The sequence below is a fragment of the Phoenix dactylifera genome, chromosome 7 (assembly GCF_051530095.1).
Source record: "Phoenix dactylifera cultivar Ajwa chromosome 7, Ajwa_hap1_PhDact_Kaust_v1.1, whole genome shotgun sequence".
Classification (NCBI taxonomy): Eukaryota; Viridiplantae; Streptophyta; class Magnoliopsida; order Arecales; family Arecaceae; genus Phoenix; species Phoenix dactylifera.
This window is the reverse complement of record NC_143196.1, coordinates 6,419,232-6,476,825: the sequence shown is the minus strand read 5'-3', so window position 1 is coordinate 6,476,825 and position 57,594 is coordinate 6,419,232. Positions and strand designations below refer to the sequence as shown.

The window sequence follows — 57,594 nt, the reverse complement described above, 5'->3', positions numbered from 1 at the left end:
TGAAAAAAAGTGAATGAGAAAATTACGAGATGCAGGTGGATCGATTAGGGCATGCAATCCTTGAAAATTTTACCTTAAATTCAATTCTTGGTAATTGCTTGAAGAAAAACCCTATGGTATTAGAAAAATTAATTGGTTTTTCATGAGAGTGGCACAACAAAATCCATCAGTTTTGCTTGCTGGGTCGAGACAAATTAATGGCTTCCAAATTCGTCTAATCTTCTCGTTTATTTAATGATTACAGCCTCAATGTATTTTCATTTGAGTCCTTGATTCAGTTTTACACCCACTTTGCTTATTTTACATACATTTGTAAGGCTGTATAAACACTTACAGGCAGTTCTTATAGCCCTTATGGACAAGAGCAAATAATTAAGTTGTCAGCAAAACAAGGGTCAAATTATCAACCAATGCTCATGATCATTAAATTATTGGTTCTTGTTTTTGTTATCATTAATCTTTATATCTGATTCACTTAACCAACTAGAAGAACAGATAACCTATATATATAGTTAATATAACAGCCAGATTTGGTCTGATTTAGTGCCTAAATTCATGAGAATTATGAAATGTCGAAAGTACTAGCCAGGTAAGGTAATATAGTGCTAAACCATGATCAAACTACGCCAAATGTGAGAAACTACGCTTGAGTTTTATTGAATTCAGCTATGTAGAGTCATATTGACTTTTTTACTATCTTTTTCTTTATTTTTAGTTTTGAGCAAACAGTGACATAATTAGGAAAAAGAAAGAGGAAGGATTAATCTCCTAAGATAAAGTACATCCATCAGGTGTTTGGTCTTTAACATCCAATGCTTGTAATCTAGGCTATAAAGAAGTATCAAGTAAGCAATTTAAGCTAAAATCATTCGAGCAATTCCCAACCTTTTTCAATTGTGCAAGCGGTTAACCATGAATACTACACAAAGAAGGTTTAATATTAGACATTAGATGTGAATGATAGGACTCAGCAGAGGGTAATTGGTGTTATTTAATGAAAGGAAGATTAAAAAAATATAGAAGTGAAACATATATTAGAAATAAATTATTTTAATATGTTGAATAAAATCTTCATATCAGTGCCCCACAATAAGTTATGAAAAGGTGGTTTACAACATTTATAGAAATATCCAGCACACAAATAAAAAAAATTAGTAAAAGAAGTTGCCTCATCCATGGAAGAGATGGTCCAAAGAAAATAAAAATGTGAAGAAGAAAACCATTCATGGGTTGGGGAGCGGGGCGAGGCCAAAAATGGTTGAGGTGGGCTTGGTGTGTAGTTAGGGTTGGAAATGGACTCGAGCTGGCCCGAAGACCATCGGGCCAGGCCGACTTCGGGCTAGGTTCGAAAGAGTTCAGATCAGATTTGGGCATAATGTAGAGCCTATTTATTTTTTGGATCTTGTGCGGGTATGTCATTGGCCCGATATGAGCCCGAGCCTAAATAAGCCCGAAACGGGGCTCAAATTTAAGCTCGAATCAATTTATTTTTGTATTGTGTTATTAGACAGAATAATGAGGAAGCAAATGGCAAATTAAAATAGGTTTAACTAAGAATAATATATCATATATCATTTACTTGTTTCACGCAGATACGGACTATGAACCTTTGACAGCTCGGGACATCTGGGGCCCCCATTCTGCTTCGGCAGCTCCTCATGTGGTGTTTTCACCTGCGAGCCCCCACCCCTGAGCTTCCTCAAGGTCAATTTTGATGGCTCAGTCCAGGATGGAGGTAGGATGGGAGGAGCTGGGTTAGTCATCAGGGGCCCGGATTCCAGCACGGTGGCAGCGGGAGGCTGTCAGATCTTCGACATCTCGGTCCCAGGGGCAGAGCTGCGTGCGACTTGGATGGGGTTGCGATATGTGCGATTTGTTCTTCGGACGAGTTCCATCCTCTTAGAGGGAGACTCGGCCACTGTGATCGGCTGGGTCCGGAAAGGCCCTCACAGCGATAGGGGAGTTCACCCATTGCTCCGAGACATATGGTTGACGGTGAGGGAGGGGGTACTCTTTCGAGCTGTACATGTATATCGGAAGGCCAACAGGGCGGCCGACTGGGTGGCGGCATATGTTGCGAGCTACTCAGGCGGCTCCCTATGGGTTGGTGAGGATGATTTGCCTGGTGCATTTCGGGATATTTTGTATGCAGACTCTTCTAGGTGTATTCGTACCCATATAGTATGAAACACCGGTTTTAGCAAAAAAAAATGATATGATCTGTGTTGTTTTTAGGAATACAACATCTCCAAGATGTATCTTTTTAGTGTGAAGATCATAAACATGCATATACCGACGTTGACCAAGAGGATGTCCAACAAATATGCAAGGGTTGCTTGATACTCAAATTTATCTATAGGCTTGGCATGGTGATACGCATAGTAAAGGCAACTAAATACTCATTTGATGGGACCATAAGTGGGAGTTTTGCCAAGTAATATTTCATAAGGAGCTTTCTTGACAATATTGGTGTGCATGGGCCACTTCAAGAAGGTATCGATGTTTTTGTTCAAAGGCGCTGTTTTTTTTGTGGTGTGTCAACACAAGTTTTTTGGTGATCTAGAGCATTTTCTCTAAGACATTCTTTCAAAGCATGAGGGGTAAACTCAAGTCTATTGTCATTTCTAATTTGTTGAACTTAAGAATGGAATTGGATTTTAACCATTGTACAAAATGTGGGGAGATAAACAAATGTTTTGAATCTGGTTTTAATCAAATAGCCCCAGGTACACTGAGAACAATCACCAACTACAGCGAGGGAAAAGGTGTAGTAGCGTGTGAAGAGGTGGGGTATCTGTCGATATCTCCCAGCTGTAGCATGGAAGAATAGCTCCCTTGTTTGTTTCTATTCAACCCTAAACAACCCAATCCCTATCTTGGGCCACCCGATTGTAACTTTAAACGACCCAATCCTAAACTTATGCCACCGGCCGTCTTAGTCCTAGACCATAAGATCCAGATCCTAAATTACCCGATTTACTTGATTCTAACCTTAGTCATCTCCAGGGGTGTAATTGAGCCAAGCCGAATCGAGTAGCTAGAGACTCAATCTCAACTAAATTCAAAATATTTGTATTTGAAACTTGACTTGAGATCGATCGAGTATTAATATACAAGCTCAAATTGAACTCAATCCAAAAAAGCAATATTTGAGATCGACTCGAATATCAATCGAGCCATACTTAAGTTCGAGTTTGAGCTCGAATTCAAGACTGGGTCATAATTAAAAAATATGATTAAAACAAAATATAACATAATATTATATTTTAGATATTAAATCAATAATATATATTATAAATAAATTATAATATTACATAAATATGTATATATATGTATGTATGTATATATGCATATATGTGTGTGTGTGCGTGTCTGTAGATAGATAGATAGATATATATTTGACTAGGTTCATAAGCCTTCAAGCCGAGTATTTGCTAGCCAAGATTGACTCAAGCTAGGTAATAGTCCAGCCTAGCAAAGCTTGGACCCGCGTCAAGCTCGAGTAGCTTGTGAGTTTCTCAGCTCATTTATATCCCTAATCCTCTTTACCATTCTCCTCAGATGCTCTCCCTACACCAAATCCCATCCCTACTATATGACAAACCCAAGATATCCTCCATGATAATCTGTATTTACTCTATGCCATTTCTATGACATAGATTAGGCCAAGAATAATGTTAGGTGTTTGGCTCTCATATTCCCTTCAAATGACCACATTAACGCTGAAGTCTTCCCCTAAATCAAGCTATATTACCACACTTGCCATCCTTAGCCTCCACCATTAGATCTCCTCCGCTTATAAGATCTCCATCCTTTATTCACCCCCTGTCTCACCAATCTAAGAGGAGAAAGGAGCCAATCCTCTTATGCCATCTCGCCTACCTCTCTACCCTTAGATTAGGTTTGATCCCCCAATCCTAGCTGTTCCCTTCAATATCCTTTAATCTAGCCACCTAAAGAAACACAACGAAGAAGCGCACTCTCCTATAGAATAAAATCCTAGTATTATACCTTCTCAAGCTTCTCCATTTAGCCTCAAGCAATTAGGGATCAGCCAACCCAACTCAATCCTAGACACTAGATCTTATAAACCTGAATCTCATTCTTTAAACCAAACATCTCTCTCTCTCTCCTAAACCCTTCATATATCACTAGCTATTTGAGTCTCTGTGAAGCAAGTGAAGAATGACCCTCCAAATTATTGACAAAAACATGCTTGGATACATGGCATCCATATAGGGTCAAACAATACAATACCAAATCTTTAAATCATTTCTGGACATGGCCTCTCTTCCTAACTGAATTCGAGATCCATGGACTTGTCTCATGCTTGAATCCATAACTTGGTTTCAGCTTAGCTTCGGCAACTCCAACATTCAAGTTATATTATGTAACTCATGCAGCGAGCCTACTCTCTTTTCTTATAATTGCATTGGAGAACCATGGTACGTAGAGATGCATGCTGTGAACTATCTATTTCATGCATGAACTTATGTTTTGATTTTGGTCTGATTTTGATGTTCGAGACCCATATCCTAAGTTCTATATTCTTGTGAGTTGTATGGAGTCTCTGCTGCTTCACTAAATTCCATATTAGAATGAAAGTATTTAACATGCATTGTTCTTTCCTCTCCAAAATCACCAAACATTGTATTGAGAGAATCGATGTGCTACTTCCCATCATATTTCTTGTAGGAAAATAATCAAGGGATGAGAAAACTGATAATTAACTTAAACCTTATCAGGTAAAATGAGCCTATTGTATAAATCCTAGGGTTGATGCTGCTCATGGAGATAGAAATGCTAGGAGGAGGGCAAGTAGGAAGAACCACTAGGGCCAGCCAGTGGCCCAATTCACCACGAGCACGTGTCACCCAGCCCAAAGCTGGGTTTGGGCCTGTAGCAAGATAGGCTGGTCAAGTGGACCGAGCCGTCTCATCTAATGCATACACACATACACAGTGTATTATACAGAGTTCTTCATTCGTGGATGCTTATATTAATGATATCACTAATATAGTCTTTACTTTAGGTAATAAAGAAATATTTTATATCTATTCTATTTGATTATGCAATTTATTATCTATTGTGCATATCTATATATCTATATATCTATTGTAGCAATTAATAATCGTGTGATGTGGCATGTAAGAATTCATTTAGCACACATGCCATGCTGCGGCCTGCGTGCATCCGAAGTTTTGGGGGTATATCTTGACCTGGTCCCCTCAATCAAACATGGAGGGCAGGCTAAGCATAATAGAAGCATCCGATCCCTGTGACCGATCTTCTTCCAGTTTGGTTCCACAACCTCGATTTCTGACCCGAGTTGAGCAGTGCTTTCTCGTAGAACGAGAAACTTGGCTTCTACCATCTTAAAGATGTCCCTAGTCTCACGATATGCTAGGTTGTTATGGCATGTTTCCAAAATTTTTATGCCACATCAGCAATCCGTTGTGGCACAATCTTACATTTGTTAGGATGCGATTTTTGAAGATTTGAACTCCAGTTATAGATAGGTCGAATGGTTCTCCAAAATAGGTAATAACAACAAACAGAAAATCATTTTAACTAGGGAAGACTCTGTCTCTTTGTTATCTATTTTTCTTCTCCTTCATTTTCTATCCATAAAACCTTTATCGGAGGGCTCGACCAGAGCTAATCAGGCGACCCTTCGCCCTTCGTTTGTTGTTTTGTAGGTCTATAAAAGTGATTTACGTCGATGTCCCAAGATCAGCAGCAACAAATTGGCATTTTTTGTAGGAACGGTGGGAGAAAGTCATAAGGCTCTGAAGGAGCAATCACCGGGTGCCCACTCGGCCTACTCCATATGATTTCCTGTGCAGTCTTTTGGGTCCCAATCTTCTCAACCCACTATAAGAGTTGTTGATGTGGAATGAATCGATCTACTTACCAATAATCACCAAGGGCTTTGGCACAAAATGGTGATTGCCATTGGCCCCAGAGCCCAGCGTAGAGCCATGACCTGCCCTTTCCCAATATGAGCTTTGACACCAAAAATTCTTCACCATAGCTTGAAAAAATCTCTAATCGAAAGGCTGGCCTCTGATGCATGATCGAGGAGATGCATTGCTAGATTGAGGTCCTGTGGCAGAAGAGGGGCGATGTAGAAGATGAACTGAAAGTGATCAACGATCCCCCTTTCACCACTGAGATCCTGGAGGAGCCTCTACTAAAAAAATTCAAGATGCCAAAGTTTGAACATTATGATGGCACCACTGATCCGATGGATCATCTAACAAGCTTAACGGCTCTCATGATGATCCAAGAAGCTAATGATGCTGTGATGTGCCATTCTTTTTCAGCTACTCTGAAAAAAGTTGCACACTTTGGTTCTCCAGCCAGCAACCGAGATCTGTTGGTTCTTTCGACCAACTCAATCGTCAATTTGTAAGCTACTTCCTTAGTAACAAAACCTAGAGGAAAATTTCCACGAACCTCTTTGTCCTCTGGGAGGATGAGGCACTCAAAGATTACATCAACTAATTCAATGAAAGTGCATGACCTGGACCAGTTCATTGTTGTGGCCACAACAATGAATGGTTTGATTTTTTCACATTCCAGCTTCGCATTGGATAAGAGGTCTCCAAGAGACTTTGTTGAGCTCCTCCGCTATTCAAATAAGTATATGGGAGTTGAAGAGGCTGGAGTTGCCTGGAAAGATGCAGCAAGAAAAGGTAGCAACAGAAAGCGTCAGAGCTATGAAGAGAAAGTCAACCATGGAAGTAAGTGTGGCCGAGATGAGATGGTTGTTGCATGAGCTTATGATCCACTTTTGAGGTTTGAAAGTGTATATCTCTCAGTGCTCCGCGGGCCTAGATTATGATTGAGATCCAAATGTAGGGATACCTTGGTTAACCTCAGAAGATAAAGACTTCAGCCAACAAAAGAGATCCAAATAACTTTTATTGGTTCCACAAAGACCATCGACATAACACTAAAGAATATCTTCACCAAAAGGACAAGATGGAAGCCCTCATCCGATGTGGGCATATTTGTTGCTATATTAGGTCCGGGTGAGAAAATGCTGAGCAGGATAATCGTCCCAAATGAGCCGGATAGCAACAAATCACTCAATGAATAATTGTTTTAATCCATGAAGGATCAGCGGAAAAAGAGAGCCCATGACTTGAAAGTTCAGAAAATAAGCTCAAACTCTTGACAAGATCACGACCAGCAGATGAGGAGAACACTGAACAATTGATCTTTGACATAGTCAAAGTTGATACAGTAAGACTTTGTCACAACCCAGAACCTCACCCAAAAAGGCTATTTGGATGGTATTATTTGGATTCTTTGGCCTTGTATAAGTATCCAAAGTCTACCTAGTATATAGATGATGTGGGACTAAACATACACCCGTATGGATCTTCACATACTTTGCCCATTTAGGCCCTTATTTTGTCATCAGGCTAAGGGTTCAAATCTAATCATAAATACTATGATCAGCCCACGGTCAGTCCTAATGGGCCCATGCTATAGTGTTCTATAGTCCATATAGGCCATGGGTCGGATCTACTCTGATACCATTTGTCGCAACTCTAAACCTCACCCAAAAAGGCAAGCCAAAATATATTATATTATTTAGATTTCTTAGTCTTGTATAATTATCCAAGATCTACCCAGTGCATAGCTAATGTGGGACTAAACACACGCCCATACAGAACCTTGTAGACTTATAGAATTTACTCTTGTATATTTGTTGCTAATGAAGTTGTATTTTAGCTCTTCTTCAATGCAATACCTAGCACCGGTCCGACTGGCCTATGGAAACACTCTAGAAATAATTGGAACCACAGTTCTGTAGGCCTACGTGGCTAAATCTGGAGAGCCGAACTTTAGGTTCTCCTGTGGGGACAACCCAAAAATAATTTCGATCTTAGTTCTATAAGCCTACATGCTAGGGAGCTAAACTCGAAAAGCTGAACTCCAGGTACTCCCATGGAGATATTCCAAAATTGATTGGAACCTTCAGAAGAGTCCTAGTCTCAACTAGGCTCAAATGGGAGGAAGTATGCTTGACTTGATCACTTGAGCATCGTTGATCAGAAGAACCCAACCGATCTTAAGTCTTAGTCTCAACTAGGCTCAGACGAGAGAAAGCACACTCAGTTAATCATCCGAGCATTGTCGATTAGAAGAACCCAACTGATATTAAGTCCTAGTCTTAACTAGGCTCGGATGGAAGAAAGTATGCTCGACTCAATTACACGAGCATCGTCGACCAAAAGAACCCAACCAATCTTAAATTCTAGCCTTAACTAGGCTCAGATGAAAGAAAGCATGCTCGGCTCAATCACTTGAGCATCGCTGACCAGAAGAACCTAACCGATTTTAAGTCCTAATCTCAACTAGGCTTGTACGGGAGGAAGTACGCTTGGTTCGATCATCCGAGCATTACTAATCAGAAGAACCAACTGAATGCCAGCTCAAAAGTCCATAAGAGGCTATACTGTGCATCAGGCAACAACTTCGACACACATCTTGGTCAGAGGTGCTACTATCAACTTTGGGTATAATGGAATTTTTTTCATGACCTAGACTATCTCCAGGAAGCATTATCTCTGAAGTACTTTGCTTTATCTTTCTTTCTCAACTAGCCTATGTATGGGTTCAACTCATCCTATCATAGTCTTGCCTTATTATAGTCTTTGAGTTTATCTTTCTTTCTTGGCTAATATTCAAGAGCATCACGATATTATGTTCTTATCTAAAAACACTAAAATGATCATGGATGATTGTATTCCATCAATTATGACTCTATCCCAACTATCAAACCCGATTTGGCTATCTTAACAACCTGTGGATGACCAAACATAGACAATCCAGGTGGAGGTAAATATAAGAATCCTTTTTCATTTCATCAATAATATTTAATTACATGATAGGTTCGAGATCAAGCCAATCTACTAAAAAAAAGAAAGAAAGGAAGAGAGAAAAGAAGAGGAAGGAAAAGAGACAAGCTGATTAAAGCCTTGGCACTTTGTCCCAAAGACCAAAGAGGAGATACATCCAAAGGTCTACTCGCCATGCCCCGATGAAGGGCACTCGTTCAATGAATCCAACTTTTTCCTGGGACGACTCCCATTAGGAGATAAGAAAATAAGGTATGACTGCAGTCTAGCAATTCCCTTCTGGCATTTTCAGAAGCCCTATTAGATCAAGGAATCAATGATCTCTCATTGGAAGTCAACCGAGGGATTTTCTCTCGGCCTCAACTATTGGCTATCTTACCTTCAACAGTTCCCTACCGATCCCAAAAGCCTAGACCTCGGCCTCCTCGGCCCTATCTTGACTCTTGCTCAAATTCTACTTCGCCCATCTTTTCCATAGCCCATCGAAGAGCTAGCTAGAGTACCTTAATGTGTTGATGAAGACCTTCTCCCCACGAAGGATCCATAGAAATACTATGCCATGGTAAAGAGGAGAGGGAGAAGATTAAAAAGTATCGAACCCCCTTGGTGGAAAAAAAAAATAGAGGTCACAAAATAACCTTGCAAGTTGATTTCAAGAGAAGCCATTCCCTATCTTCTTGTAGGTAACTGGATGGCTTATATGATTCATACGAGCAAATCGGTGGACGTGTGTCCTACCCTCTTTACTTCTGACAACCCGTATCTTTTTGGAAGACCAAAGGACAGAATTCAACTGTCTCGTAGAAGAAGTTGCGACCTCTCAATCTGCATCTTTTTTGGAGCAGTGCAAAGTATGCTGGCAGTTACTTCCTTCGCCTGAACCTAGATGTTGTTTCGGACTTGACAGTGGAGGGGCCAATGTTGTAGCAATTGATATCTAGTGTGGTGTGGCGCATAAGGATTCATCAATCATGCATGCTATATTGTGGGATGCATGCATCCGAAGTTCCTCCGAGGCATTTTGGTTCGGTCTTATTAGGTAGATATGAAGGGCAGGTCGAGTAGAGCAAAAGCATCCAATCCCCGAGACTGATTTTTTTCTAGCTCATTTCTACAACCTCGACCGTGGACCCATGCAGAGTCGAGCCTTCTTGTAGAATGGGCAATTCAGCTTCTATCGCCTTAAAGGCCTGCCTGGTCCTACCATATGCTAGGTTGCCGCGACACGTCCCCAAGGTTGATACACCACATTAGCAATCCGTTGTGGCATGACCTCGAGTTTTTTAGGATGCGATTCTGGAAGATTCGGACTCTAGCTATAAAGAGGTCCGAATGGTTCTCCAAAAGTGGTAATAACAACAAATGAAAAACCACCTTGGCTAGGGGAGAGTTGTCTATTTGTTCCCATTTTTCTTTCTCCTTCGTTTTCCATCTATAAAATTTTTACTAACTTAAGCATCGGCGGATCCGGTCGGAGCCAATTCGGCGAGCATTTTCCCTTTGTTTATTATTTTGCAGGTCCATGGAGGCGATCCATGCTCAACTTCTCGGGATTGGGAGTATCCATCCATCCATTCATCCATATATATATATATGCACTAAAATGGAGGTGCTGCTTATGTAGAGCTCTCCATTTTCCATGTGGATGCCTATATTAATGATATAATTAATATTACATTTATTTTGGATAATAAAAAAGACTCTTATATCTATTCTATTTGATTATATAATTTATTATCCATTGTGTCTACATAGTATAGGTCTATCTATTCACTATGTGGATGCTATTTTTGGATAGTAAATAACACTCTTATATCTATTCTATTTAATTATATAATTTATTATATATTATATATATTATCTATTATATATAATGAAGATAGAGGTTCAACTTGTGCCGAACTCTCCATTTACTATGTGGACCTATATTAATAATATTATTAATACAGTCTTTATTTTGGAAAATAATTAAACTCTTATATCTTTTATATTTTATTATAATTTTGTTATCTATTTGATTATATCTATTTTATATTATATTTCAAAACTAATTAATAAAATATACTCAGCACATCATACGGGTTATATGTTAGTTTATAGACTACAATGGTTTTGGTGCATGGCATCTAGCGTCGAAAAAATTAATACCAAATCTTTCCGAATCATTTCTTACCATGTTCTCCCTTCCTAAATTTGATTTGGAATAAGTTTATATGTATACATATGCATGAATATCTAATTTGATTTCAGCCAAACTTTTAAGTCCAACCCCTACGCATAAGTTCCCAGTATGATAGTCTAGAGAGAACGAGAAGCTGAGAGAGAGCTCAAAAGCGGAGAGGCCAAAAAAAAAAAATGCCGATCCCTCGGATAGCGATCGGGACTCGGGAGGAGGTGATTCACCCGAGCGCCTTCAAGGCCGCCCTCGCGGAGTTCATATCCACGCTCATCTTCGTCTTCGCTGGCCAGGGCTCCGGCATGGCTTTCAGCAAGCTGACCGGCGGCGGTGCCACGACGCCGGCTGGCCTGGTAGCAGCATCGGTGGCTCACGCCTTCGGACTGTTCGTGGCGGTGTCGGTGGCAGCTAACTTCTCCGGCGGGCACATCAACCCGGCGGTGACCTTCGGTGTCTTCATCGGCGGCAGAATCACTTTACTAAGAGGCATCCTGTACTGGATCGCTCAGTTCCTCGGCTCCACCGTTGCCAGCGTGCTGCTCCGCTTATCCACCGGTGGCCTTGCCACCGGCACATTCGGCCTCACCGGTGTCGGCGTCTGGGAGGCTCTCCTCCTCGAGATCGTCATGACCTTCGGCCTCGTCTACACCGTCTACGCCACCGCGGTGGACACCAATAAAGGGAGCCTCCAAACGATTGCACCGATCGCGATCGGTTTCATCGTGGGGGCCAACATCCTCGCCGGCGGGCCCTTCGACGGGGCGTCGATGAACCCGGCGGTGTCGTTCGGGCCGGCGCTGGTGAGCTGGTCCTGGAACGACCACTGGGTCTACTGGTTCGGCCCACTCATCGGCGGCGGTCTCGCTGGGCTCGTCTACGAGACCTTCTTCATCCCCCCCACACCCGAGCAGCTCCACACCAGTGACTACTGAGTAACAGCTGTTGCTCGTTCTCCCGTTGTTTCTTCTCTTCTTGGCCTCCAAAATAATTAATTCAGGCTCTTGTTTTCCTATTCGTTCTTTCGTGCAATCTTGATGTACCATGGGGACCATGTGGGCCATGCACATTCTATGCTGAATTGGGGAGAATCCAAACTCAATAAACTTGGTGCATGAGATTGCGGGCTAGAGCATTGTGGTTGGTGCTAATAATGGCCTCTTTTCGTTTTCCCTACACAAGGACCTATCCTTATATACTTATATACTTCTTTTCAAATTTAATCACAAGCATCATGATTGGTCTGAATATTCTTAGTAACCAAAGTGGCCCATATCAAGTCTCGTAATACTTTTGCATCAGGACTCCTCTTATTTAGAGGATTTAGCTTATGCCAAATCTGAATGTAGAAAAATGCCTTTTTCTTCGCCTCATGGGTGAACCACTTAACTTTGTTTGGAGATGGTTTCCAATATTAGTCTTCCGTACTGGATAGTAGATCCTCATCTTCAGACATGGGAGACAACTTTACAATTGGAGTTGCTGGTGCTTATATTGAAGGTGTCGCACATGAAAGATGATATCGGTGAGTTGGGCGATCTTCTCCTCTAATTGTGTGAGATATCCCGTCATCTCATCATTTATCGAGGTAGAACTAGAAGCCATACTCGTTTTTATCCTTCGGTGTACTTTAAGCACAAATAGCTCTTCTCCTATTTGGTATTGCTCGCATGTTGGGTCTATAAAATAAGGTCCCCACGGATATAGAGAAGCAAAGCTTTGATACCAACTTACTCCTAAAGATGAAGAGGATTGAGGCTCTAATACCAACTTAATTTGATTGGAGAGAAGGAAGAAATCCTTCAACCATTCAACTTGAATCTCTCCAAGAAAAATAGAAGATGAAAAATTATGAAAGTAGGGTTAACATACCCTTTTCTTTAATTGATAACCCATTCATCATAAACTAAGGCATATAGCTCCTATTTATAATAGTAGTGAAGTCCATTTCACAATTCAAGTTGAATTCCTCTCTTAGTTTGAATAGGACTATATTTCGAAAAATAAATATGACTAGTAAAAATAATTATAAAAAAATAAAATTCTACAAGAGAGGGGTCTCGACTTCTATATCAACTTTGCTTTTTATCGCTCCATCTAATTCTTCATGGATTGAGAGACATGCTCGATCAAAGTCTCCCAAAATAAAATTTTTTGTTTGACATGGCCATTTTGGGGCCTAGACAATGAAATTTTGGCCCATTTTATTTCCTTATGGGGTTAGTCGTAAGATATAGATCTCAAAAAGTTACCTAATTTCAAAAAAAAGATCATCTTATTTGGGTGTCGTATGACTAAGTTATGGATGCTAAAATTTTGGCTCGCGATTTGACTTTCCGATGTGGCGAATCTCGCTCCTGGATCCTATATAGCCCTACCTATATTGGCCAAAATAATTTACATCGAGTCTGGTGATCCTTCTAGATACCCATAATAGCCAAAGTGATCTACACCGAATTTGTTAATCCTCCTGGATCATATATAGTGCTACCTTCGGCTTGAGGAATGATTGTCGCAATACATTACATGCCAACCTACTACAGTGATTGGAAGGCTAGTTGCAGATTGTGTTCATCATGGTAAGGATACTATACCGTACAATTGGCCTGTATCTCATCCTAGAGAGTGCAAGATTTTAGATTTCTCTGTCCACATGCCAATGGGAGCAAAAGGTCCTATTCACTATATTCATCTACAATTCCTCCTTAGCTTGATGCCTAAGAACTGAGAGTAGTAAAGATTATTAATATGTGGAGGATAGCCTCTTCCTTCCACACTATAAGTTACCAACCTTCTTAATTTTTCCAGGCAAGCATATCTGAAAAAAATCCCTTGAATGGTGGGAAGAGTAGTTAATTTCCATTGTTCATGTTGATGGTAGTGAGAAAACATATTAAAAGTCATCAGCAGATATGAAAGAAAAATGTCATTGTTTTAACGGAATAGCTAACCTATGTCCCGTAAAATTATATATACCTTGCTAAAAATATTCACTGCAACACAAAATTGAATTTTTTTTTCTTCGCATGGTCATAATACTTTCTAGTTTTATCGACCACAAGAATGTAACTATTATATTTATGCAAAATTGTCAACTTACTTGATCAACCAAATAAATTCATGTGCTTCTATTTTTAGCAACTTGATCAATACAAACAAAACAAGTTCAAGTCCTCTCTTGATCCTTCGAGACCATGACTTGTTCACAGCATCAATGTCAAATCAAATTCTAACTCTTTCTCTCTCTCACACACACATTTGTTTTTTTAGAAGGTGGACACCCATTATATGGCATAGGTATTGCATCATGTACTAAATTTAATAATAGTATGCCACATTTATAAATGGCTCGTAATGATGCATCTCCTCGAAAATTAGGGTTGTTTATCATAACTTCTACCTGTTGCATATTCAAGCAATAGTTATTTGGAATTAAATGCGATATCAGACTCTTGCTCTTGCTTCATGCAATAGTTACAAGAAATCAAATGACACAAGAGACTTGTGGTCTTTCTCGAACCTTCAAACATGGAATAGTTTGAAGAAATTAAAGGATGCATGAGTCCCGAGGTCTTTCTCGAACCTTCCAATATCATGCAATGGTTGTATGTAATTAAATGAGAAAATAGAAACTCATTCCTTCTGGAATGTTCAAATTCCTGCAATGGTTATAAGGAAAATGAGATTTCACTTATATTCTCGAACCTTCTGGTTTATGCAATGGTTTAATGGAATCAAATGAGACAATATACTCACTCTTTCCCAAACCTTTGAGAAAATATAGTGGTTAAAAGAATTAAACGAAACACTAAGTTTATTCTCTCTCTCTAACCCTCAAATTCATGAGATGGTTTGAATGAAAATAAATGAGACATCAAACCTATGCTCCTCCTCTAACCTTTAAATTCATGCAATGTCTATTTGGAATAAGATGAGATATTCGACCCATGCTCTTTCTCCAACCTTCAAACCCACTTAAAGGTTGGATGAGTTAAATGATCAGACTCTAGACCCATGCACTTTCTCATCCAAATCCACGCAGCAAATATATGGAATTAAATGAGACTACAAAGCCCACACTTTTTGTTAAAATTTCAAATTTATGCAACGGTTATAGAATTGAATGAGACATTAGAAAAACGACCTCTCTGAGATATACAGTTCATGCCAGAAAGGTATAAAGTTGGACTAATGTGAAAATATTAGGCAATTTACTTTATGCCTACCATTTCATGCTTCTTAACTGTTTCTCGAACTTTCGAGTTCATGCAACTTTTATAAAATTAAATTAGATATGAAACTCATGCCCGTTCTGGAACCTTCGAATTTATGCTTATAAAAGAAATTGAAGGGGTAGGAGGCTAGGAGCATGAAATCAAATGAGATATTAAAAAATAGTCAGTCCCACAGCAGATTGCATGAAGCCAAAAGAGCCATCCTCCTCCTTGTCGGCACTACAAACATGTCAAGAGCCATTGGAGGTGAATCCTTTGATTCTTTCACCATCAGTCCCATACCATCCGTACCTAAGCTTGACCAGGACCCACCCTAGCCAGTCGACCTCCCTCTTCTTGAACGGCTTGCGAGGCTGCCCCATTCACGCCTTGGAGCCATGAATCCCCTGGCTTTGGCGGTATTGGGTGACCCCAAGACGCCCCTGGAAGCCTTCCGGCTTCCACCAGCCAACAGATGGGATCATTTGGCCTTACATGGCCAAGGGATGGAGGCGGACAAAGGAGACGGCCAGCACTGCGAGGAACGTCGGCGGTGGCAAAATTGTCTCCATGGCTGCCACGGCGGGGTGTTGAGAGGTCGAAGCCATGCCAGAAAGCAGGGGCAAGCCGGAGGAAGGCAGTGAAGTAGAGGCGGCCCGCCAACAGTGGGCGAAGGTGGCGGTTCCTCTGCTGGTGGGGGTCATACATGCATGAATGGTTTCGAGCGTGATAGCGTACGAGAAAGCTACGCTCGGCATTCCTCTTTGGTTTTCAGTGTTGCATTAAATCATCTATATTAACTGATGAAGTCACTTTGAATCTAGAGTTATAATCAACCCAAGCTTGATCGATCTGGATCTGCCCAAGCTTCGTTTGAAACTAATTTTGAACTTGAATCTCAAGAAGTTGTTCAAGCTTGAATGTTTCGAAGCCTTTGAAAGGAGTCTTCCTGAAAGGCTCGCCAGCATGGTAGTTGCTGCAGTGGAAGAAGTTGTTCAATGCCACTTTCATGATGAAATAGAATGTTGACAAAGCCATCACCAACTGGATAAGGAGAGAAGGATGGAACTAGGAAGTCAAAAGACTGGGCAATGGCAGATTCCTTGTTAACTTCCCTAGTGGAGCTTTAATTTGTGAACCATTTGATAGAGGTCCTGTTGATGGTGGCTATTTCAGAATGTCTTTGAAACAATGGGCTTTGGTCGATGGAATGGTCGAGCATCATCTTACCATTAGAATTTCATATTGTTTTACCATTAAAATTTCATATTGCTTTATTAATGTACCTCTCATGTGTTCACATTGTGATTCGGTCCAAAAAATTGTGAAATCTTTTCTTGAAATACCAGAAAAAAATAGTACTTCACAGTAACGAGCGGCTCAATACATTTGGAGGCTAAGACGAACTCACTAATAATAATAATAAATGCATTTAAAAATTATTTGAAAACCTCAATGTATTTATAGCTAAGAGCCTTTTGGAGGCCTCAATGCATTTATAGCTAAAACTCTTTAGGCTCCGTTTGAAAACTTGGAATTGAGGAGAAAGGAATGGAATGGAAGGGAAAGTTAAAAATTTTGATGTTTGAGAGTTTTTTAGTGAAGGGAAAGGGCAAAAAAAAGGAAGGAATAGGAGGAAAAATTTTGATCTCCAATTCTCTCTTTGCTTTCCTCCCATAAGTGGGAGGATTTGGAGAGAAAGGAATTGGAACTTAATAAATTTTTTATAATACCTATTTTACCCTATACTCATAAGCATACCCCTTTTATAATAAGGATATTTTAGTAAAAGTGTTAATAAGATATGCTTTATTTTCTTTTCTCTCTAAACTTCCAAACAAGAGGAAAGAAAGTATTTTCTTTTCCCTCCTAAAACTTCCAAACAAGAGGAGAGGAAAGTCCATTCTATTCCATTCTTTTCTTTTCCCTCCTCATTAGAGTTTTCCTTTCTTTTCTTTTCTCCCCAAAACTCCCAAACGGAGGCTTAGGCTTGGGAGCCTCAATGCATTAATAGCTAAAAGTTTTTTGGGGCCTCAATGAATAGCTAAAGTCTTTAGACTTGGAAGCCTCAATGCTGCATTTATAGCTAAGAATATTTAGACTTTGGAGCTTCAATGTCTTTATAGCTAAGAATCTTTTAGGGATCTCAATGCATTTATAGTTAAGAGTTTTTAGGACGGGGCTTAGGCGACCATCTCAGTCGCTTAGTTTGAGCTGGTCCTGGCAGGTAGTTTTTTCTTGTGATTTTACTTGTTTTTGAAAAAAATTTATGTTTTTTTAAAGATTATTTGAAGTTAATGGCCACAGCCATGCCAAACTCCACCCATTTTGTCCCTTTAGAGGGCCCCACCTCCCCTCCCCCTACACACACAAAATGTGAATTCTTTTTTCTTGAAACGGTAGAAGAAAATAGTACTTCATAGCAAGTTGTTTCTTCTTATGAATTTACCTGCTTTTGAAAAATCTTAATGTTATTTTTGAGATTATTGAAGTTAATGGCCACAAAATAGCTATGCCAAACTCCCCTCCTTTTGTCCGGCCCTGTAGAGGTTCCCTTGAAATGACCATGGGACCAAAGAAATTGGCACCACCTCTGTTAAGCTAAATCATGGCAAAAAGTTCATTTTCAAACTTGCTTGCTTCCATCACCCACATTTTATGACTTACCACTGTGATAGACTAGAGGATGTCCGTCCCACACATAGTCGATGAAACATATATAACAAGGCAATCGAAGCAACATACACTTTGAATAATCAATCCAAGAATTTCAACTAAATAAATATTGAAGAATGACAAACATATTTAAATTTTCTGAAAATTTCAAATAAATAAATATTTAAATATAGAGAAAATTTCAACTAAATAACTATTGAAGAATGACAAACAACATATACTTTGAAGTATCAGTCCAAGCAAAATTTAATCAAAATCTGCAGCATGAAAAGAAAATCAAGTGAAAAATCAAAACCATATAAGAAGCTTCAGGTCTATACAAGCCACATTTTGGCATGTTCCTTCTTTAGTGGATGACCATAAACATGCCTAATATTGATAATGACCTTTTAAGCAGTTTGATATATTTGGATTAATCATATTATTTACAATTCTCTAGAGATATCTTCAAGTTCTTAAAAGAATCCATAAATGCATTCAATCGAACAATTAATGCCTTAAAAATCACGAGAATTGAAGGATTTTTATTCGATTCTACTTTACCAAATATATTCAAGGAGCATATGAGAAAACATAGATCCAATCATTTTATTCTTCACTTATTCTTAATACATTCTAGATTTGTCTAAACACTGCTTAGTACATTAATGTGAATCCATCATCTCTTGTGATTAAACAAAAGAAATCTTGAGAGCTTTCTAAATTATTCACATGGAGTACATTAATGTGAATTCGACTTTGAGCTCTCTCACGAAGGTTCGAATTCAAATTTAGTTTATAAACAACAAATTAACCACAACCCAGTAAAGGAATGGAGGGTTAGGAAGCGCATATAACTGAGCTATCTGCCTTTGGATAGACCCCATGAAGCCAAAAGGAATTGCCAAGGTGTCTTTTATTAGCATCAAACTGCCCGGAGCCATTGGAGGGAATCCATTAGATCCATACACACATGTGCCATGCCATTGATGCCCAAGGCTCAAGCTCTCCAGCCTAACTTAAGCATTGCCATTTGCCTAAGGTGGGTTGCAAGGTTTTCCATCCATGCACTGGGGTGTGGGAACCTCTAGTTTTTTTTTTTTTTTTTTTTTTTATGCCTAGGCCAGCACAATTTAGAGTGAGTGATTGGGAGCATACCCAAAACTTTTAATCTCATGCAGCTTCTGGACAACATTCTCTGCATAGTCTTCGTTGGCAGAAATCATGTCCTCTACAAGATAATTGCTTGTTGAAAGTACATGACTTGATGCATGATTTTTTTCTTCTTCTTCATATTGTCTTTAAAGACATGTTTTTAGTGCTGTGTATAAAATATATCATCAATATTTACCAATTGTAAAATGCTATGGGGTTGCTTTTTCTATTTCACTGTATTTGTCTATAATTCCACCTCACTTTGATGTCTCAGAAATAGGATATCCTTTTCTAAGCAGTAGAGATTATTACTTGACTTGTATATGTTCAAGACTGCCTCTTCCTTCCACACCTTCCATATGCAACCAACCTCCTTAATCTTTCCGAACAAGCATAGCTAGGAAATCCTTTGCATAGTGGAACACTAGTTTCTATTCTTCATGTGGATGGTAGTGAACAAGCACACTCAAAGCCATCAGTAGATAAGAAACATGTCTTTGTCGTAATGGAACAACTAGCTTATGTCTCATAAAATCATGTATGAATCATTCAATATACCTTGTTGATAATATTCAATGCCAAAAAAAATATGGAAAGAAAAAGATCAATCTTTGTCACTGTCCATAGTCACGAACACTTTCTACAATTGTCTACGACAACCAGGTGTCTATTATATCAATGAAAAATAATTTACTTGATGAACCTAACAAATCCATGTCTCTATTTTCAGCAGTTTCACCAGTATGAACTGAATTCAAGTCCTCTTTAAATCCTTTAAGATCATGCCCTTTTTTTTTCAGAAAAGAATTGGGCTACAGCCCAATTCAGAGTTTATTAAAATAGAACAAACCTACAAAAGGTTAGCCAGAGTTAATCAGATCACTACAAGAAAATTAGGCATTAGCGACGCTTTTTTTGGCCATTAGCGATGCTTTTAAGCGTCGGTAAAAATCATCCTGACGCTATCCCAAGCATCGGTAAAGCGTCGCTTATGCTACAGTGGATAAAATATTTTCCGACGCTTTCAAAAGCGTCGGTCATTAGCGACGCTTTTAGCGTCGGTAACGTACAATTTAGCGACGCATAAAAGCGTCGCTAATTGCAATTTAGAGACGCTATTTAGCGTCGGTAACTAGCGATGCTTTAAAGCGTCGTTAAAGTCAAACCTACCGACGCTTTAAAGCGTCGGTAATAGATAACGTCCGTGATTTTAACGACGTTTTAAAGCGTTGTTAGAGTATAATTTTTTTTAAAAAAAATTTAATTTTTTTTTAAAAACTCTGTTCACAAAATCAAAGGCATTCACACTAAACGAGATTATACTCATAGCATAATCAAACATATTTATCAAAATATTCATATTGTCAAATTACATTCATACTGTCAATTTACATTTGCAATGTACTTCAAAAAGCATAAAAAAATACATATAAAACTCCAAAATAAAAGCTTCAGGGATCAATGGGGTCACCATTTCTACGCGCAGATGAAGTATCAGGAACCTGTAATAAAAAAACCTTAAGAAGTTAAGAATACAAAATTTATTAAGCTCTTCAAAAAAATATGATACTTATTTATATGCATGTTGAAGGAAGGACTTAAGAAGGCTGGCCTTTGATGGATTTCATGCTGGGGCACTACATGGATGTTGATACAAATTGCATATTGTCTGTATATGCAGCCTACACATTGTATATGCACTATGGAGTCCTTGACTGCTTGCATGCCATAGCCATAGCCATAGCAAAAATAAGATTCCTGGTCTTCTAAGAAGAACTAGGAGGGAAATGTGAACGGCGATCTACTTGGAAAGAATATGCATATGATATACATAAATATGAATAATCCTAATATTGAAAGCAACAACAGCAGAATTATCATAAATTATCAGATACTCAACGTGACAAAATCAGTTAAATATCCAGCAATTGCTTATAAAACAAGATTACATGGTACTAAAGCCAACCTTTCCTCAGTAAAAGGTCGCTTGCTTCCCTTCTTCTCATGACCATTACCATTGGCAATCTCCTACAAGATATTATGAGAAACAAACATTAAAACTAATACCTGACTCAGAAAAATATCAATGATTACCGCATAAGATAATAACCTTACCATACCCTCCTTCCACTTGATAGTCGTACCGGTTATATTAGCCACTCCTTCCTCAGTGAAGGAATAAGTCTTCACAAGCTTTGTGTCTTCAAAATATGGGTTAGGAGAGAAGTTCTATACATTACAAACACCCAGTCAATTGATTAAAGATAATAAATCACAAGAATATACTTATTCATAGCAACAGAATGGCTATTTCGTCAAAAACAAACAACATCTCACAAATATAATGGAGTAGCCTGACTTCAAATCTTGACAATCTTCAACGTCCAATGAAACCAAATACTTGAAAATCTGCATCAAAGGAACTTTATTAACACAAGCACCTGGAAATCTATAATGGGTTCCAAGTAATACCAGACATCAGATAAATCCAGAAGAAGCTGACAAAGGTCCTAGAATGATATCTCTAATTGATATAGTTAATATATTTATTCTGGATGGAGTAACAATTTCCACCACACTTAGTTTGAACACAGCATGTTTCAAAAATAACAGCATGCATACCTTTTGGTCTTTCTCTGTCAGAAGATCGCTAAGAGCAGGATGACTCAGGAACTAAAGAGTTAAGCATTACACACAGAAATACAAAAAAGAAAAACTATTAGATGAGAATGTTCCAAAAAAGAGGTTGTAGCTTAAATATATAATTACTAAAAAAAGAGAGATTACGAACTGCAGTTAACCAAAAGTCTGGAATGGATTGGATGATCTCATTCCGTTTAATGTAGACAGGTCTTCGAATCTCATTATATTTCTGTTCCACCTCCAAAACTTTATCACTTGCTTCCACATTAACCTACAGTCATGAATGAGATGAGCATATGGCAGACACAGGCAACAGGCCGACAACTTTAGGAACTTAAAACTGTCCATAGTCCTAAACAAGTAAGCCAAATCCATTGAGGTTCAATGAGAATAACAGCACACACAAACAACAAAAACAATGAGCAATTCATCCATTGATGCAGTTCGCACTTCTTACTTACCCAAACTAAGAACATATTAACTCTATGGTCTGGGAATGTAAATCCATTAACCCATGTACCTTGTTCAAGCTCAGGCAAAGAAATGGAAGGCCATATATTTGGTCGACAGTATGATGGGTACCTAGATGATAGAGTCCAATTGAAGTGATCAATAAACATAAGAGAACACATGTAAACATATAATTATAGATAAAGTCATAGTACTAAGAAGCAATTTCCTTGAAAAAAAGAAGACAAGGAAAAGGCACAGTAGCATTGGATGTAATGAATCAGCTTGTAAAGCTGTTCTGCATGACAATCATGATTGCCATGTTGGAGATGATATGAAGCAAAGCACAAGCTGAAAAATTTTGGCCATAGAGTATTACTATATTATTAAGGATTGCCTACCTTTCGACTTCTTTTTTTAATTAATCCTGCAGCAATCAGACAGCCCCCCACCAAAAAAAAAGAAATACTATGCTAGTAAAAAAGAAATTTCTACTTAAATCGTGGTAGAGATTATGTTGGACAGAAACTCTACTACAGACAATTTTGGTGAGCCTTAAAATTCTACAAGTAAAAATTCAGAACACTTTGTGCGGTAGCTGGTTTGGCCATTCTCTTCTCCAATATTGAGAAAGACAAAAAACCACATGACATGCCTAAAACTTGACTGCAAGGCTCACATGTCAGTCAAAGGCCTAGCCATTGTTCACTCATGAAACTGATCTAGCTCTTAGATCACATGAAGAACATGTAAGCCACATTATTGGTGCAAACATAAGGATAAAAAGACACCATATGTGTAAAGCCCTGTCAACATACGAGTATGTGTTGGGCCAAAAATCTCCTACAAATCTCCATTCAATGTTCCATATCACCAGTGAGTTATCAAATTAGAGTTCAAAACATTCAGTAATGCTTTAAACAAGATAATAACGGGAGGCACAATTTCAGTAAAAAATAAGCAAAAAGAGCTCAGTCAGCTAAATAAAGAAGCAGAACAATAGATCGAGTAACACAAATGGTGGGAAGGAGGGAAATACAAGAGAACAATCTTGTTATCTATTAATCATGAGCTTGTAACACAATTTTTCCCACCCAAAACAATTAAACCTCAAAAGCACACCAAAAGAGCAGAGGAAAGACCTTTAAGCAATAACAATGCAATGGACCAATTTCGGTCAATAAAAAGCAACAAAAGAAAAGGTTAACTCCAAGAAAAAGAGAATTACATAGAATTAGATGAGAGACATCCAAGGCCATACTTTATCCTCGGATTCTAGTGACAACAGCAAGAAGTAAATGAAGAAAATCTCAGAAATTAAGGAAGAATATAGCTATCCACCAAAAAGCATTAACACAAAATAGACAAGGTACAGCTATAAATCCAAATTTTATAGATTATGAAAAAAAAATGTAATGATTTAGACGAAATATTCTGAAAGACTCTGGAGATGCAATGATAGAACAAAAACCTTGGTCCTCACCTCCGCCTCATCTCCGTCGGAGGAGGAGGGCAACGAAGCTGAGGACGGCGCCGACGAGGTTTCCCTATCGGAGGAGGATCTTGAGCGCAAAACCGGCGATGTCGGCGGTGATCCGACGGCCGTCGGCGACGAACGCCCGTCGGGGCTTCCCGGCGAAGGCGAGCAGCACGAGGATCGTGATCCAGGTGACCAACGTGGCCGGCACCGCCACGGCCAGCGCCGCCCCCATGGAGAGCAGGCCGAAGACCCCTCCGTAGAGCACGGAGGCGTAGAGGGCCTTCTAGCCGGCGGCGGCGCGGGAGGAGGCGGAGGCGGCCGCCGAGTTGTACCAGGAGCGGATGGAGAGGAGGAGGTTCCAGGAGGAGGAGAGGAGGAGGGAGTAGACGACGAGGAAGAGGAAGACCCACGTCCGCCGCTTGCTCAACGCCCGCATCAGCAGCGACTCCCCCCATCGCGACGACGGAGAGCGCTCGGCGGAGGAGAATGGATGAGATCGCTGAAAAGGGTTGAGAAGAGAGGGAGTCGGTCGGCGTGAGATGGGGATTTAGGGCTTTAGAGGGAGGGGGTCTGCGGGAGGAATGAAGTCCGACGACGCTTATAAGCGTCGTCGTGTTCTTCCGTTATGCCGACGCCTAAAAGCGTCGGTGATTAAATATTCCGACGCTTATAAGCGTCGGTAATGCACCCAGACGCCGACGCTTAAAAAAAGCGTCGCTGGAAGCTTTTTTACCGACGCTTCTGGTTACTGTCCCAAAAAAAAATCGCCGACGCTTTTAACTAGCGTCGGCAATACAAAGTCGGCAAAAATCTTTTTTGTTGTAGTGGATTGAAGAAACAAGGAGATGCAGAATGAAATGGAAGGAAAATTAAAGTAGTCTGAGTATCATTAATTAGGACTATACATCTCTATACTTTGTCTCTGAACAGAATCTTGTCCAGTTTTTTGGCAAAAAGGATATGGAACCATACACTTCCTTAACAGGCCTAGCCTTTCTGTGGAAATTGTCGGATTCCTTTCAAACAGGTACACAAGCAGCTTAGATAAACTAACACATCCTAGACTGATCTTCTTAATTCAACGTCATGTGCCTTGCTTATGGCATCAATATCAAATCAAATTCCAGATCTCTCTCGAACCTTCAGTTCATGCAATAGCTTTATATTGAATTAAATGAGGCATCAGGCTCAAGTTCTATGTAAAAAATTCAAATTAATGCAACAGCTGAATAGAAGTAACACTACAAAAGAAATAATATTTTTCGGCACTTTTTAGAGTCCTTGCCGACGCTTATAAGCGTCGGCAAAGTTCGTGCCACGGTTCCAAAAGCATTGTGAAAGCGTGGGCAGGTAGGGGTGGGATTTTTTCCCGACGCTTCTTGAAAGCATCGACATAAATGGAGTCTATATTGACGCATTTAAGCGTCGGCTTGTTTCAGTTTCCCGACGCTTAAAAGCGTCGGCAAATATAGGCCGACACTTCCTTAGGCGGCTTGCCTTGGACTCTGTCGATGCTAATTAGTCGCGTTGGCCCAAGCTAGGGCCTTTGCTGATGCTTTATAGCGTTGGTGTCGGCCCGCTGTGCTGTGCCGTGCCCGTTTCCTTATTATCGACATTTTAAAGCGCCAGCAAAGGCGTGCCAGGTTGCTTACTGCCAACGCTTAAAAGTGTCAACAATAGTGATTATTTTTTTTATTTTTTTTAATAAAAGCAATTTTTAAACCTGTATACATTACTTTCCAACATAACAAATACACAACTTAAATCACTTATATAACAAAAGTCACGTCACAAACAAGAACTTTTCATTCAAAATATTCATATTATCATATTTGATTACATTGTACTTGAAAAATATTAAAAACATATATACCAAAATTCTAAATAAACAGTCTACAATATATCAGGGGTCGATAACATTATCATCTCTACGAGTAGATGAAGTATTAGCAACCTACAAGAAAAAAAAACACACTTTAGAAAGTAAGAATACGAAAGTCATTATGCTAGTACAAAAATATATTATAATTACGTAAAATATTCAAATAGATTTAGTTATTTATCGAAGGGGTAAATCTCTGCAATAAAGATGAAATCTGGTCAAGCTGATCCTATATATAAAGATTGTATTTTTAACTCCTGGGTCTGCTTCAACTTCGCAATATCGATCCTATGACTCTCCCTTATCTCATCTATCTGCGTCTCATATCTCTACTTTATCTATGCTATCTCTTTCTTCAGACTACAAACCTTTACAGTGCTACCATTTTGTCTGGCATCTTGGGTATATTGGCTTACTGCAGACAACTGAGTGGGGATAACTTCAACGCCATAACCCCTCACTCGACCATAATATAGTCTGTTCTTTTAAATTGCCGATGCTCCTTAGATGCATCGGCCAAATTTGACGCGGGAGCCAAATTTACCGACGCATGTCTCTAGCATCGGCATTCAAGAGTCAGCTCAGGGACTTTTTTTTGTGGTGTAAAAAATAAGAATTAGATTGTTGCTCTTTCTCGAAGCTTCAAATTTCATCCAATGGTTATGGAATTAAACGGTAAATTAGACTCATGCACATTCTCGAACCTTTAAATTAATGGAATGGTTACGCGGAATTGAAAGACATATTGGCTCATGTTCTTTCTCAAACCTGTAAATTTCATGCAATGGTTATGTGGAATTACATGTTACATTTGACCCATGTTCTTTCTCAAAGCCACGAGTTCCTCAATGACTGGATGAATCAAATGAGATGGAGATGGATTATAACTTTCGAAGATTATAACTTTACGGCGTCTGATTGAGATGGATGTTGCATTGATTGTACGTGTATCTTATATAAAAACCAAAAAAATGCATAAATTTAACTGCACTCAATTAGCAATCAAAAGTATTTCAAGAATAATATACATTCTCTGCAGCCAATTGATTGGATAGTTGATTGTACCAGCTAAGAAATGGCATAACATGCAGTAGATGTTTCATCAACTTCCAAAACATCCCAAGTCACGTATCCTAGCGGATTACATTGTAAAATGAATAATGCATGCATGTGTATTAGCATCATACTTACATCATATTCCATCACCTGCGTCTACCCCAATCTTCAACAGTTCAACCCAATCATCCCTATTCTTTAACCAAAAGAAAAAAAAGAAAAAAGAGAATTAATAAAAAACGCAGGAACCCCACGGCTTGTAACAATGAAACTATGGTGTTGCGAGGTCCAACGGGACTGGAGTCAAAATGCTCTCAAGCCGGAGTGGAGGCAGGGAGGGTAATTAATCGAAGGGCAGCGGCTGGACGCTGGAGATGTTGTTTATATCCGGCCGTCCAAACCCGTAGGCCCGAAGCACCTGGCCGTCGGCGAAGTTGAGGGCGCGATGCATCCCCTCGTAGCAGCTCTCCCATGTGTAGGCCGGGTTGTGGCCGGCACTGCAGGGCTGGCAACCCGTAAAGTGCGTCACGAACGGCCTCCGCTTCTTCCTCTCCGCCGGCCCCATCCCCACCTCGCGGTCCAAATACCACTCCCTTGTCCCTCCGAACCCCACGGTGTCCTTCTCCGCGTGCCTCCTCCTCAACTCCTTCTCCTTCTTCTCCAACCTTTTGTACCTCTCCGTTATATTATCCAGCCTCCCAATAATAGCCTCCCAGTAGCCATGCAAGTCGTAGCTGTTCTCCAAATAGACTTTGTTCCCCCATCTCTTGATGTCTTTAACTAAGAGGTGCACCAACGCCGATTGGTCATCGGAGTCGCCGCTATCCTTGCCACTGATCTCCGAGTGCAGTAGCTTCGTCCACTTCTTGTAGTTCGGTGTCTGTGGCCCCAGCCGAGCCCATGAGTCGAGGAAGTCAAGGCCCCACTGGGAGTTGCGAATGAGGAACACGCCGGCGTTGAGGCCGATCCAGTTCCTCTCCTCGTAGACCATGTAGGGATAGCCAGGGACGACGAGATTGTGTGCGCGGTAGCGGTCGAAAGGCGGACGGAACTCGATGTCGGTGAAGGCGGCGTCCTCGTCGATCCACCAGATCCACTCGGCCTCCGGGTGGGCCACCATGGCGGCCCGGACTAATGGGAGCTTGGCCCAGCAGCCAGGCATGGAGGGGTGGAGGAGGGCCATGTTGTAGAAGAGTTCGAAGCCGTGGATGCGGCAGTAGTCGGCTTTGTTTTTGTAGAAGCGGAGGAGGAGGTGGTCGCCGGTGGGGTTGGAACACTGGCCGGGCTTGGAGCCGGTGACCATGAGGACGCGGTCCGGGGTGGCGGAGAACCAGGGGTGGAGGCGGAGCCACTGACGGCGCTTAGCGTCCCAATCGGAGATGGAGCGGTCGAGGGTGTAGGAGAGGTCGGGGTCGTCGTAGAAGGTGGAGTTCTGGGGGTCGCTTGGAGGGGGGTTCGGGGTGGCCTTTGGGGGATCGCGACGACGCTTCGTGGACGAAGTACGGCGTCTGGAAAAAGATCGAGAGGAGGGGGAGAGGAGTGGTTTCTGGTTTCGAGGAGACGGTGGGTGGGTCGTCGTCGTAGGAGGAGGAGGAGGAGGAAGAGGAGGTCTGGTTTTGGGGTGTGGGGATGGATGGTTGCTCGTGTTGGCGTTCGAGGAGGGGGGAATGGTTTTGTTGGGCGGAAAGGTGGGATATGGTGGAAGGGTGGTCGGGGAGGGGAGTTTGGGGTTGGGTGGAGGCGTGGGAGGCGAGAGGAGGGGAAGGGTTGGAGTCGGGGAAGGGGATGGGAGTGAGGGAGGAGTATAGGGCGATGTAGAGGAAGAGAGCGACGGCAGCACCGCAGCCGAAGAAGACGAGACGGTCGGCGAGGAGAGAAAGCCTTGCCGGACGGAGGAGGGATTTGGCAACCGCGTCTGCTTGCGCTCGCTGTTGAGAATCTTTGGCCATTTTCCTCGGTTGGAGAGAGAAAGAGGGGGTGACGAGAGCGGTTGGAGGATCAAGGCAACCGTTTTACTTCAATCTATTGTGGATTCGATGACTGGTCAACCGAATTTGTCATTCCTTCAATCAATGGATAATCTACGGTGAAAAATTAGACTGTCTTAATTTAGCTAAAAAAGTTTTAAATACTGTGTAAATTGTCTGCAACTAATTGCAAAAAATTCCTGCAATCAAGTTATGTGTTTGGTTTCAATTAGCTTATCGATCTAACAAAATTATTTCTATTTAGATTTTAGAAATTTTCTACAGCTTGAGACATTGAAAATTTGTTTTTTTGTAAAATTTGAGCTTTCAAACAATACATAAAACTATATTTAAAAATCATTGACATTGCATGAACAGGCATTGTAGAGTTGGTCAATGCCAGGTGGCACATGAAAAGTTTCTCAAAGGAGATTGGTATGACTCGCAGAAATTGGTAACATGTGGGTTAAACGGGCCTATTTTTCAAGCCTGGCCGGCCCAGCCCAGCCCAGCCCACTAGACCCAAAATATTAGCCCAAGAGAGCCCAAAATGCTTCAGGCGGGCTAAGTTGGCTGCTGGCCCGTGAAGAGGTATAGATTATAGTGAATCATCTTTAGGTTTGTCAGTAACTGGATAAAAGAGAAACTTTCCAAATTCATATGCTTATTTTTGTTATGTGGATTCTGCATTAGGAATCAATTTAATTATTGATTTTGCAATACAGGGGTTTTAGATATCAAAACTATGCACATTTAGAGATCATCCAATGATTTTGCATCTATAAATCTAATTAAGTACTATGCAGAAGACAAATAAAAAGCATGTGTATGACCATTAAATAGATGTATATCAAGTATTTTAAATTTGTATACCACTAGTGTTGTGTTTAAATTGGAGGCAAAATCATCAAAAAAATCTATAAATATATGTTATATATATGAAACTCTGTTTTTTTATTTATTAATTAAAAAAACACGTCATGCCTAGCTACAACATGAACCAACGCCTAGTCACAAAGAAAAGAACAAAAAGCCACTTTGGAACATAGGCAACTCACTAATCCAATATTTAAAGTTTACGATATCTATCTATCTATCTATTCTTGTGTTGGATAAATTATATACAATGAAATAATAAATAAATAAATTTTTACTAACCTCCTTTCCTGCTATTTAAGCACGAAGATGTCTTACTAGAGAAAAAGAAGAGAAGAGAGACCCCATGAAAGAGGAAAAGAGAGGAGACTCAGATCTTCTAACCTATGCAGGACTTGAGTGCCTTAGGTGATGGATCCACCTACTTATTTATAATGCTTTGTTAGGAATCAGTATCCTCATCCATAAGGCTTATTTTCAATAGTTTCCATCCATTACGAAAACCACTAGATAAGATTAAACTCTTCTTTATTTGATTGGATTTAATTACCATTAAAACGAGGTTCATCTTAATGTGGGATAAACTTATCAAGTGGGCCACATCAGTTTTCTAAAATTAGGAGATGTGCTAACATTCTCCCACTTGGCCCACGCAATATAAAGGTGATAAAACTGTATTATGGCTATAAATTAAATTTATCCAATCTTGTAACCTTTAACTTCATCAACAAATACCACTATATGAATCATAGCGGTTATATCTTATTATGAAGACATTTCCTTCCATATATTACAATGTAAGATATTTGTTGATATGTACTTTATAAGATATATCCATATCTTATCGAATGACTAAATAATAATCCCTTAGGGTACTTTCTTTATGTATCAAAAGATACCATAGTCATGTATTATTAATCAAAGCGGTAAGCAATGTCACAAAATACGAATACAAAAATGAGAGAAAAAGATCATACATTAAATGAGCTAATAAGTCCCATATGATCCACATGATCAATATAAACTTTAGCCGGCAATGCTTTAGTCATGTGATCAACAATCATCAGCTTAGTACTGATATGTTCAATAAACACATCTCCAGATCTTACTTTATCTTTCATAATCAAATACTTTATATCTATGTGCTTATTATGGCTTCCACTTTTATTATTCTTAGAGAAGAAAACTACAACCATATTATCACGTTATATCTTTATTGGCCTTGATATAGAATCAACGACCCTTAGTCCTACTATGAAATTATTTACTCATATAGCCTGTGAAATCGCTTCATAGCATGCAACAAATTTTGTTTTCATGGTTGATGAAACGGTTATAGACCTCTTGATGCTTCTCCAAGATATAGCTCCTCCAGCCAAGAGAAAAACATATCCTGAAGTAAACTTCCTTATATCCGACCATTCAACAAAATCTAAATCTGAATACCCGATAACCTCCAAGAAATCTATATGTCTCTAAGTAAGCTTGAAGTTCTTGGTTCCTTGTAAATCTAAATCACTGATTGCAATCAAAATATCATCCACATATAGGACTAGAAAAATATATTTACTCCCACTCACCTTAAGGTATATTCATTGATCAACAATGCTCTCCGTAAAACCATATGAAGTAACAATGTTGTGAAACTTAATACACTATTGGTGGAAGGCCTGTTTACGTCCATATATGAATTTTCTTAATTTGCAAACTAGATGATTATCCTAAGGTGAAAATCCTTTAGGCTGATCCATATACACCATTTTCTCAAGATCACCATTCAAGAAAACTATTTTCACATCCATCTGATGTAACTCTAAGTCAAAATGAGCTACTAGTGCTATGATTATCCTAAATGAGTCCTTAGAAACTAGAGAGGTCTTATGGAAATCACTTCCTTTCTTTTGAGTAGAACCTTTGGTCATAAGTCTAGTTTATATCGCTCAACATTATCTGAGGAGTCACTTTAGTCTTAAAGACCCATTTATAGCCGATGGCTTTTGCTCCTTGTGGTAACTCAACGAGATCCCAGACTTGATTCTTAGCCACTGATTTCATCTCTTTCTTCATGACATCATGCCATAGAGAGGAATGATCTCATGTCATGGTTTGTGAAAACGAAATAGGATCAACTTGAGATCCAACATCAAAGTCGGATTCTTAAAGGTATACAAGGTAGTCGCTAAATATTGCTGGTCTCCTTATTCTTGAGGATCGTCTTGATTTAATAAGAAGTTTCGTATGAGTTTGTTCCTCAAGGTGTGGTTGCTCTTGAATTGGTTGTTCTTCAATTATATTTGGAACTGGATTTTGAAAAACAACCATATTCCCAATTGATTCACTAATTGGTTCCTTTATTTCCTCAAACAATATGGTTCGAGGAAAACCACTCCCACTAAACTCATGATTCTTAAGAAATTTAGCATTTCTAACTTCAACGATTCTAAGTGTGTGTGCGGGACAATAGAACTTGAATCCTTTAAAGTTTTCAGCATACCCAATAAAGAAACTGCTAACTATCTTGAGGTCTAATTTCTTCATGTATGGATTATAAATCCTCACTTGAACTAGACAACCCCATATGTGTAAATGTCCTAAACTTGGTTTCCATCCTTTCTACAACTCAAAAGGAGTTTTAGGAACAGTCTTAGATAGAACCCTATTTAGTACATATACAATGGTTTTTAAAGCTTCACTCCATAGTTTGATAGGAATATTCAAATGACTAAGCATGCTCCTTACCATGTCTATCAGCGTATGATTCCTTCTTTCTGCTACACCATTTTGTTATGGTGTCTCTGGCATTCAATATTGAGCAATTATGCCCTCTTCTTTAAGAAATCTAGCAAATAGCCCATGTATCTATTCAGATTCTGTGTACCTTGCATAATACTCTCCACCCCTGTCTGACCTAACAATTTTAAATTTTCTTTTAGTTTGTTTCTCTATCTCTGCTTTATACATTTTGAAAGCATCAAGTGCCCCAGCTTTATCATATAAAAGATAGAGATATATATACCGAGTATGGTCATCAATAAATGAGATAAAATATCTTTGACCATTCAGACAAAGCGGGATAAATGGTCCACAAAGATCTATGTGTATTATCTGAAGAGTCTTAGAACTCCTTTTGGCTCCTTTAGTGGTCATGTTGGTTTGCTTTCCCTTTATGCAATCCACACAATTACCACAGTCGGTAAAATCAAGAGTATCTAGTACCCCTTCATTTACTAACCTCTTTATTCTTGCTATTGAGATATATCCCAATTGTTTATGCCATAATAACGAGGAAATCTCCATAATAATATTTTTCTTTATGCCAATCTCATCATGCAAGTTCAAAAAATTTGTTTCATACGTAGGATCTAAATTAACTTTGAATAAACAATCCATTAGAAAACCATCACCAACAACATCATTGTTTTTCATCAAAATAAATTTTTTATTACTGAAATTGAATTCATAACCAAAAGGCAACAGTCTTAAAACAGAAATCAAATTTCTAGAAAAATATGGAACATAAAAAGCTCTTTCTAGGTCCAAAATATAACCATAATGCAAAACTAATCTAAATGTTCCAACTCCTTCGACTGATGAACTCATCCTGTTTTCTGAATAGATGCATTGTTCATTTGTCGTTGGTTTCCTTAGGGAGAGGAAGCCCTGCATGATTTTGGCAATATGAATTGTAGTACCAGAATTAATCCGCCATGTAATATTAGGAACATTAACAAAATTAGACTCATAACACACAAGAGATAGTAGATTACCTTTCTTCTTGAGCCACTTTCTGTATTTGGCATAATCCTTTTCACGTGTCCCTTTTTCTTGCAAAAGAAGCATGCAATCTTATTGCCTTCACATTTGAAAGACACTTTAACATTCTTCCCTTTAGAGACACCTTTTTCTTTATGAGTTTTTTCTTTTTCTTATAGTGCTAAATTAGCAACTTCAAAAGTCTCATGCTTTAATCTCTCTTCCTTTTGAACACACATGGTCAAGAGTTCATTAATTGACTATTTTTCTTTATGTATGTTATAGAAAATTTTAAAAGGACTATATTCCTTAGGAAGAGAGTTCAAAATAAAATATACTAAAAATGACTTTGAAATCTCTATCTTCAAATCTTTGAGTTGAGCAGCAATGTCTCGCATCTCTATAATACGCTCACGCACACCTTTAGAACCATTATGCCTCATGTCTCAAAGCCTTTCATCGGGGTGCTGGCCAATGCCTTATCAAAGCTGATAAATTATTCTTTTATGGCCTTCATGAAATTCTTTGCCTTATGGCAATTAGGGATTGAACCCTGATAGTCAACTTTAAAGACCACGCAATAGCACGTATCTAGTAGGATAGTGATTACGGGTATCGATCCACAGGGATTGGGGTATAATTGTTTTTCTTAAAAATAAAAATATTTAAAAAGGATGTATTTGTGAAGACTATTAAACTAAACAATTTAATAAAAGAAAATGCAATTAAAGGGATATCAGTTTAGGAGAACCTAGGGCAAGGAATTCACCACTAACATCGAGACAAGGGTTATTTATATTTTAATTTATTCTTGGATAAACATGCAAATTGGCTACAAGCCTAATAAGCATTTAAATAAAAATTCACAAAAGTAATTTGGGCATAATCCATCTTCGGTTGGCATGAAATGTCTCCCCTAATCTAAAGTGGCAGCACATTGCATCTTCCCTAGGCATGGACTATCTTATATTTACCTAATGATCATGAAGAACAGTTGTATAAACATCATATTTAAAATCACAGAAATTAAATATGAGATGAAATAAAATATTCATTAGAAGCAGAATAAGGTTTATACAACTCCAAGAATAGAAATCAAAAATATAAAACCCTCAGCCCTTTGTTAGGGCTGCATCCAGCCCTAGAGAAGAAATTAGCCTTGCATGGAGTTGGAGACGGTAGCAGCAGCACAGCAGCGGGCTCCCATCTCTCCCTTCATGATCAGCTTCCTTTCTTTCTCCCTCAGCACTTCAATCTTATTTTTTTATATACATGGGAAGTTATTCCCAAAATAACCAAACTACTCTCTCCCTCATGCACTGGGATTTCAGTCTCCGAGAAGCGATGATCGAAGGAAGATAGCTCTCCTCCTTTTATAGCTTCACCAGCACCCCACCCTCCTTGCTTTGTGGTTGATCCGAACGGTGAGAGGGTAAGGATGAAGCTGAAATTTGTTGGCCGCGGGAGAGTCGGACGCGGGAGCGGTTGGAGCTGAATTTCGTTGGTGGCTGGGGTCGCAGTCTGTGGAGCTGAGATGAAGCTTGGACGTTGGAGCAAGGATCTCGGTTGATTACGCGTGAAACAGGGGAGGCATGGCAGCTGGGATATGGGCGATGATGCCGTTGACGTGGGAATGGCTCGGGAGGTTACACGTGAAGCTCGGAAGAGATAGCTATGGAAGGAATCCGAAGGAGGTTGGTTGATTCGGCTGGGATACGGGGGAGCTATCCTGGCTGGCAGCGGGATTGGTTTTGTGATGAAGAAATGATGGAAAGATGACACGGACGGGAGGAAGAATCTGGGAATGACTCGGTTTGAAGATGTTGGAACAGGGGAGCTGAAACGGGCGCAGAGAAGATGAGAAGGAAAAACTTGGATGTTATTCGGAGAAGAGGATGAGGATGCTGGGACGTTGGAGAAGATCTCGGAGCTGTGAACGGTGGACACGGCTGATAGCGGGATGAGGATGACTCTGTTTGGATCCCGTGAATGCAGGGGAGTTCGGAAGGAGCTATCCGTGGGTGGTTGTCATCACGAATGGGATCTAGCGGAAGCTGGGAGGAAGTTGGATACGGTTCGGAAGAGGGATGATGTGGAGTTCGGGAGGATGAAGCAGATGGGAGCTTCTAATCCGTTAGCTGCTAGCTGGGAGAAGGGAATCGGATCCATGCGGCTGATGGAAGGGATGTGTGAGCAGATCCCGGAGGAAGAAAGCGGACGATGAAGACGCTGGGAGATGATCACGGAATAGGATTTGTTCCGCTGGAAACAGAGGAGCTGGGAGGTTTGGGAGTTCGTTGCTGGGAGAACACGGGAGAAGGGGAGGATGTTGCATGGGATTTGATCTTATCTCGTGAGCGTTTGAAAGGATTTCGGAACTCGGTTGGTTTGGTGAGCTGGGAGCTGTGCTTGCTTTTGGAGCTGGGAAGCTTGCGGACATGGGATGGATTTCGTGGTAAAAACTCATGGCTAACCGTGGGATATGCGTGGGATTTGTTGAACGGTAATGAAGGGGATATAAGTTAGGAAGAGGAAGATGATTCGGCAGGATATGGCTCATGAACGGGATGCACCGAGATTCGTGAAAAGAATTTGTTCGGGATGAGCTCAATGTTGGAAAAGAAAATTGGGCTCGACTCTAATTGGTTGGAAAGGTCGAATTCATGGGGTGCATGCGATTTGGGTTCAGGGGTCATCCCAGATGAATTTGATTTGACCTGCATACATTAGATGGATCAATAAAATTAAGCAAAATCGAATTATTTTTAATAATGCAATGGTGAAGGTAACACAATTTTTTTAGTTAAATTTACAAAATATGTAAATTAAAATAATGATAAGTGCTATGAATAAGATATTAATTTATGCATTATTTAGCACTTATCAAACCCCTGATGCCCTTACTGATATAAGACTTAATGAGCATCCAACTTAAGCGATTAGATCGCTCCTACCGATCATAAGAAGCCTTATCAATTGGCAAATTTGATTCTGTGGGAACAGATGGTTTATCCACATGAAGTGCCAAATCAAGGTCCATGCACCCCAAAGTCAACAAAATCTTATCTTTCCGGTTAGAATAATTATCCCACTTAATAATCGAACCTCAAATGATTCAGTACTCAAAAATGTTGTAGGAATAATTGCAAAAGTTTTGATTTATGAATTCACCTCGAGATCTGGAGAAGGGAAGGTTTCCCCTCCCCCGAAAATCAAGAACATATTATGTTATGAAACATTTCAAAATTAAAGTAAATTCAAACCTCCCTGTGGGTAAAGGTTGCAACATGCATTGAATTCACTTAAACTTTATTAATAAGACTAGTAAATATGACACACTAAAATAAGAAATTTTTATTATCTGTGGACATAGAAAATTCTCATTTTAGTAATGAATCCACTATCTTATTTCAATTAAGACAATAAAATAATTATTTTTCTATGGGCATAATAATTATTTTATTAACTTAATTGCAATATTAAATATCATTTAATCCCTTAATTTTGTCTCATGACTCTGAATGTGATCCAAAATTATACATCATAATAATTTAAGATGCTGTGGCTACTCCCAAATTATCAGGATGTTTTCTTTAAAAACGATATCAAAATAAAGCTTTAATGAAATAAATACTTTATATGAATTATCATAATTCATTTTAAATATCTCAAACAATAACTTTCTATTTTTTTCAAAGAAAAATAATGTCATGAGATTGTTCATCTTTAAAACATGCAGATATCAACAATTTAAATAATCAAAACTCATCATAAATTGATTATTTATGCAATAAATTCATGACAGGGATCAATATATAATTACTAGTGTATTGTTCTGTAATAAAACTTGCGTACAGGGACCAAATAAATATATTTGAGAACATGTATGTAATAAAACTTTCTTCTGGGGACCACATGCAAGTTTCTGAAGACCCTTTTGTGAAATAACGTATTGTCAGGAGCCACTTAAATATATTTGAGGATTTTTATGTAATACAATTTTCTTTTGGGGATCAAATATAAATTTCTGAAGCCCTGTTTATGAAATAACTTACCATCAGGGGGTTAACTGTAAAAAATACAGTTTAGGCCAAAATGAATTCGGGTTTTCGAATTTCGGGTTTCGGGTTGAAACCCAAAAATCCAAAATCTGTTAATCCCTTTATTGTTATTATTATTATTATTATTGGCCAAACGGATTCGGACTTCAGGTTAGCTTCCATGCCCAAAACCCAAAATCCACTTCTCCTTCATCTTCTTCCCCAACCGAAAGGAAGAGAAGAGGGAGCCAAACCGGCGACCCCTCTTCCTAAACGGGCGGCGACGGCTGCCGAAGTCCTTTGGACGGCCGCCCGCTGCCTTCTCCCCTCCCTGCCAACCGTCAGTTTCTCGGTGATCGAGGGGAGAACCAGCAGTTGTTCTTCACAGCCGTTGGGAAGAAGACCCCCTTCACCTTTTTTTTTATTTAATTATTAAACATGTGGGTTTAGTCCCATGCACATCGCCCAAACAAAAACATTTATGCATGCTTAAATAAGATACTCTTTTTCCTAAATACCAAACAGTATGAGCCGGTGGTTGACTCTTTTCAACTTTCTTTCAAACATGGCAACGGAGTTCCCTCATGGGTGAAAGTCCCACATCGGTTCGCCAGAAAGGCTTACACATGTTTAAATAACACAGGTTTTTTACTTGTACGACATAGCACGAGCTAGGGGTTGTCTCTGATGCCACGGTGTTGGATAAATTATAAACACCGGAATAATAAATAAATAAATAAATTTTATCGACCTCCGTCCATGCTGTTGCACCCGCCCATGCTAAGTTAGGGATTCTTATCCTTATAAGATTTATCTCCAATCGATTTTAAACGTGAAATATATTATGACCCAATCTTATAAATTTTAAGTTTTCTGGGTTATTTGGTTACTCATTATGGCATCAGAACTCAGATTTGTTGGAGGTCACGAGTTTTTCTTGATTATCTCTTACCAAGTGCCCTTAGCATGTTGGATGAGTTGCAATGATCGATGCAAAAGAACTCTCTAAAAGGGGAACAAACCAATATTACAAAATTTGCTACTCTAGCTTATATATATATATATATATATATATATATATATATATATATATAAGAATGATGCTACTACATTCTTTTTTAGATGTGCTAAATCTACAAATGGTGTGAACCATAACTTTCTCAGTCATAGTGAGGTAGCCTATACGTAGGGTCGATCTGAGCACGTAAGAATGGGTGTTAAGCTTGGTATATATACATTGTTGATCATTTCTCTATATACTTATGTTTTTTGAATAAATTAGTTAGTCTTCATTGATAAGGGACCCATTTCTCTATATACTGATTTCCATTCCTCAAAAGAAAAAAAATTAAAGAAGGCTAATTTCAGCTATGCATATTTTCTTGCTTGAGGTAGTAGTTCTATATCCATTGGAAGCTGAAAGATACATGAGCTCATTTCGGAAAAACTGAACATGGTTACAATGGAAAAAACATAAGCACAAATCCGCAGCCAAGATGACACCACAATGTTATGAAATTTGATAGCATAGTGTGAAAATCCAGTCCATTACATCACAATCTAAAATTCCGGGGAGAAAACATGGATTTTAAATCATCAAATGGCAATACCACTCTCGCTGATCTTACGTAACTCAAGAGACCTGACTTCCAAGTCGAATTGAATATTACTTATTTCTTAAGGATTTTAGTTTACAAAAGAATGGCGTCTCAAAAGCTCATCTATATATAATCCCATTAACAACCTTCAATATCTCTCCACTTGAGGTATACGAGGCCTGCAAGATAGTGGGTGTAAGCTCCTGCAATCACAAACACATGGAATAGCTGATGACTATGACCGACGATGTCGAACCTTCCCGGCATCCACCGCTCCGGTATTCTTGTAGCATAGATCACAACACCAAGGCCATAAAATGTACCCATTAGCAGCTCGTAGCCCGCCGAGAGGATCGCCTCGGGCCGGTGATGGAATGCAATCGATTTGTGCATTATAGGCACTAGTCCTGATACTCCCATGCAGAAGAAGAGCCCAGCTCTCACCGGCCGGAAATCAGCAGCCTGGAACTCAGGCACCAGGGAGACTGAGATGGTGGCCACCCCAAAGGTGGTGATGAAGCCCATGTAAAGGTGGCAGTAGAAGGGTTGACACACGAAAGAGTAGAAGACCAGAGGGTAGAAGGAGGTGACAATGAGGGCCGTAATGCCGATATAGTCGAGCCGCAGCATAATATAGGCCATTCGTTCAGAGTGGCATAAGATAAGGTGGCACATACTGCTGGTAAGAAGGCAGAACATGGCTCCACATAAGAAGGCAAAGAAGGGCCAGCGAGTGACTGGCTGCATGAGCAGTGGCGATATAATGCTGGTTACGTCGTTCTTCACGCTTGCCTGTGGTACAATAAGATGGCCAAGTTATTAGCCTCTGTAGAAATCCTAGTAGCAAAGACAGCATCATCCAAAACAATAGTTGTGCTTGTAGGTTTTGGAGCAAATATGAATCTTCCCAAGTTATTATCCCCCCATGCTTGCTTGTTTTGGAGCTTGTGTTCTTGCTTTCGTATTCATCATTGCTCTGTTTTGCACTGTCGAGTTATTTCTCAATTTATGGCTTTTTTTGGCCAAGTACAAGAAGAAAAGCATGATTAAACTAAACGCATGAATATAAAACTGATAGATTAGTACTAGATGAAGATTTGACTAAGCATGCCACCTTGCTCTGTTTTTATTTCTGTTTAATTATTATCAAATACATCTTTTTAGCAATTTATAATAGACTAGGCATCATTAACGACGGGTAATGGTGATAAGAGGAAGTACCAGAACACATGGATCGGTGTGGTTGCCAGCATGGGAGAATCTCTTGGGCAGACAGTTGACAAGAAGCTCAGGAACATGCCAACTTCCTAAAGCTGGCATAGTAGTCTCTAATTCACCTGCTCGAAGTGGAGAAGAAAGGCGATCAATGACGCCAGACTGCACGATCGAAGAGTTGGTTTCCGTCAGTTGACCCGATTGTTGCATGGACGGGACCGTCGCATCTCTTGGTATCATCATTGCAGTGAATACAGTCAGAAAAAGAAAGAAAAGGAATCCAATCAAATGCCTGGAACATGCAAAAGTATGGCAAGTATGAGATCAACAGGATGTGAAGTTTTTACCAGCCAAAAATATTGATTCCATTCTTATCTATCATACAACCAAACATAGAATGAAAGAACAATCAGAGAGCAAGGCTGATCTGAAACCATGAAACTTACGTCCAAACATTTAGAGTCTCGTTGTGAATGGAGAAGATGCTGAGGATGGTCTCCTTCAGAGGCCATTCGCATCGATAGCAACGCAAGATGAATTCATTGTCCTTCAGATAATCCGGCAGAGAATCAAAATCCACCAGCTCACACTTGACTTCTTTGGATACTTTCATCTGATTTCCGCCTTCCTTCGACTCCATTCCGTTGCTTGCAACAGATCTCTCAATAGAGCTGGTTTTCTCAAATGCCTCCGCAGAAACCGCCATGGAATCCTCGAAACTCATATTATCTGGAACACCAACACACATAAGGTGAAATCAATTTCAGATAACAGATCAAAGCCAAAAGCTTGGAAACCAGCTGGCAAAAGGATCCAAGGAACCAAACCTTCAGCTTGGCTATTAATTTATCCCACCAAAAAATAATTGCTCAGCCCCTCACGACAATTCTCCAAATGCCCAACAATCGAGAAACCGAACCAATGGTGGTAAAGAAATCAAAACTAGTTTGTTCCAGCTGAGAAGGAGAAAGAAGGAAGCTTTCTCCTTCCCTTTCTCTGTCCCTCTCTTGCACTGCTCTGTTTTGGTGGGAAATTTATAGCTGCTGAGAGAAGAGAGAGGGACACGAGGGAAAGGAATTGGAATCCCCGGCGTTATATTCCGCTTTGATCCTTGAAATTAGATGCGAAGATTCCATATGTTTTCTCCAAGATGGAGAAACTTACGTGGTTGGTTGGCTTTTGTAAAAGAGGGCCCTCCAGGAAATAATTAGTGGATCAGGTCATCAGCTCAGCAGTAGATCAGTCCAACCAAAAAGCAATACCAAGCTTTTTTTGCTGTTTTTTATTCTCCTCTTTCTTTTTTGTTTATGTTTATCCGTGCTGCTTTTTGATTGGATTGATCGATTGGTACGTCTAGTCCAATTAATAATTTCTCGGTAGCAACACATTCTAACATAATAGAAATTGTATCTTTCACGTAAAAGAATGACTTACTTTTCTTTGTGCAAATCTATTGTCGGATCTCACTTCGGGTTATTCATAGGTGAATGAATGAAAAAAATCAAAATTCTTTGAGATCTGTACAAGATTGGTTCAACGCCGATGTCTTGAAAGAATAATTATTCTTTTGCGTGAAACATACAACCTGGACATTGTAGCAATAACCAAGGCGTGCATAAAATTATTAGCCTTGGTGGTAATGTCCGAGTGGATGAGAAGCCTTGAGGTTACCCCCTGTGGTTTGAAAACTATGAAATGGTCTTTTGCGTTGGCGGAGGCCAGAAGTAGCCTACAGTCCATGACCTGCAGGCTTCTTTCCATTGATTTGGAAAGTCAAAGGATTTGAATGTGAAGTATCCGGGAGACTTTTGACGGTCAATGTAATTTAAAATGGGAGAGCTTGGAGGCTCCTTATAATTTTTCACTGAACTTGATTCCGTAGTTACGATGGGCTACGCGTTAGTCAAGTACCAATGGGATTTTAAGGACATTTTTTGGAACATATGGAAAATGTTATGTTGTAAGTTTCAAGGTGGAAGAGGGACTGAGTAGAAATGATCAATTAATGGTGTGTGCGCGTGTGTGTATATATATAGGACCATTGAGTACTGTATATAGAAGTACAAATGGGTTGGGTCGGATCATGAGTGACCCCGACCCAATCCAATTTTTTTTTCATATTCTAATTTTAGACCCAGATCTGATCCGATAGAAGATCGGATCAGGTCCACCGCTACATTTTTTGACCCAACGGGTCAATTGAGTCATGTTAAATTCATGTATAACTCAGATCCAATTTAAAAAATTCGGGTCTGGGTCAGGTTTAATTCAGGTCCACCCATCCATGACTTCAGAACTTGTGTTTGCATCCCCACAGGCTCAAATAATATTATAGATTTGGTCGGATAGGGTCGGGTCATAGGATTGAAAACTCAAAATTACCTAAATTTCAAATAGGTCGGGTCAGGTCGGATCTGAATTCAGTAAACTCAAATCTAACCCGAAAAATAGAATGGGTCCAATTTTAGAATTTGACCCAGCCCCATGAGTTCTTCAAAATGAGTCGGGTCGGATCTAAACGGTTCGAGTCAAGTCGGATCGGATCACGGGTCAACCCAACCCATTTGTAGCTTGAATTGTACATTATATTTTGGATGCGCGTAAAACAATAGAGCTGCCTGGGGAGGTGTTGTCTTAATTACAAATTGGAGTATCCTTTCAAAAAAAAACTAGAAACAAACATGGGGAAGGTCAGAGGAAGAATTGGCAAAAAATAATTTGAAGCAAACAAGTCAACATATGTAACACCTTGTTTTGTACATATCACGATGGGACCTGAGTAGGTCATTACTGTAATTTGAGTATGATCCATTACTAGTGTTGATAAAGAAGCAAGTACAAAGTATCAAAATAAAGAATCAAATGGAAGTATTAAATTATGATTTGCACATGCGAAGCATGCATGGTGGCAGTCAAGGTAGATCAGGTCCATGAGGTGTTCCATAAAACTATACATATGGAAGGTTAGAGAAGGATTTCATATAAGTCAAATGATTCCCTTATAATTTAGATCTTTTGGGATTTTTTTTGATGCACAATTGGATAGCATCCATGAGCAAAATTTTGGAGGTCATATATATGCCCAAAGTTCCAAATTGTAAAGCGTATAAGAGAAGTCCAAGAATTCTTCAAAAGCAAGATGATGAGAAACTGAAAAATGAAACTATAATTTTGTAAAACAAGTTTGAGATGGAATGGTGTATGAAATTAATATTTCTTGGTTTGCAACGAAATATCCTGTTTCCTTATTCTCTTCTTTTCACAATTGTTTAAAAGGAGATCGAGTTTTCACTTATTGTTCGAGAACTGCACCAACATTGTCCTGTCTCAGCTAGGGCTACAAATGGGTCGGGTCGGGTCCTAGGTGACCCCGATCCGACTCGGTTTCATGTTCGGGTTCTAATTTTAGACCCAGACCCGACCCGGTTGAAAAATGGGTCGGGTCAGGTCAAGTCCATGCCTACCCCGACGGGTCATTTGGGTCGGGTCGGGTCGGGTCTGGGTCCGGGTCCGGGTCTGTGTATCTTGTGAGATATTGGAAGTCCCAAGCTAGAAAATTCATTTATGGTATATTGGGTCTTGAGACTCACAATATATGATTTATCCCGATGGGAGCACTGACTTGACCGTGATTATGCCATCTAGTAGAGTAGATCCACTAGAAAGTTAGCTCATTCTCAACAGAAGTGGTGTCCCAAAGCGATTCTTCAAGCGCAATTGATAGGTTTAACTGCTGAGATTATTTTTGTCTTAAGAAAAAACATTGAAGAAATTTGACCTGACTCAAAGCTGGATTATGTCAGGACTATTCTACCCATTACGCAGAATGTCTGATCACTAAATTTTTTGGATTACCCTTAGGAAGCAATTGGTATGATGTGGTCGTCCCAAGGCCAAGAATGATGAAGATGGAGATGATGAGTTTATCATGTTTGGTTGCACCACGATGATCTTATATGGCGGTGATGATCTCAAATCACCCTCATTCCTCAAATCATGACTGCCCAACTTGATAATGGAATACCCATCCTTGAAGTCAGGTATCTCAGATCATCCTTGAGCAGTGCTCCTCGGCTGAAATTTGGAAACAAAAATACTCAATCTAGCCAAAAAAAGAGTATTATATTTATATGCTATTTATAATATCAATATTATATTATATTGATATTAAAAATATTGTATTTATGATTTATATTATATTATAAATATATTATTAATCATGTTATTGCCATAATATTTGTTAAAATACTTGCAAAAGAAGAAAAAAACAAGAGAAAGAGAGAAAGAGAGAAGTAATTTTAGTTCTCTGTTTTTTATGTTTGATACTTCTCAGGGGTTATACATACTCGTATACGGATTCTATATAAGAAAAGTAATACAATACAAGTTGTTACATGATTTCTAAAATTACTCTAATAAGATCATGCTAACAAAGAAAAATAATATTGATCGATACAGGATCATGTTAATAAAAAAAAATTTATAGACTGATACAAATTGTTAAGTAATCCCTAAAATTATACTAACATCTTCCCTCAGACTCAAGATTATACTATAGGTGCCAATTTAAGTTTGGAAACTAGATCATAAATGTACCCAGAAACTAGATTAAGAGCTGAAGTAGCAGTTCAAAAGCTGGCGTGATAGACTAGGAGATGATATAGCATCTTAGAGGCTGAGGTGGTAGTAGATCAAAAGCTGATATAGCAGCACAAAGCCTGATGTGGCAGAGCACGAACTATTATAGTAGTTTAGAAGCTGATATAGCTGATTAGGAGTTGACACACTAGCTCAAAAGCTGATGTGTCAAGCTGAACAAAAGCTAACATAGCAGCTTAGAAACTGATGCGGCAAATCAGAAAGCTAATATAGCAAATTGATGTGTTTGGTAATGCTAATGTAGCTAACTAATGCGGTAGACTAATACTTCCACTGACATAGCTGACTAACATAGCAGATTGGTGTGTCTGTCGATGTACCTGATTGATGTGAAAAACTAGCATGTCTGTCGATGTGATGGATTGACTTGCCTATGATGTGGCAGTGAGATCTAAGACAAATAAAAAATGACAGTTGTAGCGAGGACAAGGCTCATGAAGAAGACAACTAAAGGTCGACGATCCTCATAGACTAAGGCACCATGGAAGAGGAGCAAGAGATCTCGAATTGGATGGTGAAGGGGTCAAGCGACGATGAGGAGAGACAATCGAAGATCTGAAGCTAAGAAGAAAAGTAGTGGAGAAGAGTTGTGGAACCATTAGAGAATAAAGAATCTTCAAATGTTAATCTACCAAAAATAGACGATACAGAGATCTACTAAGGAATATAGGATCTTCGAATGTTGATTCATTAGAAAATAGAGGATCTGCGGATTCATCGAAAAATAGAGGATATTCAGGTATTGATTTACCTAGGAATAGAGATTGATAGATCGGTAATGATGGTCATCAAAGCTTCTAAACATAAAAACAATGGCCACAACAAAGACAGAAGAGATGACGGAAGTAGATTAGGTCATAGGTGGCGCTGATACCATGTTAAAAACTTGCAGAGAAAGAAAAAAAAGGGTAAAAAATTGATTTTATTTCTCTTTTTTTACATTCAGTACATCTTAGGAATTATATATACTCGTGTACTGACTTTATATAAAGAAAATAATATGATACAAGTTGTTATGCGATCCCTAAAATCACTCTAACGAGATCATGCTAAAAAGAGAAAATAATACTAATTGATACAGGATCACGCTAACAAAAAAAATATGATGGGTTGATGTAGGTTGTTACGTGATTTCTAAAATTATGTTAACAGTATTATTTTGAAAAATAATTTTAAATTATAATATAAACATATTATTGTACTTTATATTTATATAAAAAATTATTTATTATATTATTTCTATTTGCTTTATTTTTATAATACAAATAAATATTAGTATTAGAAAATAATTATAATTATAAATAAAAATGTTAATTCTATAATAATAAGTAATATATCTTTATAAGATTAATAATTTAGAGGGCTGATAAATATATTTTCATAAAATATATTAATAATTATATATATTGATAAATATATTAATATTATTTATAATATATTTTATATGATTAATATATATTTTTATGGAATATACAATAGGTAGTTTTTGAGGATGATAGTGTTATTTTGATGATTAACAAGCAATTATCTAGAGTATATTAAAAGTTAAATTGATACTTCATTCATAAGTTCATTACTCTCAGTATATTTGTATGAATTGATATAGAGACATGTTCTTGTTCATTTGAATGAATTTAACCTTGAGAATGCAGCAAAGTGTGGATTGAGTCGACCCAAAGGTTGATTGGGTCGACCCCGGCACATCAAGAAATCATTTGGCACACTCCTGCAAAAATGGCACAGATGAACAGTGAGTTGGGTCGACCCAAGGTAAGCATGAGTCGACCCAACCTTGAAGAACCTCAAAACAGGAAGGAAATAAGCTCTCTGGATTTACTGAGAGGGTCGACCCAAACAGTGGTTGAGTCGACCCAAGCTTGAGTCGACCCAAACCCTGAGAGGGTCGACCCAAAGGCAAGACAGAAAGACAGACAGAAAATGGTTCTCTGGAATTACTGAGAGGGTCGACCCAAGAAGAAGTTGAGTCGACCCAAGTGAACTTTGAGTCGACCCAAAAATTGGTTGGGTCGACCCATGAGAAGGAAGGCTGAAATTCAGGTTTCTGTGGTTTCTGAGAGGGTCGACCCAAGGAATGTTTGAGTCGACCCAAGTAAAAGTTGGGTCGACCCAAGGACAGGTTGAGCCGACCCAAACACGGGCTGAACAGTAACGGCTAGTTCTGCAGATGTACTTTTTGCTCTTCCCAAGGTGAGTAACGGCTAGTTTTTCAAATCTGACCATTGGGGCTTGTCCAAAGAAGGTTGGAAACTATTTAAAGGGGCACTATTCATCAGAGAAAATAACTTTTGAGAGATATCAAAAAGTACACAAGAAAACAAAAGTGCCCTAATCTTCTTCATTCAAGTGCTTCATTCAAGAATCAAAGAAAGGGGTTGAGCAGATTCAAAGAGTCATCAAGAGCTCCATCCTCCCTTGAAGAGTGAAGCATCCTTGACAAAGAAGAGCAAAGCCACTTCAAAGCGATAAATACTTTCTAACTCTTCTTTGTAGTTAATATTGTTTCATTTGCTCATTTAGAAGTTTGAATCTTTCCTTTTTGTTTATCAAACTATTTGTAAAGGTTCGTTGGTGAGCCCGTAAAACCAATAAAGGTTTTTGGTGAACCCGGAAAACCAAAGTGTATAGGTTCGTTGGTGAGCCCGCAAAACCAATAAAGATTTTTGGTGAACCCGGAAAACCAAAGTGTATAGGTTCGTTGGTGAGCCCATAAAACCAACAAAGGTTTTTGGATTGTGAGCCCGAAAAACAATCCAACTGTAATCCGCGAGATTATAGTGAATTCCCAAGGGGTCGCTTGGGGATTGGATGTAGGTGCTAAGGAGAGCACCGAACCACTATACTTTGTGTTGTTTGTGTTGTGATTTGCTTTAGCTTACTAACCATCCATTTGACTTGAGTAAGATAGTTTAAATTTAAAAGAAACCAATTCACCCCCCTCTTGACTTGTCACCTTGGGCAACAAGTGGTATCAGAGCAAGGTGCTCTAATAGTACTCATTGATCTCACAATCAAGAGTTAAAGATCATGACAACCCAAGTGGGATGTTCTATGAGTGAGGGACAATTAATTGATAGACCTCCACTATTTGATGGTATAAACTACACATATTGGAAAGCACGCATGCGCATTTTCATTCAAGCACATGACTACGATTTATGGAGTATCATAGTCAATGGGCTACATACAAATGCTAATCATGATAAGAAAATGGCTCAGCAAAATGCAAAAGCCATGAATATTCTATATTGTGCATTGGATGATAGTGAACTTAATAGCATATCTTTTTGCATAACTGCTAAGGAAATATGGAATATGCTTGAAGTTAAATATGAATGCACTAATGTTTCTAGTGAATTTGAAACTAGTTCCGAAGAAGAAGAGCATCAAACTGAAACTGAAAATCTATGCTTTGTAGCACATGAAGATGAGGTATGTACTCGAACACAAAGTGATTTCTCATTCAAAAATCAAGTACATACTGAAGCTCAATCTGATTTTACATTTGATGAACTTCATGATGCTTTTTCTGATTTATACCTAGAATATAAGAAGCTTAGTTTAAAGAATAAAAAGCTAAATCAGAAAAATCTATCTCTTGCTGAAAGCTATGATATAACTCAGAAAAATAATAAATTACTTTCAGAAGACAATGAAAGGCTAACTAAAGAAGTTATCAAATTTAAGCCTATAGTTGAAAAATTTATTATCAGCTCTGAAAAACTGAACTTAATGATAAATAATCAAAGAGCTGAATTTGAAAAGGCTGGATTAGGATATCAATCTTGGTACACACAAAAATCCCTTAATGATATATGTGTTAAATCCTCCACTATCTATCCTAAAACGGATTCTAATTTATCTGATGAACCTAATGAACAAAAACAGAAAATTAAAAATCCATCATCTACTTATATTAAATCGATGTTTGTTAAATTTAATAAGAGTATGCAGAAATACATTCCTTATAATCCTAAAATCTGCAAGCCTATGGACAAAATAGCCATTAAGAAAATATGGGTTCCAAAAGGAACAATAATAGCTAGCCTACAAGGACCCAAAAGAGCTTGGGTTCCTAAGTTGAAAATCTGAATATTTTCTGTAGGTGTGTCTAGCACTCAAGGCTCCAACAAAAGATGCTAATTTAGAAATTGGGTGCTCTAGACATATATTAAAGAATGAACTTTAGAAAAATAATTGAAATGAAAAGAATAATGAAATTAGTAATCCTTGCATCTCATCATTCTCTTTGCCTTAGTATCTAATTAAAACATAAATTGGAGGTATTAATCAATTTTGTGATATAGGTAATATTTTTAAAAAATATAATCAAATCACTTTATTTTATAGTATGCCTTACTTACTGCTGGATAAGTTGCTAAATGATTAATCAATTTATTAAGAATAACTCTATGAATTCTCTATATGCTTGATTGAGAGTTTTTATCAATGGTATTATCTTATTGATCATAGATATGAGAATGTATACTTGGTATGCCTTTAAATATATGCACTATGAATACCAAGATTAAAGAAACCACTTTTGGCATATAAAATTAACTCATACTAGTATGGACTTAATCTCAAAAGACCTTGTCATTGGTTCACTTAGATTCATTTTCGCAAGGTCAAAGTTTGCTATGTATGTCATCTAGAAAAATAAACTAGAATCATTTCTAAATTTGAAAACATTGTTTCCACCTTTTAGCCGTTGGAAATTCTCCATAAGAACTTATTTGGATCTCTAGGATTGTGAACCTAGGAGATAAGCTCTCTAATTTTGTAATTATGGATGATTTCTCAAAGCTAATGTTGGTTTTATTCTTGGCACTTAAATTGAAATATTTTCCGTTTTGGCACAAACTTACAAAAGGTTTCAAATGAAAAAGGTTTGCAAACTGTGAAAATTCATGGCACAGCTTTGAAAACCAATTTGTTGATAAAATGGTATTGAATACAATTGTGCTTGCACCAAGAACACTATTGCATATAAGGGTTATAAAAATATATATAAAAAAAATTTAGAACCTTTGTTGTGTAAGGACAATGCTTTGTGATAGCAACTATCATCACAGCTTGTCATATTATAAGATTTCTATTAAATCTATTTTTAAAGAAAACCCCATGTGAACTCATGAAAAACAGAAAATCAAATGTTGCATACCTTCATGTTTTTCAGTTATATATATTATGTTCTTAAGAATGAAATATATGCCAAATCTGATAAAACAAGTATTTCTTTGGATATTATTCTTTAAGCAATGCATATAGAATATTCAATGAAAAGATACTAGTTGTAGAAAGATCAATTTATATTATTCTTATTAAAACTAGATCTTTTATTGAGAATATAGTTTATCACTTTGATTCTATGTAACAATCTGAATTTTGATAGAAACAACTATTTAAGATAATTTGATTAAAACTTAACTGGTATATCTTATTGATAATTATCTTAAGCAAATAGAATCTAAGCTAAATTGCTTTTGAAAATAAGAAATTGGTTTGACTTTGATAAATCTTCTTATTGCCTCACATGGGTGTCCTTGAACCATATTATTTAATAAAGTTATCTCTTCAGTTCAAGTGACTTGTGCTTGCTTATATTTAGGCAATCTCTTGAGTAAAGTGACTCAAATTCAATTATTGTCATGTCTCATGTTGAGTCATCTAGTTAAGAGATATGTTGTATGAATGTTTTTGTATCCTAGAGAACCTAATGAATTGCCTTCAAGAAAAGAAAAAGATTTTGCTAATGATACAGAATTTGTGAGCAAGAAATTTCAACTTGAAGGACACCTCGATGAAAGATACAATAAACATTCCCTTGGAAACAAAAAAAAAAGAGGAAGATTTTCTTCAGCCAAGGGTGTAAAGAATCTAAAAGGTATTTGGCTTGAAGAATGCTAAATGTACTGGTAATCTAAACTCTTCTCTTGTGAGTTAGTTGAGCAAAATCAATAGTCTGAAATTATATGGTAGCATGATTAAACCTTTAATTGCTGATCATCTTGATATCATGCTTCATTCTCATGCTAGTGATAATTGTTTCATGGTGTGATTAAATTGAAGTTTACTTTTTCCTATATAATGCATAACTATGAAATACACAAGTTTATGCCTCAAATCTCTAATCCAAAATAACTTGTGATAAGCTATGAATCATTGGGCATAATGAAAATGCTGTTTGCATGATATACATTTATATGCAGCATATTAGATTAATTCTTTATTCTGCTCTTTCATGTAAATTACTTGAGAATAACAAAAAGAGAGAGAGATAAAGAAAAGAAAATGAACAATTATTCAAGAAAAGTAAAATCTAAGTAAAGGCAAATGCTCCAATCTTTAGGAAAAGCAAAACAAGCATAATATATTTGGCACATTTGTAAGACTAATATGAACATTCCTTTGGAAGAGATAAAATCCGTAATTAATTATAAGAAAAGTTTGAAGTGAACATTTTAACCCTTCTATATTGCTCATCATAGGGATGGTGTCAATGGGGAGGCTAGTGGTAGTACCCGACACTATTTGACCCAACTATTTGGTGTAGGGCATATTAGGGACGGCACAAGAGGGAGGCTAGTGGTAGTACCTCGTGCCCCTTCCAACTCCACCGGATAGGGAGCAAATAGAGTATAGAGCATAGAAAAGTAAAACCAAAAGAAATAAAGATTAGAATGTTCACTAAGTGGTTAAAGGAAGAAATTCAAAAATGAGGAAATGAATGACAAGATAAATGAAAGTATATAAAAGGCTTGTGAAAAGCCAAATGAAGTTTCGATCACTTGAAAACACACCTTTAGGATAAAATCAGTGTAGAATTATATATGAATAGGGAGAGTTTATTTAAAAAGAATAAATTTTGATCCTTGACATGCTTGCTCTTAATGTTTTAATACATGATGTTATGACTTAATGCATATTATGTTTTGCATGTAACATGATGTTATGAATTATGTGTTTTCAATATTCAAATAACAAAGATCTTTCCTAAATATAACTTGTAATGCTTCATGCCTATAAAATTTGATTGAAACATGTTATTACCAACAACAACATCATTTTGTTTTAATGAATATATTTTGAAAAATAAAAGAAAAGAATAATTTGAATTTGCAAATTAGGCAAAATGAATTGATTCTGATTTATCTTTTATCTTGTCTAACATTAGTACATAATGTCCTCCAATTTGTACCAAAATTCAATATGAATTACAAAGATTCTGGATGTGCTCTAATGTTCTTGAAATATGTGTTTTCAATCTTAATAATTTAAGATGAGCTACAATGTAGAATATGCATATCTCAAATTATAATCCTGAAAGCCTTCTTGAAAATTTTTTATGAAATTCAGAATCTGATTTTGTATAAAAGCTTAAACTTAATTTAAAAAATGCTTCTATCATTGCATTTTTGTAACTTTCATTATATGCTTCAATGATTACATCATTTTGAGGAATAACTCAATATGATTCCTAGATGAAAACTACGGTCTAAGAAAAATAGAATTAATTTTGATGCCTTGATTGTTTGCTCCGATACGCATCTGAAACATATCATTTTCTATCTTATAAGTTTATTAAAATTAGTCTAAATGATGCGTTTTTCAATGATCTTGATTGCAAATAAATGGTTCTAAATATATGATATTATTTTGATATTAAAAAGATTTATGGTGCTTCATATATACATTGCTGAAAAACTATGACTAAAAAATTAATATTTTGAATATACACTCCTACATAATTAAATGCTTCTATCATTAAAAAGAAAAGCTATTTTTAAGAAGAGAGTTAATGATCCTAAAGCTTAGAATATTTCAACTCACTTCAATAATTCTTATAGGAAAGAAAATGTAATTACTTTTGAAAGAAATTTGAGCTTCAAAAGAATTATTTTCTGATTAATATTTCCATACATATTCAAAAAAAAAAATAAGAGGAAATATAATTTATGCTTGAAAGATTAAAAAGAGTGATTGCTATAAATTTTGAAAAATTATAGATCACTCTACATTCTTGATATTATAGAAGAATAAAAAAAAAGGTTTGAAAGAAAATGCATCTTTTGAGGGGGAGCTTTAAATACTCAATCTCTTTATTGAAAATTATCTTCAAACTCTAAACTCTCAAATGGAATGATTAATTAAGGGAGAGAAAGAAAATTTCAGAGTGAGAGATCATATAGAACTTAATCGTATAAATTCGCATCTAAAGATGAGACAAAGAATACTAAATGTAAAGTGGTATTAAACTTTGTGCTTCATTGAATATCTTTTGAAAGTTGGATTTCCATCTGTATTCATCGGTAAATCATTTATTTCTGAAAATTTAATTGAAAAGGATTCCATCTGTCTTAGTTTTGAAAATTTATCTTGGAATCTACTTATGAGTTCTTATTGGCTTGCACTTTGGTGTTTCAATCCTGAGCCAATTCATTTTAATTGATTTTGATGCTATGATCTTTAAAGGAGTAAAAGAAAGTTTTTAAGAGAGCTCTAAAAGAACTTTCAAAGCCTTGAATTTTATGTATCCTACACTGCATAAATTCATGTTTTGGCATATATGCCCCAATACTTTTATATCATGAAAGAACTTTGAAGTCATTAAGAATTAAGGATTCAACATAATCTTATGTTTTTCGAGTATATAAGTTTTGATCTTTACTTGCTCTTATACTATACTCTGAAAATTAATTAGATTGCTCTCATCTTGTTATATACTTAATATATATATATATATATAAAGATGTTGAGTTTTCATTCGTGCCTTCTTTGAATATTATTCTTGATACTCCTTGAAATAACTTGAAAAAGATTCCATCTACACTTGATTTGAAAAATATCTTTGGAATCTACATTTAGAGATCACTTCTGGCTTACATCCTTAATATCTCATTCCTAAAGCCAAACACATAGAAATAAGATATCATTTTATTAGGGATCGTGTGCAAAATGGAAACATATGTATTGAGCATATATGTACTGAAAAACAATTAGCCGACATATTCACAAAACCCTTGAGTGAAGATAGATTCTGCACGCTAAGGAGAGAATTAGGTATATGTGATCCTTTTTATTGAAGAAATATAAAAGGGAGCCAGTAGTCTCATGATACATTCCTCCAATTTCTAAAAATCCATGAAACATGAGTCAAACTTGTTATCTATAGATTCCTTACTCATGTATCATTGTCCCAGAAAGAATTTATAAGGATTGGAAGCAAGGAAAATTTTTAGAAGCAAAAAGAAAGAGAAAAGAAAAATACTGCACTTGGGTCAACCCAACCCAGAATAGGGTCGACCCAACGTTGAGTCGACCCAAGAAGTTTCTTGAGTCGACCCAACGTCGGGATCCCACTGTTAAAAGGGGGACCCGTGAGCTATCTAGGGCACTGTTTACCCTTTGTCCTCTTCCGAAAACCTTATTTTCCACTCTCAAATCTTCTCCAATCATCTCCAAACAGTAGATTACTTCAAGATCTTGGAGAAATGGGACCCGAGAGAGCCGTAGCCAAGCGATCCGGGAGAGTCTCACGATCTTGTTTAGAGACTAGGATATGTATCTAGTTCTCATATGTATTTGGTGGTTATCATGCATCTTTAAACTTTGATTGAGGAATATTGTATTTGCTTTTGCTTTTGATATACTAAAATGTTCCTATTTTGATCAATGAAGTTTGAAGTTTGGTATTTATTGCATCTTTTCTCATGTACCTATTTGATGATAACAAAAAGGGGGAGAAGTAAAGAAAGAGTAATAGGGGAGAAGTAAAGATATCTTTAGAGTAAATAGAGTAACAAAAAGGGGGAGAAGTAAAGAAAGAGTAATAAGAGGAGAAGTAAAGAAAGAAAGAAAAATAATTTGTAAAACAAATAGAAAATCATATAGGAAAGCATATACATCCAAGGGGGAGCAATTTGCAACAATGAAAATGATCAACTCAAAAATTTATATCAAATTTCAGAATTTGGCACACATAATTTCAGAATTTGGCACGCACCTTTCACACCCCGATACATAACTTGAAACTCACATTTTATCTCAAATTTTTGAAGTTTCATAGCTAATGAATCATAAATGAAAGGGGGAGCAATTCAAAGAGTCAAATTGGCAACATTTGAATGATATAGGGGGAGATTTCACTCTTATATATGAAAAGCTGAAATTCAGCAATTTAAAACCCTCTTATAAACTGATTTTAAAGACAAGTATCAATAAGCTTATACTCTTTATTTTGTAATCATCAAAAAGGGGGAGATTGAGGATGATAGTGTTATTTTGATGATTAACAAGCAATTATCTAGAGTATATTAAAAGTTAAATTGATACTTCATTCATAAGTTCATTACTCTCAGTATATTTGTATGAATTGATATAGAGACATGTTCTTGTTCATTTGAATGAATCTAACCTTGAGAATGCAGCAAAGTGTGGATTGAGTCGACCCAAAGGTTGATTGGGTCGACCCCGGCACATCAAGAAATCATTTGGCACACTCCTGCAAAAATGGCACAGATGAACAGTGAGTTGGGTCGACCCAAGGTAAGCATGAGTCGACCCAACCTTGAAGAACCTCAAAACAGGAAGGAAATAAGCTCTCTGGATTTACTGAGAGGGTCGAGCCAAACAGTGGTTGAGTCGACCCAAGCTTGAGTCGACCCAAACCCTGAGAGGGTCGACCCAAAGGCAAGACAGAAAGACAGACAGAAAATGGTTCTCTGGAATTACTGAGAGGGTCGACCCAAGAAGAAGTTGAGTCGACCCAAGTGAACTTTGAGTCGACCCAAAAATTGGTTGGGTCGACCCATGAGAAGGAAGGCTGAAATTCAGGTTTCTGTGGTTTCTGAGAGGGTCGACCCAAGGAATGTTTGAGTCGACCCAAGTAAAAGTTGGGTCGACCCAAGGACAGGTTGAGCCGACCCAAACACGGGCTGAACAGTAACGGCTAGTTCTGCAGATGTACTTTTTGCTCTTCCCAAGGTGAGTAACGGCTAGTTTTTCAAATCTGACCATTGAGGCTTGTCCAAAGAAGGTTGGAAACTATTTAAAGGGCCACTATTCATCAGAGAAAATAACTTTTGAAAGAGATATCAAAGAGTACACAAGAAAACAAAAGTGCCCTAATCTTCTTCATTCAAGTGCTTCATTCAAGAATCAAAGAAAGGGGTTGAGCAGATTCAAAGAGTCATCAAGAGCTCCATCCTCCCTTGAAGAGTGAAGCATCCTTGACAAAGAAGAGCAAAGCCACTTCAAAGCGATAAATACTTTCTAACTCTTCTTTGTAGTTAATATTGTTTCATTTGCTCATTTAGGAGTTTGAATCTTTCCTTTTTGTTTATCAAACTATTTGTAAAGGTTCGTTGGTGAGCCTGTAAAACCAACAAAGGTTTTTGGTGAGCCCGTAAAACCAACAAATGTTTTTGGTGAACCCGGAAAACCAAAGTGTATAGGTTCGTTGGTGAGCCCGCAAAATTACCAACAAAGGTTTTTGGTGAACCCGGAAAACCAAAGTGTATAGGTTCGTTGGTGAGCCCGTAAAACCAACAAAGGTTTTTGGATTGTGAGCCCGAAAAACAATCCAACTGTAATCCGCGAGATTATAGTGAATTCCCAAGGGGTCGCTTGGGGAGTGGACGTAGGTGCTAAGGAGAGCACCGAACCACTATACTTTGTGTTGTTTGTGTTGTGATTTGCTTTAGCTTACTAACCATCCATTTGACTTGAGTAAGATAGTTTAAATTTAAAAGAAACCAATTCACCCCCCCCTCTTGGCTTGTCACCTTGGGCAACAGTTTTGATATTATATGGTCAGTGATCTTGGTTTCTTTTGAAATACTAAATAAGTTACTCATGGATATCCGAAGAACTTTATTGGTTGGCACATAGCATATTAAATATGGTGATCTCACAATTATCGAGGACTAGATTACTCCGAAAAAAGAATTATCAATGATCTAAGATCATTTTGGTGATGCCAGTTAGACTATCAAATGCCACCATAAATAGATAGGCTACAAATCGTACTCAAATAGTCAACAGTGGACACCACCAAAATGGTCCACATTTGGATATGAACATGATACCATTCAACACCCAAGGTCCCTACTGGGGTCCCCGAATTGGAATTTTGGCTGTTGCTATTCTTTGATTAAAGGCCTTGACATCGACGGCAGAAGAAAACATTTGGGGAGAAGGGATTCGGTAGGTAGGCAAGTTGGTGTCTTGGGCTCATAACTTGGTCCAGCTTGCCGGTTGGCGAGCTCGTTACGGCATGCACTTCCACGTGGTACTGTAATTTCTTGTGTTTCACACTATCATCTTCGAAATATTTTGTTGAGATTCAAATGATTTAATTTAGTGCAGAAAAATTCTCCTAAGTTGGAATTTAAAGTCAATTTGTATACTTTATATGGAGAAAAAAACGGCTACATCTCCACTATGGTTGTGTTATGTCGTACAGATGTGAGGACTCATGCGGGCATATGCTTGTCCCACATTGATTATGCACTTATTAGATATTAGGGACTCTATGGGTCAAAAAATTCAAATAATACCTTCTAACTAATCTTTTTGGGTGACGTCCAAGGTTGTTATATATGGTATCAAATTGGAACTGGTCCATGGATCATGTAGACAGGAGGATATTGCAACACGAGGCCATTTGGGTTGGCATTGGCTATTTGTAGTGTTTGCGATTAGATTTGAATGGATTTGGATGCGTAACCTACTAGGGATCCCAAGGTTCAAACAGAAAGAGTGTAAAAGACTTGTGCATGCATGTATCTAATCTCACATCTGCTATATAATGAACAAATCTTGGATACCTATACAAGGCCAACGAACATAAATAATACTTCCCGACTAGCTTTTTTAGATGA

At 38.0% G+C, this 57,594-nt stretch overlaps 3 protein-coding genes and 1 pseudogene across 4 annotated transcripts; 1 reads left to right on the top strand and 3 right to left on the bottom strand.

Annotated features, from left to right (window-relative positions):
- Positions 1–11,227: 11,227 nt before the first annotated feature.
- LOC120105049 (putative aquaporin TIP1-1 pseudogene) lies at positions 11,228–12,218 on the top strand (annotated as a pseudogene).
- Positions 12,219–20,436: 8,218 nt separating this feature from the next.
- LOC103700321 (NAP1-related protein 2-like) lies at positions 20,437–23,878 on the bottom strand. The gene is made up of 8 exons (XM_089924114.1): positions 23,743–23,878; positions 22,237–22,298; positions 21,865–21,987; positions 21,696–21,746; positions 21,411–21,482; positions 21,189–21,302; positions 21,040–21,101; positions 20,437–20,575 (listed from the first exon to the last, which is right to left on the bottom strand). The coding sequence occupies exons 1-8, from the start codon at positions 23,876–23,878 to the stop codon at positions 20,449–20,451; spliced, it is 747 nt and encodes a 248-aa protein (XP_089780240.1). The 3' UTR covers positions 20,437–20,448.
- A 3,049-nt stretch (positions 23,879–26,927) lies between these two features.
- LOC120105043 (glycosyltransferase 6-like) lies at positions 26,928–28,533 on the bottom strand. The gene is made up of 2 exons (XM_089924113.1): positions 28,147–28,533; positions 26,928–28,070 (listed from the first exon to the last, which is right to left on the bottom strand). Exons 1-2 carry the CDS (start codon positions 28,531–28,533, stop codon positions 26,928–26,930), a joined length of 1,530 nt encoding a protein of 509 aa, XP_089780239.1.
- Positions 28,534–38,527: 9,994 nt separating this feature from the next.
- Positions 38,528–41,201, bottom strand: LOC120106560 (heptahelical transmembrane protein 4-like). 2 transcript variants are annotated; one of them, XM_039119527.3, is made up of 4 exons: positions 40,861–41,201; positions 40,480–40,762; positions 40,040–40,325; positions 38,528–39,610 (listed from the first exon to the last, which is right to left on the bottom strand). In XM_039119527.3, the coding sequence occupies exons 2-4, from the start codon at positions 40,755–40,757 to the stop codon at positions 38,957–38,959; spliced, it is 1,218 nt and encodes a 405-aa protein (XP_038975455.3). In that variant the 5' UTR covers positions 40,758–40,762; positions 40,861–41,201; the 3' UTR covers positions 38,528–38,956. The 2 variants fall into 2 exon arrangements, with proteins under 2 accessions (XP_038975455.3, XP_038975454.3); XM_039119526.3 differs by lacking the exon at positions 40,861–41,201 and having other exon boundaries at positions 40,480–40,842.
- Positions 41,202–57,594: the final 16,393 nt, after the last annotated feature.

Bases quoted from the DNA above. Each gene is read 5' to 3' on its own strand.
- LOC103700321 (XM_089924114.1), bottom strand. From the start codon at position 23,878: ATGGGGGCGGCGCTGGCCGTGGCGGTGCCGGCCACGTTGGTCACCTGG. The intron at 22,299-23,742 runs GTTTTGCGCTCA...TCTATCATCTAG, and splicing joins GATCACCGCCGACATCGCCG to GTACCCATCATACTGTCGAC. The intron at 21,102-21,188 runs GTAAGGTTATTA...AATATCTTGTAG, and splicing joins TCAAGTGGAAGGAGGGTATG to GAGATTGCCAATGGTAATGG.
- LOC120105043 (XM_089924113.1), bottom strand. From the start codon at position 28,533: ATGGCCAAAGATTCTCAACAGCGAGCGCAAGCAGACGCGGTTGCCAAA. The intron at 28,071-28,146 runs GTCTCCTCGAAA...TCGTCCACGAAG, and splicing joins ACGACGACGACCCACCCACC to CGTCGTCGCGATCCCCCAAA.
- LOC120106560 (XM_039119526.3), bottom strand. From the start codon at position 40,781: ATGTGTGTTGGTGTTCCAGATAATATGAGTTTCGAGGATTCCATGGCG. The intron at 40,326-40,479 runs GTAAGTTTCATG...TGCATGTTCCAG, and splicing joins GAGACTCTAAATGTTTGGAC to GCATTTGATTGGATTCCTTT. The intron at 39,611-40,039 runs GTACTTCCTCTT...ATTGTACCACAG, and splicing joins ACACCGATCCATGTGTTCTG to GCAAGCGTGAAGAACGACGT.